Source organism: Acomys russatus, chromosome 11 (genome assembly GCF_903995435.1).
Source record: "Acomys russatus chromosome 11, mAcoRus1.1, whole genome shotgun sequence".
In the NCBI taxonomy this organism is placed as follows: domain Eukaryota; kingdom Metazoa; phylum Chordata; class Mammalia; order Rodentia; family Muridae; genus Acomys; species Acomys russatus.
Window position 1 is genome coordinate 34,797,118 of NC_067147.1, and position 72,089 is coordinate 34,869,206.

General features: G+C 43.2%; 2 protein-coding genes across 2 annotated transcripts in view; one reads left to right on the forward strand and one right to left on the reverse strand.

Moving 5' to 3' along the window:
* Positions 1–1,809: 1,809 nt before the first annotated feature.
* Efhb (EF-hand domain family member B) lies at positions 1,810–47,649 on the reverse strand. The gene is made up of 13 exons (XM_051152592.1): positions 46,780–47,649; positions 40,414–40,476; positions 39,424–39,567; positions 37,327–37,507; positions 31,890–32,000; positions 22,427–22,556; positions 20,490–20,573; positions 19,809–19,876; positions 15,891–16,045; positions 9,581–9,788; positions 4,407–4,619; positions 3,723–3,904; positions 1,810–2,022 (listed from the first exon to the last, which is right to left on the reverse strand). Exons 1-13 carry the CDS (start codon positions 47,620–47,622, stop codon positions 1,849–1,851), a joined length of 2,556 nt encoding a protein of 851 aa, XP_051008549.1. The 5' UTR covers positions 47,623–47,649; the 3' UTR covers positions 1,810–1,848.
* Positions 47,650–66,015: 18,366 nt separating this feature from the next.
* Rab5a (RAB5A, member RAS oncogene family) overlaps positions 66,016–72,089 on the forward strand; it is a 26,896-nt gene continuing 20,822 nt past the window's right edge. Inside the window, exons 1-2 of the mRNA XM_051153058.1 lie at positions 66,016–66,260; positions 70,570–70,824. Of these exons, the coding sequence (XP_051009015.1) occupies positions 70,662–70,824 (163 nt within the window). The 5' untranslated portion in view covers positions 66,016–66,260; positions 70,570–70,661. The remainder of the gene's footprint in view (positions 66,261–70,569; positions 70,825–72,089) is intronic.

The window sequence follows — 72,089 nt, forward strand, 5'->3', positions numbered from 1 at the left end:
CAACAGCCTTGATGATTGCCTTGTGGGGCTCCTGAACCCTCTGGATCCTTCCATCCCCCCATTCTTCCATACCACTCTCACCTGGAGTCCAGCAGCAAGTCCCAGCAAGACCCAATCCCTCACTGACTGAGGTCTCTCAGAGGACATCTATATTGGGCTAATATCCGGCTCGAGGTCAGCCAGGTCTACAAAGCGAGTCCAGGACAGACAAGGCTACACAGAGAAACCCTGTCTCAAAAAACCAAAAAATAAATATAATAATAATAACAATAATAAGCTGGACGTGGTGGTGCACACCTTTAATCCCAGCACTCGGGAGGAAGAGGCAGGCAGATCTCTGTGAGTTCGAGACCAGCCTGGTGTACAAAGTGAGTCCAGGACAGCCAAGGCTACACAGAGAGACCCTGTCTCGAAAAGCCAAAAAATAAATAAATAAATAAATAAAGAAGAAGAAGAAGAAGAAGAAGAAGAAGAAGAAGAAGAAGAAGAAGAAGAAGAAGAAGAAGAAGAAGAAGAAGAAGAAGAGTATATATCATGCATGTCTTTCTGGGTCCGGGTTACTTCACACAGGATGATCGTTCCTAGTTCCATCCATTTGCCTGCAAATTTCAAGATTTCCTTGTTTCTCCCCAAATTGATCACTTCCCCTTGGTAGAGAGGCCCAATGCACACAGAGGAAAGGGAAGCAGGCTATCCAATGAGACCTGATAGGCTGTGGTCATATGGAGGTCCCCTTCTGTCAGAGGTCTGGGGGAGGGTAACAGAGTGGAAGAGAGAGGGATGGTGGGAATGAGAAAATATAAGTGAGAGGATAATAATCAGCATGTAATCTGAATAAATTATAAAAAAGAGATATATCCAAAAAAAATAGAATGATCTCACTACAGCCCCTCTCAAGCTACCAATGAATCCAGTACTGGAAAGAGAGGCTCGCATTTGACCTCTGTGGGTTCTCAAAGACAGATTCTAGCTCACCACTATGTTCTACTGGGTACTACTTTTGTGACTTTTCTGTAGTTCTTAAGTTACTCCAAAATATTGTTTCAGTTTTTGATTTTGAAACAAGGTCTCACTTGGTCACCTAGGGTTAGCCAGAAAGTCAATTACGTAGGCCCAGGGTGGTCTTGAACTAGCAGCAGTACTCTAGGCTGCATCCGCAGCCAAGAAGCAGAGAGAGGTGAGAAAAGGTTAAGAAGATATTGTTAGTGGCCATTATGCAATCGTTGGGTCTTGAAACTTTGATCCCTACATCCTGCTTCTTTTAATATCCTGCTTTTTGCTGGGCGTGGTGGTGCACACCTTTAATCCCAGCACTCAGGAGGCAGAGGCAAGCAGATCTCTGTGAGTTCGAGGCCAGCCTGGTCTACAAAGTGAGTGCAGGATAGCCAAGGCTATACAAAGAGACCCTGTTTCAAAAAACATAAACAAACAAACAAACGAATGAATGAATAAATAGGCGCCCTAAACAGGCATCTTTTCATATAAGAGCCTAACACACTAACAAAGTATCAGAGGCAAAATTGTATGAACTTGCCATCACCGACAAACTGAATTTCAGGTGTGGTAAAACGGGTGGAATTCTTGCACCTGTCAAACATTATTAATGTTCAGCATCATTCTAAGCTGCGGCCGTAGTAAGGCGGAAGGTTCTTACAGCACCGTCATGTTCTCGGATGCTCTGGAACTCATGGGAAGATGAAGTCCCCAAGGTCTAACTTATTAGTCTATACACAGACACATGAGTTATACCAGAGTGACTGCCAAGCTTTAACATAACAGCAAAACCAGACCACTTCAGATGAACACAGATTTAATCTATTTTGCTTAAATGTGTAAGTTCCCAAAATATCACATGACTGTTTTACACTTGGCTCGTTCTGCATGCAGCAGCTCATCTAGAACGTTCCTGATGGTCTCAACACAAACTTCTCCTCTCCGGTGTTTCTTCGATGCGAGATTCCATACATTTTCAAACTCTTCTTCAGAAAGCTTTACTCCAATGTTAGTTAATATATCTGAAATCTAGAAACAATGGATTTAAGGCCAGACCAAGATTTATGGTTTTCGTTTTGCATTTTAAAAATTAAGTAAAATAAACTGTATGTTAAAAATATAACAGACACTGTTCCTTCCCCAAAGTATGTGTGTTCACATATGCTTATATGCCTATATAAGATATCAAAATTCCAGTACTTTCCAGGCATAGAAGGACTGTATTCCTATAGCTACAGAGCTAGGGAGGCTAAAGCAGAAATGTTAGCGTTCGAAGCCAGCTGGCACTACACTGTGAATTCCAGGTAAGCCTGCACTGTAGAGTGTGATTCTCTCTCACTCTTAATTTTCTTTTTTTTTAATTTTTAAAAACAAAACAAGGCAGTGAAGGCGGCTCAGCCAGTGAAGGTGCTTGCTGCCTAGACCTTATTTTGATCCCCTTATCCCACTTAATGGAAGAAAGAACCAACTCTCATAGGTTTTCCTCTGATACTCACACATACATGAAACATACAAACACACAAGTAGATAGATAGATAGATACATAGATAGGTAGATAGTAGACAGATGGTAGGTAGGTAGGAAGATAGATAGACAGATGATAGATAGACAGATAGATAGATAGATAGATAGATAGATAGATTAACTCTCAAAATGAAAATTATGTATTTTTTAATTAAGTAAATTTAAATGAAGAAAAGCAGCTGGGCATGGTAGTCTGTGCTTGTCATCACAGTACTTGGGAGACAGAGACAGAAGTATGCTGTTGAGCTGAAGGCCTACCTGGCCTGCATAGTGAGACCCTGTGGGAAGGGGGAGAAAATTATATAATACACTCAGAAAAAGAAAGGAAAAATTTAGCAGCAATCTATAACCAAACTGAATATCATTCATCAAGAATTCTATATATCAGGACCCCTATACAAGCTATAATTTTGACTGAAAAGTCAAAAATGATAGTAGTCACGGGCTGGAGTTAGGGCCAGGGCTGGGGCTCAGGTGGTAAAGCTCTTGCCTACCATGCACAAAACCCTGGATTCAGTCCCCAGTACCACAAGTACCAGGGAGGTGGAGGCAGGAGACCAGAAGTTCAAAACCAATCTCAGATAGGTAGCTGATTTGGAGGCTGGCCTAGACCACACAAGATTAATAATAATAATAATAATAATAATAACAACAACAACAACAACAACGTGGGCCAGGCAGTGGTGGTGCTCGTCTTTAATCCCAGCCTGGTCTACAAAGTGAGTTCAGGATAGCCAAGGCTGGCTACACAGAGAAACCCTGTCTCCAAAAATCAAATAATAATAATAATAATAATAATAATAATAATAATAATAATAATAATAATAATAATAATGTGGATCAGACTAGAAGCGATATGTAATTCCTGCACTCAATAAGATGAGGCAGGAGGATCATGACTTCAGATCTAGCCTGGGCTACATAGAAAAACTCAATCTCAAAACAAAACAAAGTAATAAAACAATAGTCAAGTGTAGTGGTCCTTGCCTGTAATACCAATGTTTTGGTAAGCTGAGACAGGAAAACCACCAAGAGCTGTAGCACCAGGCCAAAGTACGGTAAGAAGTGAAAAGCCATCTCAAAGAAAAATAAAATAAAAAACAACAATAACAAAACTGGTCACAATAATAATAGTGGTCATTGGTAAGTGCAAACGTCTATCTTTATATATTTGCATGGGACTGAAATTTGAGGTGATTTCTTACCTCTTCCTTTGATCTGGTCTTGAAGAAGTCCCTCTCAAATACACCTTTCCGGGAGAAAATGGAGGGGTGCAGCAGCGAGTAAGCATTACCCTCTTCACCATAATTATTCCTGTCACTGATTCGACAAGTCCGGGGAGCAGGAATGTCAGATCGAATGGTTGGAACACCATATATGGGGTAACCTAGGTCATCAATGAGGGAGAAAAAGACACCCTGAAACCCAGCTGTTTAACAGTATCCACCAGTCACATGTGACCACTGAGCACTTGCAATGTAGCTGATCTCAACAACACTGTGCTTACACTTAAGCATAAAACCCAAAGACTACATGAAAAGAAGAGTATGGCCAAACACAGTGGCATGCACCTTGGTTGCAAGGACAAGAGGCATGATACTTGAGCCCAGAAGTTCAAGTGCAGCTTAGGAAAGCATCCAACCTTCTCATCCATGAGTCTCAATTTCATTAATATAAAATTACTTTTTTACTTGGGCCATTACTAACAGGTCAATAAGACTTATCTTTGGGACCAAAGAATGCTTAGAATATGCAGTTAAACTTACAGCCCAAGGCCTTGAGAAACTTACACTCTAACGCAGGGAGAGGTTAGGGACAGATACACTATGAACACTGCGCTTTCCAGGTGTGCTGATCACTTAACTTGACAAGAAACGGGCCATGCTTACATATAGCAGGAACAGCTCCAACAGCCGCATTGATGTCAGAAGAAGATGTCTTATAGTAGTTAGACACTTTGTCACTTGGTCTCAAGAGCATCCGGAGTGTCTCTTCTGAACTTCCTGGTTCTTTTGGAACGATATCTTCAGGCTTTATCAGAAGAGTTGGTTCAACTTCCCTCATGCTGGTCTCAGTAATGTTTTCACAGTTTTGTTTTCTACCTTGAAGAAAAGAAGAAAGAAGGGACACGAAAGGACAGGAAGATGTCACTTCTTGGTGCTTGCTGTTCTGTAACAAGCTGGATTATTTGGACATGCAAGGTGGCTCATCAGGTAAACGCACTTGTCACTTGCTACTAAGGCTGACAGCCTACATTAGAGCCCTGGGACCCACATGGTAGAAGGAAAGAACTGACTCCTTCAAGTTGTTCTCTGACCTGTACAAGTACAGTGTGATGTGTACATCCACATATGCACACACAAATAATAATAATGAATGCAATGATTTTTACAGATTAGTTTCCTTTGTAGCTTCTTCCTAACGGCAGAACTGAGCATCCATGGAGCAGTTCCCAGTGCCAGCACTCCACTGGGAACAGCAAGTTCAGGCCAGTGTCAGGTGTGATCCCAGCATGGCCTAGTGTTGCTTTCTGTTCCTCTGTTTATATTATTCCATAGAAATCTTTCCAGTTTGAGAACCAAAAACAGAGAACCCTTTGGGCTTTTTTTTTTTTTCTTCAAGTGACACATTAGAACCCAGAGCCTCACAGAAGCTAGATAAATCTCCACCACTGAGCTGTCCCTCAGTTCTACATATACCGGGAGGGCAGAGCATGTCCCATCCAGAGAAGAAATAAGAAGAACATAAGAAGAACTGGGGGCCCGCACCTCTAAGTAAATTCCTACAAGTTAGTGTATTGAAGAAAAAAAAAAAAGGTTATGGTTGGCTCAGCGGAAGCACGTGCAGTTAGCATTCACCAGGTACTGGGACCAAGCCCACTAACAAAGGGTGAGGTAGCACTGAAACTCCTCCTGACTTACTTTATGAGTCACTTCAGAAAGCTTCTCTTCAAAGCGCTAGCTATTCCACAGATACCACATGAGGGCACTGTGGAGTTCCCGCCACCACAGACCAATGCTGGAGAAACCCGAGCAAGAGTTGCAAAGCAAGAGCTCAAAGGGACTGATCTACAGTGTGGGACCTGCCTTTCCTTGAAAGCTACAGAACCTCTACTGGGACACCCTGATAAACAGGAGGGAGGCAGAGAGGGGTAGGGAGGGGAGAGGGAGGGAGAGAGAGAGAGACAGAGACAGACAGAGAGAGAGAGAGACAGAGACAGACAGAGAGAGACAGAGAGAGACAGAGAAAGAGACAGAGAGAGACAGAGAGAGAGAGACTGAGAGAGAAAGAGAAGGAGGGAGGGAGGGAAGGAGGAGAAGGACATATCAACTCAGGAATAAAGGTAGAAATAGCAGTATCATCACTTTTACAGGAGAGACATTTTAGAGGGGAAATTTAAAATGTCAGTAACCTCCCAGCAATCGGGTGCTGAAAATGGAAGCCAAGCTGTTATTGTTACAGACCAGACAATTTACAAGTTCCAAAATAACTCTCAACCACCTTCTAGCCTTAGCTGATAAACCTACACATTTAGAAAAAAAAAATCTACAAGGGCTTAGAAAAACAAGTGAAAACAAAGTTGTTCGTGAGGTGATAGCATTCATACAAAATGGGATAAAGTTGGGAACAGAAAGCTTCTGAGAGATGACCACCATAAACCTACCCACAGCACTTCTCACACCGCTGGAAAGAGCCTAAACTTCAGAGTGTGAGAAAGGTTAGGAAATTGGAACACGTGAGGAAGATCGACAGGACTGAAGACGGAGGTGAAGAAACCACTAAAGAATCTTTTCACTCCAGAGAAATTTGAAGGCTAAATTTTTTTTTGGTTTTGTTTTGTGAGCCAGGGTTTCATGTAGCCCAGGATGGACTCAAACTCACTATGTGGTACAGAATGACAAACTCCTAATCCTCCTGTATCGTACATTCCAAGTGATGGAAATACAGGTGTACACCACCAAGCCAGTCATTTGTTGGCTTTCTTGTTTGTTGTGACAGGTTTCCTGTGTGTCCCTGGCTGCCCTGGAGCTCACCATCCTATCAAACAGTTCACAAGCTTACAGCCATCTTCCTACTTCTGCCTCCCAAATGCTTGGGTCACAGGCACAGAGAACCACACAAGGTCTGAAAGCTAAATTAAAAAAATAAAAGTGGTACATTGATTGATGGCTACTTTAGACACAGGGTGGGCAGAACTGTGCATTTGAGCCCCTTCTGCCCTCTCAGTAGCTAGATACTTAAGATAAACTGATGTGACAATAGCAAAAGCCAGGACAAGGAAGCAGAAAGTCCCTCCCTTTGGTCCTGTGGCAGTGGATCAGAAAAACTGTCACCATTTCTGTCCAGCCCAAACTTGGCTCTTGGTAAAATGCTATAGATCAGAGTGCTGACTGCAGTGTAGTGACCACCAAACCTCTAAGTGAGAGGCAGGCTGCACTGAGGTCTGCGCATGTCTTAGATCAGAAAAAGGGATATGGTTTTGATTACCAATGATAAATCTCTGAATAGATGGTGACACTCTTGACCTCTACAACTCTACAAAGCATCTCAGAAGAAAATAAAAAAGAACCCAAAGCAAAAACAATAAAGGCAAGAAAAAGAGGCTAGAGAAATGTTCAGCAGTTAAGAGTATTTTTGCGGCAGCCAGGTGTGGTGGCTCCATCTTTAACCCCAGCACCTGGGAGGCAGAGGCAGGCAGATCTCTGTGAGTTCGAGGCCAGCCTGGTCTACAGAGCTAGTTCTAGGACAGCCAAGGCTACACAAAGAAGCCCTGTCTTGAAACCCCAAACAAATAAACAAACAAACAAAGGACTGTAACATTTTATTTTTGTGGAATTTCTGTTTTTGTATGACTTGGTTTGGGGATATTTTTAAGACAGGGTCTCCATATAGCTTGAAACTCATAATTCTCCTGCCTCTGATAGCTCAGTGTTGGGGAAATAGTTGTGTGCCACCATACTTGATTTTTGTGCAGAAATTATTTTTATGTTACTGTATGTATATGGGTGTTTTGCCTACATATATATCTGTGTGCCACATGCATGGCTGGTGCCTATGGAGACCAGACAATGGTGACAGATGGCTGAGAACTGGAGTTACAGACAGCTGTGAGCCTATAAGTGCTAGAAATTGAACTCAGATCTTCTGGAAGAGCAGCCAGTGTTCTTAATCATTGAACCATCTATCTGGCCCCTACATAAAAATTTAAAAACTAAATATCCTAATCCTTCAATGGGGGGGTGAGTAACTAAGATGGGGTTTTCAAAGCCCTTTATGAGTCACTATTGAATTTTGAGATTCTAAGCAATTTACTATTAATTTTTAAATACATGGTCCCAATATCAGATGATACAAAACCATACATTGAAAAGTAAGCCTCTGGTTTGGAAAAGGAGAGTTAGAGGCATAATGGTGGGGTGAAGGGGAGGCAAGAAGTGGTAATAGGTAAATATCATTGAAATATATTATATTCATTTGTAAAATGTCACAATAAAGCCCTTATGACATATAACTCAAGTATGCTAATTTTAAAACTTTTTTTAAAAGCAAGTTTCCCCTGTAGCCATAAGTAAGTCAGGTTTCTCTCCTCGTGGCTCCAATCAATATACAATGGCTGTGAGCCCCACCATTCCTGGGAGAACACACAGCCTGTTGTTTACATGAATGGCCCTAGGGACCTTGGAGACAGTTCCCAGGGCCAATAGTCATATCCCTGATACATGCTACCTGCAGTCTAGGCTCAGGACAGGTATGTAGGGGTACCTTTAGGAAGCCCCAGGGCATAGTGGCCAGGATTCACATTACCCAGGCACCATTGCTCTCTGTACTAAGTTGAAGAATTAGAAGCACATGACTGAATCCCTGTTCATGGCCACGTTCGCATTCCTTGGCCACCAGATGATGCACATCTCAAAGAGAGGTTTCACCAACTCTAATGGAATTGAATTTGAAGACACAGCAGCTGAGATGTTATCTCCCAAGGCAGAGGAGTCAAGCATCCTCCTAAATACTGTCTCTGGACCAGTGGCTAGCCTGTACTCATGGGGGCTGTCACTGTGCTCAATGTCCCATCCCAACAATGGCGTTTACTAATAAATCTCACAGCTAACTTAAGGGGGTTGAGGGTAAGTCTCACTGTTGTCCTGCCTGAGTGCTGCCAAATTTTTTCCCTTGATTCCATATACACCCTCTACATAAACATATATGCATACTATTCTATTCCTAGTTCCCTTTACTTTGCTGTGATAAATACCGTGAGCTGAAACAACGTGGGGAAGGAAAGGGTTTACTTGGCTATGCCAGGTCTCAGTTCACCATTTGAGGGACGTTAAGGCATGAACTAAAGCAAGAATGGAACCAAAAACTATGAAGGAGCATTGTTTATTGTTTTCTTGGGGGGGAGGCGTTCGAAACAGGGTTTCTGTGTGTAGCCTTGGCTGTCCTGGACTCACTTTGTAGAGCAGGCTGGCCTTGAACTCACAGTGATCCACCTGCCTCGGCCTCCCAAGTGCTGGGATTAAAGGCATGCACCATCACGCCCGGGCCTGTTTATTGTTTTCTCTTGCTCTTTAAAAAAAAAGATTTATTATTTTATTTACGTGTATGTATGCAAGCGTGCATGAGTTTAAGTACACCACATTCATGCAGGTGCCTGTGGAGGCTAGAAGGCAGTAAATCCCCTGGAACCAGAGTTACATGCAGCTGTGAGCCACCTGGTGTGAATGCTTGGAATTGAACCTGGCTCCTCTGCAAGGGCAGTAAACACTCTTAGTCACTGAGTCATCTCTCCAGCTCCTCAGTTAGCTTTCTTACACAGCCCATAGTGGCCTGACCTACCTCAGTGTACTAGGTCCTCTTACATGAACCGTCGATCAAGACAATCTCTCACAGAATCTGATCTGGTCAATCCCTTAGTTAAAACTCCCTCCGATGACCCTGGGCCATGTCAAACTGACTGTTGGAGCTAACTAGAATACATAATATTAAAGTTGGTAGATAGCCTAAAAACTATGAAATATAAAAATCTACTTAAATATTCAGCAGGCTTTCAAGAATTAAATACCTTTAATAATGACCCTCTTCTCGTACTCTTTGAGGGGCACTTTGTCTTTCCAGTTAAGGAAATTGGCAAATTCCAAGTAGTTAATCAGGCCATCCTGATCCACGTCACAGTAGTCAAACAGCTGGTCCAGGAGCATCTTGTCTAGATGCAGGTTGGCCTGGTTACAAGCTTCATGCAGTTCTTCTCTGTCAATCATACCATCTCCTTTCTGTCAACCAGGAAGCAAAGGAAGGTAAGGTGAGCATGGTCTCAGAAAGAGAGAGAGAAAGAAAGAAAGAAAGAACTCTAGCACATCCAATCAGCAAATTCCAACTTCCACTGAAAGGAACAGAATGCTATGTCCGTAAAGCAAGTGATGAGACACACTTCATAGTTTGTGGTCCCGGTATAGGCAGAATACAACTCAGAACCTTTTTGTTCTTGGTCCTGGAGACTGAATCCAGACCCTTGCACACCCTAAACAAATGTGTGCTGTGCTCACAACCCCCACTTAATTTAATCACTTTTTCTTTTCTTGTTCTTATTTACTCATTCACTCATGCATGTGTTCATTTATTTTGATATTTTATTTATTATTTTGAGGCAAGGTCTCACATAGTCCAGGCCAGCTTCAAGACCAGCTATCTGGCTGAGAATGGCCTTGAATTCTGGTCCTCATACCTCTGCATCCCACGTGCTAGGATGACAAGCTGGCTCTCACACACCCTGCTTACTCATATCCTTTACACTACACTGTTTGCACTGGGATGTGGCTGGCATAGCCATAAAACATGCGTGGCATTTCAGTTGAGCAATGTCGTGCATGTCTGGTAGCTCATTACAATTTTTTATGCTGACAGAGTTTTTTTTTTTTTTTTTAAACACCAGGCCCTCTACATCATTGCTTACTAATGAGGAAAAAAATAGAGATGAGATTACAAAGCAAAGTGTAGGGAGGCCTGGTTTTGTTTGATAATCACTCCCACTAGCAAGTGACAAAAGCTACCAACCCCTCAAGTCTAGTTCACTTGGGAGATGAGGGGGCAGAGGATTCGTGTGTGTCAAGGAAGAAAGTTAACAGGAGGCCATCTTAACTACTCAGTCCCTGGTGCATTCCTCCAAGCCAGCCATAGATGCACTCAAGGATGATGCTAAGGAGTGAAGGATTTCATTCTGTCCCCCATCCCCCCAAGGAGGGATTGGTACTTTGGGCAGTAAATTCTGGGTACTATAGGTTAGCATTGGGCTGGGGATATAGCTCAAGAGCAGAGTACTTGCCTTAGTGTGTGAGGCCATAAGTTCTAAATAAATTTAAATTTTTAAAAAGATTTTATGAATGCATTGGCCCCTTAGAGAGATTTAGTTTCCTATGTCTCCTCTTGTTAACATATTACCTTGATAATGGAGGTAAAAATGGTCTGAGTTTGTAAAATTCTTTATGGCAAGAGCAAGTCAAGCAAAACCATGAACCTGATACCCTACCAGGAAAACAATATGGTAACTAGTGACAGAATCAACAAGTTCAGAAAGCTAAAATAGATGCTGTCAATAATTTTGCCTGATATAAGGCTGTGTCCACTGAAAGCACAGGTGCTTTGTTCTCATTAAACCCCATATAACCATCACGGCACTCAAAGCTCAAGGAAAGCTGGACATGGGGTGGGGGCAGGGGTGGTCATTGGGGAGCACAGCTAAGAATTTGCTTCATAAATTACAGGGATAATGATAGCTAATAACCAAAATCCCAGGTGTAACTATGAGTCCCTTGGAGCTCTGAGCTGTCCTACTCCAGTGCTGTGCTATGCATGTTTAACAGATGGCTTTTGGGCAGGTGTAATATAAGAAGTCTTGATTTTGTTTTTTAGACGGGTTATTTTATTCATTTGTTGTTGTTTGGGTCTTGGTCTTTTGAGGCAGAGCCTCACCCAGGCTAACCTCTAATGTGAATCTTCCTGGCTCTGGCTCCCAAATGCTGGGACTTAGGCACAGCCTGCCACACCCCTTGGGAAGCCCTGATTTGTATCAATTGCTACTCTCCATGGTATAATTCTTTTATTTTCTTCATTGGAGCTATTCCATAGGCACCAATGTTCCATCACCTGGTTTGCAAACTTGCTGGTATGCTCTCTCAAGCCAGCTGTAGCATAACGCTGCCACTCAAATTTATGGGTAACATCTTCAGCTTCTAAGTTCCCTAAACAGGAAGTCTACACATTATCCAGAATGATGCTTAATGGACAATTGGCACTCAATCAATAATAGGATTAATCTTATAAGCCAAAACTATCCATTTAGAAAACCACAGTTTATTTGTCCTGTTTTAATTATTTTTCGATGAAGCTGAGTCTGGGCATACAACAGTTTTGGATGCCACTGCACTAGATCCACGTTGTCCTGCCTTCTCAGTGAAACATTCCTAAGTGATGCCAAACACTACGCTGTACAGATTGAAGGTTGATGGTTTAAAAGATACATCATCGTTAAACAGTTCTAGTGGCTTACTTGGATAATCGGCAGCTATTAAGATGGTTGTATTCTTACAACTGTATTCAAAATGAACTTTTAAAAAGCGTAGCACTATGTATCCCGGCAGAGGTCCTAGTTAGGGATTCGACTGATGTGATGAAACACTATGACCAAAAAGCAACTTGAGGAGGAAAGGATCTATTTGGCTTACACTTCATTATCGCTGTTCATCTTCAAAGAAAGCCAGGACAGGAACTCAAACAGGGCTAGAAGCTGGAGGCAGAAGCTGATGCAGAGGCCATGGAGGGGTGCTGCTTATTGGCTTGCTCCTCATGGCTTGTTCAGCCTGCTTTCTTATAGAACCCAGGACCACCAGCCCAGGGATGGCTCCACCCACAATGGGCTAGTACTAAGTAAGAAAATGTCCTACTGGTCCTAGGCCCCCTGCACATCGGTAGCAGATACACAGCAGGCACAACTTGGTTTTCATGTGGATCCCCCAACAACTGGAGCAGGGGCCCTCTCTCACTCTGATGCCTCCCTTTAGGTCCCACCCCCCTAACTTGGCTGCCTTTTCTGGCCTCAGTCGGAGAGGAAGTACCTAGTGCTACAGCAACTTAATGTACCGGGGCCGGTTGGTACCCATGGAGGACTTCTCCCTTCTTTGAGGAGGAGAAGACGGGAGGGTGGGGGGGAAGGGTATGTGAGGGGGAGAATGGGAGGAAAGGAGGCTGCAATCAGGATGTAAAGTGAATAAATAAAATTAAATAATGGAGTAAATAATGGAATAAAATTAAGAATGTACTTAGGAAATTACATAGTATGTAAACCCATTAAGGATATGAAGGAAGAGAAGCTTAATGCAGAAGTAAGATTTGCAGGGTTTTGTAGAAGCTTTTAAGGTTTGATTTGTTGTTCACTTGCTGTCTTGATGTAAATCTTGGTTTGGCCTTATATCTCAGAACACCATGCTGTGACATGATTTATATTCATATTGACCTAGATTCTTTTGTGATTATTTACTGCAAACTTATGGCTAGCTCTATTAATGCCCTTGTATGTCAATAGTTTACACAAATTTCTTTAAATTTTTGTTTATTTAATTTTGAATGAAAGCTAAATTCATAATTTAAAATGATTGTAACACTATCAGCACACATCATGAGCATGTACTGATATTAAGCTCACTCTAAAATGTTTCGTAAGTCCAACCAAAGAGGTCCATAGGTAAAGGCACCCATGCCAGACCTGATGGCTTGAGTTCAGTTCCTGGATGCTACAAGAATAATGAACTTTTTAAGTTCACTTAAAATGGTTTCTAAACTACCAAGAAAACTAGATACAATGACACACAAAGAGAGTAGAGGAAAATAAAAGCAAAGTAAGAATGGAGGGGAAATCAAGTGCTCACAAAGTCTACACTGAAATTGTTCAGTAAGCTCTGAGCTTCCTGAAAAACATGACCAAAACACACACACACACACACACACACACACACACACACACACACATTCAAGGAACTGGGGTTCATTTCAGAGTGTGTCATGTGCTTATCATGTATAAAGTACTAGGTCCAATCCCCAGCATCAAATTAAATGAATAAATTACATTTACAGTAGCTTAAACTTAATTGATCTTGGCCTACAGGAACATCCTACAGGATTTGGGCAGCACACCCAAAAGCCAGTGGCTAAATCCCTAGAGCCACATAAACCAGATATGGTGGCACAGGCCTTTAATCCTGGCATTTAGGGGGAAGAAGAAGGGTATAGAAAGTTCATGAGACTCCTGTGCTACTCCATGGGTTGGGAGCCTGTCTAGACAATAAAAGACCCTGTCTCAAGAGAAAAAAAAAACTGGCCTTGCACCCTTTGGATGCATTCCAGCCCCTGATATCCAACACAATGCCATTCTATGAATGAGTTGGTTTTAGACTGAAGATATTATGAGTAGACACCAAAACTTAGGTATAAGACTGTCCACTGTCCCCCAGAGATCCACAAAGCTACTTGCCCTTGCTCTTAGAACTCTGTCTGAGATTTACTCAGTTCTACATATGTGAAGGACAAAAGTAATTGTTGGCCATGCTTAAAACCACACAGTCATGGCTGTCTCTGAACTTCACCGTCCATCCACTATTCCTCTGGTCCTCACCAGACCTGCTACACGAGGAACATCCAGGTAACGCATGCCTTCCAGATACTTGCTTCACCAGGAGCATCCAGGAACAACCAGATGGCTGAAAGCCAGCCTAAGAACACAATAAACAGGAGCCAGGGCAGTATGGCACCTTCAGAGCACAGCTATCCTACGACAGCCTCGGTATCCTCATACAACAGAAGAACAAGAAAATGACCTTAAATCCAATCTTATATGGATTAAAGAGGGCTTTGAAGAGGAAATGGATAAATCCCTTAAAGAAATACAGGAAAACACAATTAAACACCAACCTAGACTACTGTACCCAACAAAACTCTCAATCACTGTAGATGGAGAAAATAAGACATTCCAAGATAAAACCAAATTTAAATAAACAATAGATATCGATAAATCCAGCTCTACAGAAAATAAAAGAAGGAAAACTCTAACCGAAGGAGGTTTATTAATTCAAGAAAACACCACACCAACAAAAACAAAAGAAGGGAAACACACACACACACACACACACATACACACACACACACACACACACACACACACACACACGCTTATTCCCTCATGGGTATCCAGGCACCACTGCACACCAGGCTGAAAAGGAGCAGAAGAGCTGGGGTCCTCAGGATCCTGGTCCAGGGGGTAAGGTCAAGAGAAGTCCTTCTCCAAGTCAAGTAAGCTTCATCCCAGGGATGCAAATATGGTTCAATATATAAAAATCCATCAATGTCTACCTAAGACTTCCACCAGAAGGGGATATGGACCCTGAAGTTGCCACCTCTTGTAGTCAGGTGGGACTTCCAGAGGAGGCAGAGGAATACCAACCCACCTACAAACCTTCAACTCAAAATTTGTCCTGCCTACAAGCAGTACAGGGATAAAATGGGAGCAGAGATTGAGGGAATGACCAACAGGCCCATGAGTGAGAGCCAACCCCTCACACTATTAATGATACTCTGTTATGCTTGCAGACAGAAACCTAGCATAACTGTCTTCTGAGAAGATTCATCCAGCAGCTGATGGAAACAGATGCAGGGACCCACAGGCAAACAATAGGCAGAGTTGAGGGAGTCTTGTGAAAGAGGAGGGAAAGGATTGAGGGAGCTGAGGGGATCAAAGACACCACAAGAAAACCTACAGAGTCAACTAACCTGTGCCTATGGAGGCTCACAGAGACTGAACCACCAAGCAAAGAGCATGCATGGAGTGGACCTAGGCCCCCTACACATGTATAGCAGATGAGCATCTGGGTCTGTTAACAACTAGAGTGGGGACTGTCTCTGACTCTGTTGCCTGCCTTTGGATCCCTTTCCCATAGCTAGGTTGCCTTGTCTGGCCTCAGTGGGAGAAAGTACACCTAGTCCTGCTACAACTTGATGTACCAGGGAAGGCTGGTACCAGTTTGGGGGAGGGGGGCTCCTCTTCTCTGAGGGTAAGGGGATGGGGGGATCTGGAAGGGAGTGTGAGGGTGAGGCTGGGAGGGGAGGAGGAAGTGGGGTTGCCATGAGGCTGTAATGTGGATAAGAAATAAATTAAAGGGAGAGAGAGAGAGTGTGTGTGTGTCATGGCTGTTTTTCAACTAAACATCACTTAAAAGGACAAGTAATAAGGTGGATACGCCCCCATGGGCCATGGTTTGCTGACCCCGTCTGTGCCAGTCTGCTGGGATTTGTCTATGTATCATAAGCCCCGGCTCTGTGAGACTACTAGCCTTGTCATAGTGCCTGAAAGCCAACAGCAAAGTGTCAAAGTGCTGGTAATTAAATTTCTTCAAGTGGTGGCGAGCAGCTGTGATCAGGGCTCTCTGGCGGTCCTTCCCACGAAGATATTCACCTGGGACTCGGTAATGGATGAGATCGCCAACTCCTATTGAAGAGAAAAAAAAGGTATCTTGTATGTGAGTTTAAAATATGGTCGGTCATAGTGTTTCAAGAGAGAGAGGGACAGAGGCAGAGAGTGTCAGGGGTTGGTCTGGTGCTATGTATTCAAATGCTAGTTAGAAACACCCAAGATCTGGTTGCAGCCCAGATGAGCACATTCTAATGTACACCTGTCCTTGCCTTGTAAACCTTGCTCTACCTACCTTAAAGTTGACTGGTTAATAAATATGCTGAAACTTGGGGTTTGGCAGAGGGGAAAGAGGCAGAGCTTGAGGTTCCCAGGCCTGAGGGTAGGGTGCGCAAGGCAGGGAGAGAAAGGAAGGGCAGAGGATATAGGAGGATGCAGCCGGATAGAACAGATCCACTCTAGAAGGATGACTTATTGGCAGGTAACATGGGTTGTGGAGCTGAGAGATATCTAAATAGCTTAGAGGGTTGAGATCTGCCCAGCTCCAATGCTTTAAGCTTGTAAAATTAATCATAGTCTCTCTGTCTCGATTATCCTGGAAGCTAGCAGGGTTAAAGAAAACTGTTCTGTCTCCTATAAGAAATAGATGGAAACAGAGAGACCTAGCAACCTCTAGGAATGAAAAAGCAAATATACTTAGATCTAATGCTGCCACTTCTTCCAACTACGTTAGTTTTGTAGACAAGTCTGGCCTCACTGAACTCGTGGCAATCCTCTCAGTCCCCTAAGTGCTAGGACTGTCTGTGTGCACACCATGCTTGACTCACTCTGATACTGTTATGCAGAATGTTTCTGTGTATAAAAAGATGCATAAAGCAACTGACTTTTTAAAAAAGTTTATGTTTCTGGTTTGTTGTTGTTTTTTTTTTTAATGAGCATGTAGCACAGACATGGCTGTATACAGGTATGTACATCCATACAAGTACATGCAAGAGGCCAGAGAGCTTCAGTTATATTCCTCTATTACTTTCCATTTATTGCCTTAGGCTAAGGTCTCTCAGCGGGTGGGCAGCTCACATTTTCAGGACAACTGTCAGTAAGCTCCTAGGACCTACCTATCTCTGACATCCGAGTGCTGGAGTTACAAACGCGGACAGCCATTCCTGGCTAAGGATTCAAACTCAGCTCTTCAGTAGCATTCTTACTACTGAGCCATCTCCCCACCCCAACATCTCTGCTCATGAAAACTCTGCTAGGCATTGTGGATTGTGCATGTAAGCCCAGCACTCAGGAGAATGCATGTATGTCTCTGTACTGCATATGTACCTGGTACCCATAGAGCCAGAAGAAGCCTATGCATCTCCGGGAAGTAAAGTTATAGACAGTTGTAAGCACCATGTGAGTGATGGAAACTGAACTTCAGTCATCTAGAAGCTTAGCAAGTGCTTTAAACCCCTGAGCCGTCTCTCCGGCCTTCTTTTCTTTATGGGCAAGAGGGGTGGCTGAGTGGACTGCTGTCTCAAAATAAAAGAATTAAAAAAAAAAAAAAAAAAAAAAAAGAACATGGACTGTTCTTCCAGAGGACCAGAGTTCAATTCCCAGCACCCACATCAGATTGCTCACAACCATCTGTAACTCCAACTCCAGGGATTCAACTCTTCTGACCTGTAGGAGCACCTGCACACACATGGACACATACTTATTTGTGTATAGGGGGATGGGAATGTGTGCACAAGCATGAGCACCCACACAGATTCACCATAGCACCATAGCACTCATGGGAAGGCCAAAGGACAACTCTTGAGAGCTGGCTCTTTCCTTCCCTATATGGGTCCCAGGTACCAAACTCAGGTTGCCATGTTTGGCACTGAACCATCTTGCTAGCCCAGATTTTGCATTTGTAAGAAAGACCCAGCATCTGCCATATCATGATATGAATACCATATTAAATAAAAAGTTGCTTTGTCTTACTGAGTTTACTTAGTACATTTATATTTATTTTCTAGGTAAAACTCAACTTACAGAATTAATCATAAAGCCTTCAAACTGTATTAGTTCAAACATAATATGAAAAGGATTCTTTCTTATGTGTCATTAATGTTATAAAGCTTTAATGCTTCAACATCAGAAGCTTTGAGGGGATGAAGACATAGCTTAGTGGTAAAGTGTTGTGCCTAGAATGTACAAGGCCCTGGGTTCAATCCCCAGCACAGCAGAAAAATGTGTTTATATGTGTGTGTACATATATGTGTATATATGTGTGTATGTGTATGCACATATACATATATATATGTATATGCATGTGTATGTTTATGTGTGTGCATGTATATATATTTATATGTGTGTTTATTATGCACATATATGTATATATGCACATATAAATCCATGGTGAATGTAACAGCATAACTTGTTGGGGATGTTTTTCAACAGAAATAAAAGTTTATTTAGGATGCTACCAGGGACAGAAGCTAAGGAGTAACAAGAGCCCAGCACCTTCAGCCCTTTAGGGGGAACTTTGAGGGAAGGGGGTTGACTCAGATATTTCAATACAGGCTAAAAGCATGGGGGTTAATAGAAAGAGAGACTCTCAGAAAGTCACATCTGGAAGTGGGCTTCTCTACGAATGTCACTCCTTTAATGGGGATGTGTTTATTTGTTTATTTTTAATATATTTTATTAATTTATTCATATTACATCTCAATTGTTATCCCATCCCTTGTATCCTCCCATTCCTCCCTCCCTCCCATTTCCCCTTACTCCCCTCCCTTATGACTGTGACTGAGGGGGACCTCTTCCTCCTGTATATGCTCATAGGGTATCAAGTCTCTTCTTGGAGCCTGCTATCCTTCCTCTGAGTGCCAACAGGTCTCCCCATCCAGAGGACATGGTCAAATATGGGGCATCAGAGTTCGTGTGAAAGTCAGTCCCCACTCTCCACTCAACTGTGGAGAATGTCCTGTCCATTGGCTAGATCTGGGTAGGGGTTCAAAGTTTACTGCACGTATTGTCCTTGGCTGATCCCTGGGCCCAGATCTGCCCATCATAATGTTCTTCTTGTAGATTTCTAAGACCCTCTGGATCCTTCTATTTCCCCATTCTCCCATGCTTCTCTCCCACCAAACCAAATAACCCAATTGAGAAATGGGGCTCAGAACTAAACAGAGAATTCTCAACAGAGGAATATAGAATGACTGAGAAACACTTAAAGAAATGCTCAACCTCCTTAGTCATCAGGGAAATGCAAATCAAAATAACTCAGAGATTCATCTTATACTCATCAAAATGGCTAAGATCAAAAACTCAAATGACACCACATGCTGGCGAGGATGTGGGGAGAGAGGGACACTCCTTCATTGCTGGTGGGAATGCAAACTAGTACAGCCACTTTGGAAATCTATCTGCTGCTATCTCAGAAAACTGGGAATAGGGCTTCCTCAAGACCCAGCTATTCCACTCCTTGGAATATACCCAGAAGATGCTCCAGCACACAACAAGAACATTTGCTCAACCATGTTCATAGCAGCCTTATTCATAATAGCCAGAACATGAAAACAGCCTAAGTGTCCATTAGTAGAAGAATGGATAAAGAAACTGTGGTACATATACACTATGGAATACTACTCAGCTATTAAAAACAAGGAATTCTCGAAATTTGTGGACAAATGGGTTGAACTAGAAATGATCATAACAAGTGAGTTAACCCAGAAGCAAAAAGGGTCAAATTGCATATACCCACTTATACACGCCCCACGAAAGTCTTCACTTACCAGGAAAGTGGAACAGAGAGGAGCACATCCTATTGTGTTTATTTATTTATTAAGAAGAAAATTCACATATTTACCATATTCCTCAGGCTTGAGGCAAGCTCCAAATGTGTGGCCTGGGGGAATGCTCATAGTTTCTGCAATGCTATAGAAGAAAACAGACTCTTTAGTTAAAGTCCTCACCACCAGAAGCTGAAAATTACACATGTTCACCTTAGGTTCTCAGCCACCCACAGATTCTCACATAGATACAATGTGAAAATCAAAGGAAAGGCACCACAAGAGTTTGGTATCCATTTGCATTAACTATGGCTAAAAGTTTTCCCTGTAGACTCTTCGGGGAAGGGGGATTCTAAGCAAAAAAATGGCCTAAATAAAATGTGGGATACTCCAAAATAAAGTTTTATACATGATTGTCACTCCCTCTTATCCAAATACACACAAGTCCATTGATCTCCCGGAAGCCCAAGTGCTGTAGGCAGTGACAATACTTTATTGATAAGCAATAGAGAAATTATTTTTCTTATTCAATAAAAACAATCTGGTAAAACACAAAGCAACATTTGCTTTTTCCATGTGGCTCACTTTGGCCTCCATTTCAATAATATAGCTAAGGGTGTGGCCTTGAGCTCCTGATCCCTCTGCCTCTACTTCCCAGCACTGGATCACGGGTGTGTGCCACCAAGCCTACCCGTATGACCAGAGAACTATTCAACATGGAAGCAAGAGAACTGGCAAGACCTCAAGCTCAAACTCACGGGTCTAAAACTCTTCCAAGTTTGTGTTGAAACTTTTCTTTGAAGTCATCAACTCTTTTGGATACAATTTTAGCTCCTCTTTTCCTACAAAATGAGAAATTGTTAGGTATCTTTATTATTAAAACGTCATTGACTGCAAAATAGTCACATAATGAAAAAGGTATTAGTATCACTGTGTCTTCAATGAACGAGTCTCAAAAGATATTCCATATTTAGTACCTCATGTATTGTGCTTCTATCACGTGCTTTATAATAAAAATACTTTAGGTAGATAATACAACATGGACTATATATAAAGTAGGGGTATGACTGACCCAAGATATGGTTGAGCAGAACATTTTTATTGGAGCTATGAGGGAGACTATAGCCAGAGGCATCCGGAAGAGTCCAGAGCAGGGAGAGAAATTAGTGGACTAAACATGAACCAAAGACTGAACCAGTTCATGGCAGGAAAGAGGGAGAGAGAAAGAGAGAGGAGAGGAGAGAATTCAGACAAAAGGAGACCAAGGGAGAGGAGGCCAGGAAAGCACATGGTCAAAAGGGCAGGGTTATATAGGACTCAAAAGCTGTGCCAAGGGAAGCCCAAGAGCTGAGGGAGCTGAGGGAAGCAGGAGGGTGAGAAAAGCTAAGAGGAGTCAAGGGTACTGAGCGAGCCTAGAGGCCTGAAGACACTTTGGTATAATAGACACCACAGTTATCCATTTCTCTAGAGGGTTTGTTTTTGCTGTTTGTGGGTTTTTGTTTGTTTGTTTTTGGTTTGTTAGGTTTGGGGGGAAGTTTTGTTGTTGTGTTCATGCATAAGGCTCATGTTTTAGGGAGGGGTGTTTTGTTTTGTTTTGTTTTGTTTTCGTGCATGAGTTCATGCTCAGTTCAATCTTCAGTACAAAAAAAAGGGGGGGCAGGGGCAAGAAAAGAAAACATTTTGGCTCATACTTATAATCCCAGGAGTTGGGAGGCAGCCAGAAGGTGGCCACAAGCTTGAGTCCAGCCTGGAATATACAGTATATTCTGGGCCAGTGAGGTTAACATACTAAGACCATGCCTATAAAACAACAGATGAGGTGGCCATTGCAAAGGGCCTGACTTGAATTTCCAGCATGCACATGGTGGTCCACCTGTAACTCTAGCTCCAGAGGAAGATGATGCCTCAGCCTGTGAGATGCACCTGCACTCACATGTCACACACACACACACACACACTTAAAAATAAAAATAAAATCAAAGCAACAACAAAAGTAAATAAAAGCTTGGGCATGCCTGTAATTTCAACCTTGCAATGCTAAGGCAGGAAGATTACCAAATTCTAGGCTACTACAGGTTTCAGAGTAAGACCCTGTCTCAAGGCTGGGCATGGTGGTGCACGCCTTTAATCTCAGCACTTGGGAGGCAGATCACTATGAGTTCAAGGACAGCCTGGTCTACAAAGCCAGTCTAGGACAGCCAAGGCTACACAGTGAAACCCTGTCTCAGAAGGGAAAAAAAAAAAAAAAAGACCCTGCCTCAAAAAACAAAATAAGCTATGAAGTAACTTCAGAACAGCACAAACAAGAAAATAGTATCATGAATACCTCTGGAGGGACCAGACATAATGATATTGGAAGTAAAGACATTGCACAATTTATATTTTCTATGTTGTGTTGAATTGTGTTGACATTTAATATCTCAAAATTAACTTTTTTTGTTGTTGTTGTTTTTTAAGACAGGGTTTCTCTGTGGGGTTTCTCTGTGTAGCCTTGCTTGGATGTTCTGGACTCACTTTGTAGATCAGGCTTGCCTTGAACTCACAGAGATTCACCTGCCTCTGCCTCCCAAGTGCTGAGATTAAAGCCATGTGCCACCACGCCAGTGCTTAAAATTAACTTTTAACTAGGTAGTTATTTAAGTGTCCATGCTACAACTCTGACACTTTCTTCTGGACCATGTATAATCACACTTACATTTGTAGTTCATGGTGCCAATGTAAAGTTTTGGCCATGGTGCGTCCATCATTAAAATGCGGTGTTGGCACTCCATATAAATTAAACCTATGGAAACTTGCTGGGTTATACTTTCGGTTCTTTGCTTCTCCTGTGGGTAGAAGGAGCATGGAATAAGACTTCTGAGTTAACCAGCACGAAATGCTTATCTTAGGGAAAGCACACTGTGCTCTCACTGGTACTGAATGAATGGAACAAAGACAGGAACTGTACCCATGCAGGCAGCTGTGCAGCCTCAGCTACCGATGGCAAAGGCCCTTCTCTGCGCATGCTGGAACACCATAGAATTACACACGGAGCTTCTTGTGTTCATGCTTATGCCTGTAATCTCAGTACATAAGAAGCTGAGACAGGAGGATGGTGAGTTCTAGGCCTGTCTGGACCACATAGTGAGGTCAAGTCTCAAAAATAAATAAATAAATACATACATACATATATACATACATACATACATACAAACAATATTTTAAAGGTTTTTTTTTTTAGAAGTCTAAGTAAAAGCAAAAACAGAAGCCATAGGCACCACCCAAAACTAGTAAGACTAATAAATGAATTCAGGAAAACTGAAGGATACAAAGTCAACAGACAAAAATAACTATGGAGGGAGGCAGTCTTTGTGACTACCAGGGCCAACAGATTGACTATCCACATGAAGGAAATCAGGGTCTTTACAACTCCATAGGCGGTGATGGTTCAAACTCCTACAGCCTGACATAGGGCAGTTTATTGTAGGTGCATTTAAGTACAGTACAATTGGCGGGGGGGTGGGGGAGAAGTTTCCTGGTGCAACACAATCCCCTGTGCACGGGGAGGAATAACTACAGCAAAGCTCTTCTCAAAGTCCATGTGTCTTTTTCCATGAAGATGGGTTCAAGAGATAAGCAACATGTCTTATCAAGGGCCTAGGGGAGGATATGATGTGTGACCTCAGACATACAGATACCACAGAGGTCATCCGGGCTATTAGCCACCTCCAGTTCTACTTATGGGTGCTTGGTATGGCCAGACCCTCAGATATCACAGATCGCCAGCCTATTAACAACTTCTATTGCCAGGGTTCTGGGTGGGAAGACAGGATACGCATCTCTCCCACTGAAGAACATTGCCAGTTTCCCTAGTGCTTATCTGTGAATGCAAGGACCTCTGTGCTCCCCAAAAAATAACTACCCAGAACAAAAAGAGCTGAGATGACAATCCCCCTTGCAACAGCATCACCTAATAAAATACTAAAGAATAAATTTACTTTTTCCAGTTGGCTGGTTGGCTGGTTAGCACATGAAGCTGAAATTCAAATGCCTAGCCCTGCACATAGTAGGTAGGCTCTCTCTACCACTAAGCTACTTCCTAACCCTTTGTTTATCCAAGATGTGGTCTCACTATGTTATCCAGCTTGGCTAAAGAGATCAGCCTGTCCCAGCCTCCTAATGGCCAAGGTAGGAGGCCCCATACCACCACACTTGGTACTTGGGAATACATTTAGCAGAGAAGGTAAAAGACTTGTACACTGAGCCGGGCGTGGTGGCGCACGCCTTTAATCCCAGCACTCGGGAGGCAGAGGCAGGCGGATCGCTGTGAGTTCGAGGCCAGCCTGGTCTACAAAGTGAATCCAGGATGGCCAAGGCTACACAGAGAAACCCTGTCTCAGAAAAAACAAAAACAAAAACAAAGAAAGACTTGTACACTGAAAACTACAGAACTGTTGAAGGAAACTGTAAAGGTCACAAATGGAAGGAGAGTCTGTGTTCATGCATCAGGGAAAATTATAACATTAAAATATGTAAGCTGGAACAGGTGAAATAGCTCAGCAGATAGAGGTACCTGCCACAAAACCTGAGTTTCATTCTAGACCCTATATAGTGGAAGGAGAGACCCAACTCTGATGAAAAGTTGTCCTCTGATCACATGTTCATGTGGCACATGTACACACACACACACACACACACACACACACACACACATACACAATTTTTAAGTGCCCATGATTCCCAAAGCAATATAGAGATTCTAGTTCCTATCAGTCTTACTAGCCTTCTACCTAAGTGGAGGCAGAAGGATCAGGACATTTTAAAATATTTTTATTTCTGTGTATTCATATGTATACTTGGCTCTGATGTATGTGTGTGGGTACCCATGGACTCCAGGAAAGCGCATTGGATCTCCTGGAGCTGGAGTTATGGGAAGTTGTGATACACCTGACGTAGATGCTGAGAACCAAACTCAGGCCCTCTGGTAGAGCAGCAAACATTATCAATGGCTGAGCCATCTCTCCAGCACAAGAATCAGGACTTTAAATATGTGGGAGGGGGTGGGAGAGGTGATGGGCGCAGGGGTCTATGGAAGAAGAAAGAAGCATCGGACAACTGGCCTGGAGTTACAGATATCTTTGAGCTACCATGAGGAGCAGAGACCGGTGCCTGGGTCCTCTGAACAATACAGACTCTTAACTGATGAGCCACCTTTCCATCCCCAGGATCAGGACTGTAAGGGCATCTTTAGCTGCGTAGCAAGTTCAAAGCAGCGTGGGATACATAAGACATCATTTCTATAAATAAATACAATTATATGGCAAAGGCTGGAGAAATAGTGCAATAATAGAACTTGATCATAGGGCAAAGCCTACTAGTCAATTCCCAGCAACAAAGTATAAAAATAAAACTATATTACAAAGCGGCAGCAATCAAAGCAGCTGGCACAGAAACAGACACATAAGCAGATTATTATGAGACAGTTTATAGTCGCAGCGTCAGGAGGCAGCGGCAGAAGGAATACTATGAGTTCGAGACTAGCCTGGGCCACATAACAAGACCTTGTCTCAACAAAACAAGAAATGTGCTCCTGGTATAAAGGAGATGTATTTTTAAAATTGGTCACAGTTTAGGCCACAATGTAAAATATTGAAATAATTCCCCCTTCATTGTACCAGATCACAGCGAAATAAAACTAGAACTCAACAGAAGACTAACACAAATACTCTGAAGCTGAACAAAATGTTTTTGAATGAGCAGTGACTCAGTGAAGAAGTTAGGGAGAAGAAAAATGTAAATTTCTAGAAGCAAATGAAAGCAGTGGCACAGATTTCCAGAACCTCTGGGATATAGCCGCACTAAAAGGAAAGTCTGAGGCACAGAGACCACAGTAAAACAAAATCATGGCCAGATGTCATGATGTAGTTCAAGACTTAGAAGGCAGAGACCAGTTCTACATAGCAAGTTCTAAGCTATCCAGGCCTATACAGTAAATTTTGTATCAAAAGAAAAAAAAATGTTCAGAGAGACAACCAAACAATACAGCTCAAGGTTCTAGTGGGGGGGAAAGCAACTGACAGCAAGCAAAAAATAATAAAACTAGGGCAGAAATTAATGAAATACAGATAAAAATATATAGAATTAATCAAACCGAGGGTTGATTTTTTTTGTAAAAATCAACAAGATTGACAGATCCCTAGCCAAATGAGCCAAAGGAGAAAGAACACAAAAATTAATGATAAAAGGAAGGAGACTGTGATTTGGTGTGCATCCCTAACATGCTTGAGGCACTAGGTCCAATCCGCAGTACTGCAAGCAAAAGTAATAATAAGTTAATTTAATTTATGATGAAAAGAAGCAAGAATTGGCCAAGCATGGTGGTACATGCCTGTAATCCCAAACTCAGGGAGGCAGAGGCAGGCGGGTCTCTGTGAGTTCGAGGCCAGCCTTAGTCTACAAAGCATGTCTACGACAGTGAAGGCTATAGAGAGAAACCCTGTCTCAAAAAGCAAACCAAAACAAACAAAAAGCAAGAGTTGTTATAAACAACACCAATGAAATCTAGAAGGTTATTAGGCTACACTTCAGAAACTTAAATTCCAAAAGACTGGAAAACTGAGAAGAAATAGGGAAGCAGCATTATTTGTAAATGATATAATTTTATAAACAAAAGACTGTAAAAAAAAATCCATCAGAAACCTTCTACAAATAATAAACACTTTAAGGAAAGTAGTAAGATACAAAAATGAACAGGAAAAAAATCAGTAGACTTCACATATACCCAGGACAAACAGACTGAGAAACAATACATTGTGAATGTGTGTGCCTGCACGCACGCGCATGCACGCGCACACACACACACACACACACACACACACACACACACACACACACACAAATCTTGTTCTAACCAAGCAAGTTAAGGATATATAATAAAAACCTTACGACACTAAGAGATTTAGGAAGGCATCAGAAAATGGAAAGATCACCCATGCTCATGGGTCAGTAGGATTAAGATAGTGAAATAGCCATCTTACCAAAAGCCATCTACAGATTCAACGCAACCCCATCAAAATTCTAACACAGTTTTTGACAGGACAACTTTTCACTTCATATGGAAACACAAAAATCCAAGGATAGGTAAAACAACACTAATAATGAAAGAACTGAAAGAAAAAAAAAGAACTGTTAGGTGTCGGCACCCTCAATTTCAAGTTTTACTGAAGAGCTATGATAATGAAACTCAGCATAGTATTGGTACAAACACAGACACGTTGGTCAATGGAATTGAGCTGAAGAACCAGATGTAAGTCCACATATGTTTGTACACCTGATATTTGATAAAGAGGTCAGAAGTACACACAAGAAAAAAAAAGAATCTTCAACAAACAGTACTGGTCAAACTGGATGGCTGCATGTAGAAAAATGCAAAAGCTTCATATATGTGTATGTATATCATACAAAACTTGCACAGCCACTATGGAAATCAATGTGGTGGTTCCTGGGGAAGCACGGAATAGACTTAGCTGAAAATCCAGTCATGCAACCCTTGGGCATATAGCCAAAGGACTCCATATCCTACGACAGAGACTTGCTCATCCATGTTCACTGCTGTTCCAGTCATTATAGCCAGAAACCGGATCAATTGGATTAACATAGTGAAAACGGCCATCCTTCCAAAGCAATCTACAGACTCAACGCAATCCCCATCAAATCCCAGCCAGTCTTCACAGATCTTGAAAGGACAATACATACACACACACATTCACTCTCTCACACACACACACACAACACACACACACACAACCAGGATAAGTAAAACAATCCTGAACAATCCAAAAACTGCTGCAGCTATCATCATCGCCAATCTAAAAGTTTACTACCAAGCTATAGTAGTGAACAAAGCATGGTATTGGCATAAAAACTGGCACGTGGATCAATGGAACTAAATTGAAAGCCTGAACAGAAGTACACACACCTATAGATGCATGGAGTCCATACAACTATAGACACCTGGTTTTGTATAAAGCAGCCATAAAAATGCACTAAAAAAAAAAAACAGACTGCAACTGAAATTGTGCTACTTTTGTTGTCTGCATGTAAAGAATAAAAGTATATCCATATTTACCACCCTGCACAAAACTCAGTTTCAAATGGATCAATGACTTCAACATAAAACCAGATTCACTGAACCTGACTGATATGAAAGAACATAAAAATAGCCTTGAACTCACTAACACAAGAAAAGACTTTTTGAAATGGATTCAATAGCTCAGACATTAAAACCAACAATTATTAAGGACGAGGGAGCTGAGGGAACTGGAAAGCTTCTGCACGATAAAGGATACTATAATTCATACAAAGTGGCAGGCTCGTTAATGGGGAAATCTTTGCCAATTACACATCAGATGGTGGGTCAAGACCTACAACATCCAATAGAAGTCTAATATGCAAAATATATAAAGAACTAAAAAGCTGAACACCAAAAAATAAACAACTCTATGTTTTAAGTGATACAGGTCTAAATAGAGGATTCTCCATAGAGGAAAATCAAATGCCTGAGAAACACTTAAAGAGACAGTCAGCATCCTTACGTCATCAGTTATTGCATATCAAAACTACTTTGAGATTTCATCTTACATCAGTCAGAATAGCCAAGATCAACAAAACAAATGACAACTCATGCTGGCCAGGATTAGGATTATGAGAAACATTCATCCACTGCTGGTAAGAGTTCAGACTTGTAGAGCCACTGTGGAAATCAGTCTGGCAGTTCCTCAGGAAGCTGAGTAGATCAAGCTAAAGATCTAGCTATTCAACTCTTGAGCATGTACCCAAAGGACACTACATCCTACTACAGAGAAACGTGGTCAACCATGTTCATTGTTGCTTTATTTATAATAACTAGTATTTGGAAACAGTCTAGATGCCTGTCAACAGATGAATGGATAAAGAAAATATGATACATTAACATGATGGAATATTGCTAAGCTGTTAAAAATATGAAATCATTAAACTCTTGAGTCCATGGATGGAGCTAGGGAAAAAAAATCATTCTGAGGTAAGAGAGACCCAAAAAGACAAATACGGTATGTGTTCACTTATACATGGAGGATAGCTGTTAAGTCTTTCATGATCCATATTGAGAATTGAGAAGAAGGAATGATCTCCCAAGAGAGGAGAAATAGAATGTATAGTTATGGATGGATAAGGAGGAATCTGAATGGGAGAATTAAATGGAGACCGTGAGGAAGAAGAGGAGTAAAGGAAAGACATCTGAAACTAAGGGCTATCTGAGGGATCATATAGAAACTTACTACAGTAGAAGTTTTTTTTTTTTTAAATATAAACATATGAAAGAAATCTAAATGAGCTCACCAAATAAGGGTGAAGACAGAGGCCCAATTAGATATCTCTTGTCACTAAAGGAAATCCTCAATTCCAGCGACAGGTTACGTCTAATTGAGTTGCTGGTAAGGGGGTCCTAGGGAAATCCCCAAACAACCCAGGCTATGGCTAAGGCTATTGGTTGCTTTTCCCAAACTGACAGTAAAGACCTCCTGTTCAAGACAACATATACACAACTCACTGAACATGGAGAAGTGGAGCTGGTGACAACCTAGAGCCTTTACCCTTACTAGCTAGGGCTCTGCCAAAGAAATATAGTAATAAAATGGATCTCAATGACACTCTAGTACATCCATAGATCAGTGTCTCAGCCATCACCAGAGAAGCTGCCTCTTGCAGTAGATGGGAACTAATATGGAGACCCACAAATGGACAATATGCAGAGAGTCAGACTCAGGCCTAAATGGACGTCTTCCTCAAACCCCTTCAAGGCTCTGGGATCTATGCAGAAGAAGAGGCAGAAAGTCTGTAAGAGTCACTGCAAAAGGGTGACACAAAGGGCACAGTGTCTTCTAGACACAACAGGACTGATGCACATATGAACTCAGAGACTGTGGCAGCATGCACAAAGCCTGTACAGGTTCAAGCCAGATAGGGTCGCAGCACTGAGAGGTGGAAGCGGACACGAGTCTACTTCCCCAACCAAGGAACTATCTCCAATTGACAATCACTTGCAAAGGAAAAATTAGCTGTCTCCAGTGGTGTCTTACTGGGTATATAAAGCACACTTAAGCCATACACTTAAAGGCAGGCCCAGCAGAAGATGGCCAAAACAAAACAAACTCAACAGCATGTTTGTAGATTTTTTTTTTTTTTTTTTTTTGTCTCACATTAGTTTGTTAGGGTTTTTTTTTTTTTAATCTTAATGTCTTTTGCTTGTACATTATGGTTTACGATTTCCTGTTTTTATGGGGCTTGTGTGTGTGTGTGTGTGTGTTTCTTTTGATTTTTCTTTTTCTTTGGGTTTGTTTTTTTATTTACCTATTTTCTAACTATATGGAAAAAGAAGGCATGGCTTTTGATGGGTGGGATGGTGAGGATGATCTGGGAGAGGGTATGGTAGAGGAGGGAAAATTGTGATTAGGGTATATTGTATGAATAAAATTACTCTCAATAAAAATTAATGGAAAACCTGTCATGGATACTAATATGAAAAATATTACAAAATATTCCATGAGACAAACCAAATCAAGTGGGGGAATATATACACATATATTGTACACTAAAGTATGTACATAAAGCAGGCATGCTGGCACACACCTGTAATCTCAGTATTTGGGAGGCTAAGGCAATATTTAGCACCAACTATACCGTGAGTTTGGAGGTGGCCTGAACCACATGGCAACCCCTGACTCAAAACAAAAAAGAAAGTCGGGTATGGTGGCGCACACCTTTAATCCCAGCACCTGGGAGGCAGAGGCAGGCAGATCAATGTGAGTTCGAGGCCAGCCTGGTCTACAAAGCAAGTCCAGGATAGCCAAGGCTAACACAGAGGGACCCTGTCTCGGAAAAAAAAAATTGAATTTGAGTTTGTTTTGTTTGTTTGCTTATTATTGAGCTATGGTCTTACTGTGTAGCTCTGGCTGCGCTGGAACTCACTATGTGGATCAGGCTGTCTTTGAACTCACAGAATTTCGCCTGCTTCCACCTCCCAAGTGCTGAGCTTAAAGGCGTGTGCTAACATGGACAGCTTATTACTATTATGTTTAATTATGTGTCTATGTGGGAGTCAGCACACATGAGGGCAGGTGCCCCTGGAGGACAGATAAGGGTGTTGAATCTCCCTGGAACTAGAGTTTCAAGTGGCTGTGCCTGATATGGGTGCTGACAACCAAACTCTGGCCTTCTGTAAGAGCAGTGTGCACTGTCAACCACTGATTCATCACTCTAGTCCCTTAAATAGCTAATCTTACGTGTTCAACGGATTCCATGAAATCATGAAGGATTAGATTCTGTTTATCAAAACCTAGATAATTCAATGAGTATTCAATGGAATTGAATGGATAAAAGTTGGAAAATGTTTACAATTTATCAACTCTAGTTATCTTGGACTACTGATGTTACATGGTACATTTGCTTTTTCTTCATTTTTAATATTCAAATTCTCTACAATGAGTTTAAGCCAAAAAATAAGAAAAAAATTAAAAAGGAAGTTTTGATTATATAACTTTTAAAAGGCTAATGTAAGCCAGGAATGGTGGTGCATGCCTTTAATCCCAGCACTTGGGAGGCAGAGGCAGGCAGATCTCTGTGAGTTCGAGGCCAACCTGGTCTACGAAGTGAGTCCAGGACAGCCAGGGCTGCTACAGAGAGAAACCTTGTCTCAAAAAACCAAAAAAAAAAAAAAAAAAAGAAAGAAAGAAAGAAAATAAAAGAAAAAAGAAAAAGAGTTCAAAGTCAGCCTGGCATACATAATGAGTTCTAGGTCAGGCTTCTTGTCTCAAAAGAAGATAAACAAGTTAGGTGAGGTGGCGCACACCTTTAATCCCAGCACTCGGGAGACAGAGGCAGGAAGATCTCTGTGAGTACTGGGATTATAATCATCCAGCGCAATGCCTCGCTAGTTCTATGTTTTATGAATTTGATGCATTAGCGTACATGTTCCCGGCTACCAAAATTTATGATGCTATAAATAATAATGCATTTCCACGTATCGATCAGCTACATCACCCATGAGGTGTCTAACTTCATGAAAATTACGCTCTGTCCTTTTATTGACAAATCTGAGGGCCCCGCACTCACAGCCCCACTTCACACTGGGCAGGGCTTACCTGCGAAGTAATCATGGTGAGAGACAATGTACAAATTGTGTCCTTCCTCTCCTTCTTTAAACACGTCCTCAAAGGATTTTGGTGGATTCACAGTGTCACGAGCAGTCAGTTCTGAAGGCAGAATCAACAAGGTCAATATTTAGGACTCCTCCCTATTTATAGTAGATATAAATGGCAGCAAATGACAAATGTGGTCCGATGGTTTCATAAGCTACACAGAGTGCCTAGAAGATCACATAGCCAATACAAATGAATATTTATCAACAAAAACAAGATGAGCTGGACATGGTGGATGGAAGGAGAAGGACCAGGACTTGAAGCATAGCTTGGAATACATAGTGACTTTGAAGCCAGCCTGGGCTACATGTGACCCTGCCTAAAAAGAGAGAGGCAGGAAGGGAGAGGGAAGGAGGGACAGTGTTGGGAATAGAGAAGAAGGGAGAGAAAGAGATGAAGGACAATGAGTAAGAGGAGAGAGAATGGGGGCTGTAGAAATGGCTCAGTGGTTAAGAGCACTGCCTGTTCTTCCAAAGGACCTGGGTTCAATTCCCAGCACCCACATGGCAGCTCACAACTGCCTATAACTGCAAGATCTGACACCAACGCACGTAAATTAAAGTTAAATAAAAAATATTTTTTAAAAAAAAAAGAGGAGAGAGAATGAGTCTGTGTGCCATTTGCTGTAAAGCCCTGAGAATCCTACCAGAGCCATTCAGCCATGCTCCAATTGCAGCTAAATTCTCAGTCCTGAAACTCTAGGCAATTTTTCCTTTACATTTGTTCCCCACTTCTTCGGATAATGCAAGCAAATGTGGATTACAAATTGGGCGAGGGGCTGGAGAGATGGCTCAGAGGTGAAGAGCACTGACTGCTCTTCCAGAGGTCCCAAGTTCAAATCCCAGCAACCACATGGCAGCTCACAACCATCTATAATGTGATCTAATGCCCTCTTCTGGCCTGTAGGTGTACATGCAGGCAGAGCACTGTATACTTAATAAAATAAAATTTTTTAAAGCCTTTAAAAAAAATTGGGTGAGATGTGACATGTGCAAACTTTGGCGGCTGTGACTTGAAGCATGAACATCCAGTCTGTCTTCATCGGGAATGCCATTCTCAGCACAGCCAGAGGGAGTGAAGAAGAAACCCTTCTCCCCACGCACTCCCAGCTTGCATACAGTGAGCTGGCTTCTTCCACTCACTGTTCTGCATGCGCTGGGGGCTGAATGTGGGGCCTTATGCATGGTCCGTGTTCCCTCTACCACTAAGCTGTGTCTCCTGTCCTGGGCTTTCCCAGACAGAACACTTAACTAGCTTGTTCAAGGCCCAAGGTTCAATCAGTTCTAGAGAAAACTTCCTATAAAACACTACTTGAAGATTTTTCGAGGTTTATTTTTTTTTAATGTACAGAGACATATTATGATATGTCTTTTTGATTGGGTAGCTATCTTGAGTGATAACTTAAGCCCCACAGTATGCCTTACACTTGCAATCCCAGTGCTTGGGAAGTAGAGGCAGGGGGATCAATGTGAGTCTGAGTGAGACTGGACTACAGAGTAAGACATCTTGTCTTTAAAACACAATCAATCAAGAAACAGTTCAAGGAGGCTTGACTTAGTTGAACTTAATGAAGACTGTATCTTCAAGTGTTCTGACAGAAATGTCACCACACATAATGGGCTTACACTTCGGGATCACACTGGCTGAGAGCCCTGGGGAGTGCCAGTCTTAGTGGCCCACAACTTTAATCTCAGCACTCCAGAGACAGAGACGGATGGATCTCTAAGAGTTCAAAGTCAAGCCGGGCGTGGTGGCGCACGCCTTTAATCCCAGCACTCGGGAGGCAGAGGCAGGCGGATCGCTGTGAGTTCGAGGCCAGCCTGGTCTACAAAGCGAGTCCAGGATGGCCAAGGCTACACAGAGAAACCCTGTCTCAAAAAACCAAAAAAAAAAAAAAAAAAAAAAAGAAAGAAAGAAAATAAAAGAAAAAAGAAAAAGAGTTCAAAGTCAGCCTGGCATACATAATGAGTTCTAGGTCAGGCTTCTTGTCTCAAAAGAAGATAAACAAGTTAGGTGAGGTGGCGCACACCTTTAATCCCAGCACTCGGGAGACAGAGGCAGGAAGATCTCTGTGAGTTCGAGGCCGGCCTAGTCTGCAAAGTGAGCCTAGGATAGCCAAGGCTGTTACTCAGAGAAATCTTGTCTCGAAAAAAAATTATATTATGTATATATAGATGTGTGTGTGTGTGTGTGTGTATTATGTATGTATATATTAAGCAAACACAGAAAATGCTTGGAATGTTTCTCTTAGATTGTTCCAATGGAGGTGATAACATCCTATTTGCTTTTAGGGATTCAATGAAGCAAAGAAACTATTTCTTTTGATAGGTGAATCATTATACCCACTGAACATATTTTGAAGCATTGATTTTAGAGTTTTGTTTCTTTGAGAAAGGGTATCATTTAGCCCAAGCTAACGTTTACCTTGCTGTTTTGCAGAGAGTTACTCTGAATTCCTGGTCCTCCTGCACCAACCTCCTAAGATTCTAAGTGGGCACCACTATACCCAGCTGCGTATCAGAGAGTACGTTCCCTACTAACAAAGGCCAGCCAACCCCACAAGGCTGTCACCATACAGGGGCTATAGCACTGTGTCTCTAACATCATTATTTGGGCACTTTGCAAAGGTTCCCAGGCTCTACGCCAGGTTCCCAGGCTCTACCCCAGGTTCCCAGGCTCTACCCCAGGTTCCCAGGCTCTACCCCAGGTTCCCAGGCTCTACCCCAGGTTCCCAGGCTCTACCCCAGGTTCCCAGGCTCTACCCCAGGTTCCCAGGCTCTACCCCAGGTTCCCAGGCTCTACGCCAGGTTCCCAGGCTCTACCCCAGGTTCCCAGGCTCTACCCCAGGTTCCCAGGCTCTACCCCAGGTTCCCAGGCTCTACCCCAGGTTCCCAGGCTCTACCCCAGGTTCCCAGGCTCTACCCCAGGTTCCCAGGCTCTACCCCAGGTTCCCAGGCTCTACCCCAGGTTCCCAGGCTCTACCCCAGGTTCCCAGGCTCTACCCCAAAGCAAGTGCCTTATCTTCTGAGCCGTCTGTCTCACTGGCCCATATGATTCGTAAAACTTCACATAAATAAGATCTTTGCTTTTGTTGTTTTGAGGCAGGGTAAATAAGTTATGATCTTCCTGCCTACAGCTCCCGAGTGCTGGAACTCCAGGTAATGCACCACTACAAGTAGTTTGTGTGGAATCAAAGCAGGGCTTCTGCATGCTAGGCAAGCTCTTTCCCAACTCAACTGTGGCCCTAGCCCGTAGGCAGGATTTTTGTATTCCTCCTTTTCCTAGTTTGCTGTCTACAGCTGTGATGAAGACTATAACCAAAAGCAACTTGGGAAGGAAAGGGTTCGTCCATTTTATACATCCCAGTTCATAATCTATCACTGAAAGATGCCTGGGCAGGAACTCAAACAAGAACCTAGAGACAGGAAATAAAGTAGAAAAAAAAAAGGTTTAATGCTGATTTTTGGCTGCTCTCCATGACTCATTTATCTTAGTTTTTTTAATATTGCTTTTTACTTGTGTGTATTTGCATGTCTATGTGTGGTCATGTGCACATGAGTGCAGGTGTGCTACAAGGCCAGAGGCATCTAATGCCCTGGAGCTGGAGTTAAAGGTGTCGGCCACTCTTTGTGAGTCCTAGGAATCCAACTTAGGTCTCCTGGAAAACCAGAACATACTCCTAATCGCTGAGTTGCCTCTCCAACCCCTCAGCTTGTTGTTGGTTTTGTTGTTGTTTTGTTTTGTTTTATTTTTTGTTTTTTTGTTTTACACAATTCAAAACCACCTGCCTAGAGATGGCACCACCCATAATGGATTTGGCTTTCCCTATCAATTATGAACCAAGAAAATACCACCCCCCAGACTTGCTGGCCAGCCAGTATGATGGAGGTGTTTTCTCAGTTGAGGTTTCTTCTTCCCAAATAACCCTAGCTTGTGTCAAAATGACAAAAATTAACCAGCATACTACTAAAAAGAAAAAGATACTTTATCTTTTCTAAAGTACATGTTTAAGCAGAGCAAACATATATTTACTAAAGCAAAATGAGAAAGAATTTCCATGGTTCAAATTTAAACTCTTACCAATGAGACAATAAGTTACTCCAACAACTGTTGCATTCCAAGAATAGTTTCTTTTCAAAGCAAATAGTACTATCTAAAAGAAAACAATCTAATGGACTTTTTAGGTTAATGAGACTTAGCAACATGATAGAGTTTTTTTTTTTTTTTAAGCTTATTTTTAAAAAGCAAATAAAGAAAAAGTGGGGCTGACAAGCGGCTCCTCAGGTAAAAGCACTTCCACTTGACCCGAGTGACCTGACTTTGATCCCCAGAGCCACATAAGGTAAAAGGAGAGGCCTGTCCTCTGATGTCCTCACTAACTATGACACACATGCTCCACCCACAAAGAAATAAATAAAAGGAACTATATAAAAAAAGAAAAGGCCATCACCATTTCCATTATAAAGTGCATGTGTTGGGAAATGAGATGTGCTGTCCTGTGTCTGTAAACTGGCACTTGGGAAGTTGAAATTAGAGGTTTTCTGTAAATTTGACACTAACCTGATCTTCTGTCCTTCAAACACTGATGCGTTTGGAGTCAATTTAGGTTAATGAACAAGATCTTATCTCCAAAAATGGGGCAGGAGGAAGTCTACACCTTCTCAAAATCAAGAGGGAAAGTTGAAGATACACTCTGCCCAGTGTTAGATTAATTTGTAGGTATCTAAGGGCCTGAGTTTAATCCCCAGCAACAAAGAAAAAAACGCTCATCAACACAGACATCCAGGAAAAGATGCAGCTCTCAAAATCCTGCTGGCAGCTTCTCTGAGACTCTCCTTTATATATTATGTCTGGTATACTTAACTGTATCTCCACCGTAAAACCTGAGTTTTTATTGCTGTGGCTGTCACACAGAAGACCTATAAGGGATTGGGTTCATAAAGTAACCTAAAAAGAAAAAGAAAAAATGACAGGAATGAAGGGAGGAAGAGAAGGAGATCTGGCTCTGACAGCATCTTTTTACTTTTACAGAGAGGACTTCAAGTGTCTCTCTCTGTGTCACTCTCCAGGTACTATGTCAAGATACAGACTAAGTAGGAAAAGAAAAATAGAGGGACAAATAAAAGCAGAAAAATGAAAGCAAAAAAGGAAAAAAAAATGGGGCTATAGTTAGTGGTCAGAGAGGTGAGCATGTTTACTGTCCACAGGCCTACCTAGAGGAAAGAATGTATCAAGCAAAAAGAAAAAAAAAGCATACGTGAAGACGATGCTCATTCTTAATAATTCTTCATACCATTAGTAAAGTCTATACCAATAACATATTTAATCTAACTTCATAAGACATATTCTTCCCACCTCCTGTGCCCCTTATTTTTACTACCTCTGATAATTGGTGTCCCAAATGTTGTATTGGTTACATCCAGTCCTTTAGGCAATCCTGGTGTTTGATCATGAGATTTTTCCAATGGTGCTCGTTGATTGCTAAGATATATGGATTCTTTTTTGTCTTTAATTTTCTGTTGAAACGTGGTAAGGGGCTGTGGGTTTACCAAGGCGCTCATCTAAAGAAATTATAGATGGTATATATATTGAATCAAGTATACATAAGGAGACCAAAATGCTAATGAGAAGAAAATATGATTAAGGTGATATTTCCTCATCATCATTGGCTTTGCTCACTTTCCTATGAGCCATAGAAATCAGCAGTTAAAAGTTTAACAATGCAGATCCAGAACTTTCCAGCTAGCTCCTGAAGGAACTGAAGCACCAGGACACCAGGCTCCAGGCTGGCATGGACTATAAGGAGAGCACAAGGCCATGTAAGGGGTACGGTTCAGCATTGGAATGCTCATGAGGTTGTAAGTTCAAGCCCTGGGGGGGGCGGGAGGGGAGGGGCAGGAGGGCGCACATGGAACATGGGGTCGACAACTCAAAACTTAAAAAAAAAAGGGGGGGGGGCCTAGAGGCCAAACAGTGGTGGCACCTTTAATCCCAGCACTCAGGAGGCAGAGGCAAGTGGATCTCTGAGTTTGATGCCAGCCTGGTCTACAGAGTGAGCTCCAGGACAGCCAAAGCTACACAGATAAACCCTGTCTTGAAAAGCCGAAAGCCAAAAAGCCGGGCATGGTGGCTCATGCCTTTAATCCCAGCACTAGGGAGGCAGAGCCAGGCAAATCTCTGTGAGTTCGAGGTCTACAAAGCGAGTCCATGACAGTAGGGGCTATTACACAGAGAAACCCTGTCTCGAAAAAAAAAAAAAAAAAAAAAAAAAAAAAAAAAAAAAAAAAAAAAGAAAGAAAGAAAGAAAAAGAAAAGCCAAAAAGCTAAAAAAAAAAAGCTTAATGCTTACAGATAGAGAGCACTTGCCTAATTGACACAGACCATGAGTTAGTTCTATTCCCAGTATAAATAAATAAGTAAATAAATTAATAGATAAAAGAAACGTTTCAAAGTAGCCAAGAGTCTACAGTGGTGCTAAAAGGCTATGGAAGGAGCTCGCAGGTTACTGACTCGAATAATCAAGAACAGCAGGTATGACAAGCACAGGACACAAGCCATATCCCCAAATGTTCTCAAACACATGCATTGAGCTTGATGACACAGCACTGTAATCCCAGCACTTAGTAGAGACAGGAGGATTGAGGCCAACCTGAACTACAGAATAAAAATACAAAGAATGAAAAATAAAAATGATAGAAACCACCGGGAGTGCTGGCATGGTGGCTTATGCTTTTAGTCCCAGCACTAGGGAGACAGAGGCAGGCAGATCTGAGATCGAGGCCAGCCTGGTCTACAGAGCAAGTTGCAGGACAGGCAGGGCTACATAGAGAAACCCTGTGTCAAAAAACAAACACACACACACACACACACACACACACACACACACACTAAATGTGAGAAAGGGTTTTTCAACAACAACAACAACAACAAAAGACTAATCAGTAACCAGCTATAGGCCGGTGATGGGACTCAACAGTAGTATTTACCCAGCACACACAATACCCTGAATTCTAGCTTTGGCCCCACTAAATAAATCAACAAAAGGCAGATAACAGATATAGAAGGGAAGATAACGGGTAGATAAACAAGCAGTTAGGTGACAATTATATCCAGGCAGGCAGTATCAAATACTTTCTGATCCATGTCCACTCATCTATATCATGCTCTCTCTAACAAGAGCCAGGTCTGTTCTCTTGATGGCTAACAAGGTCTGAGGACATTTCTGCTTACTGGGGAAATGGGATGCCACCACCTCACACCATCCGAGGAGCAGTGAAGTCTAGGGTTTGCACTGCTGCGTCCTTCACATGTTCTTAGTTGCTGCTGTGTAAAAACTGAATCCATTGCCCAAAGACCAGTGTTTTTAAAGGACAAGCTGAGGGAAGAAAATACTCATGGGAGTTATGAATTTCATTTATCGCTTTATTTGTGCAAGTTCTTAATGTGGTAAATTAATAATAGAGGAAGAAAAGTTTACCGGTACTGAAATTTTAGATCTTATTCCGTGTGTCAAATAAGGTGCAATTTGGGGATCCTTTGCTCTGCCATAAAATACTCTTTCTTCTCCGGGAGGTGGATATCTGAAGTTGTAATACTTCTTTGCTGATGGGGGAGTAATAAGCTGAAAGAGATGAGACAACGAAACAGAACTGTGAAGCCCACGGTTTAAAATATCAGTTCAACTTCCCTCAGCAGTGGTGGCTTTCTGAAGTTCTTGAAGAAGGGACTGTATCCCCAAATAAGGACATGTCCTCTAAGATTTGTTCACGGACAGAAACAAAATACCTTAACTATCATAGTTTGAGGCGTGGAACGGACTGCTCAGTAGTTAAGAGCATTTGCTGCTCTTCCAGAGGATCTGGGTTCGGTTCCAACACCCACACGGTGGCTCATAGCTCTACCTCCAGTTCCAGAGGATCTGTTGCTCAGTTCTGACCTCTGTGGGTACCAGGCATGCACCTGGTACATAGACATAAATACAGGCGAAGCGCTCATACACACAAAATAAATTTTATTTTAAAGCACTTAAGAATATACCTTAGGCTAAAATGGCTGAGTGGTTATGAGCACTTACTGCTTTCACAGAAGACCTGAGTTCTGTTCCCAGCACCCACAGCAGGTGGCTCCTATATAACCACCTATCACTCCAGCTCCAAATGAGTCGATGTCTTTTCTGGCCCCCCATGGATACCTGCACATATGGGGACTATATTCACACAGGCTTTTCCCCCCAGGAAATACACAAGTTTCATACCATCACATTATTCCTACTGAAACACGTTGAATCTCAGAGTTTTGGGTGAACTAAAAGAAATATAAACTTTATTTCATTTTCTTGGACAAAGGCAATCGATGACATCAAAATACAGTAAAAGTTCAACATTGACAGTGTTAAATCTGTGCAGCGTTTCAGTCTGCTACTCTACTCATCATCAAGGCGCAAACAGAAAGGCGGGAAAGTGCTCACCCTGGGAAGCTTTTCAGTCAAGCAGGTTGCAACTCTGTATCCAACTGGCTTAACTTTTCCTGCCTTACGGGAAGAAGAAGAAAAAAAAAAAAAAAAAAAGCACGGATCATTTCAAGGTGAAGGAAGCATTTTTAAGGAACAGACTTCATTTCAAACTTGGCCTGTACCTTAAACGCTACAAATGCTACTACAATAGATGAGCCAAGTAAATAACTAGAAAACAAAGCAAACAGCAGAAATGCATCCAGTGATTCTGTGTCATTCTGAAGAGTTTACCTGATGGAAACATGATGTTTCTTTTTCTGGTTTGTTTAGCTCTGGGCAGGCTTTGCAAGAGAGGATCACCTTGAACTCCTAATCCTTGCCTACTGTTGGGGTTACAGACGTGTGCACAGGCTTTATGTTTTGTTTGTTTGTTTGTTTGTTTGTTTTGACAGAAGGTTTCACTTAAATTTACAGCAATCCTTCTGCCCCAGCCACCCTGGTGCTGGGAATACAAGCTTTACCATGCTTGCCTACAAACAATCCTAACATTTTTTTTTTTACTGGTTAATTATTTTATGTCGATATGTTTGCAGGTTTCCAGCATACATTTGTTTCCTAAGACACGGATCTTACGTAGTGAGGCTAGTCCCTAACTCACACTTCCAGTGCCTCAGCCTCTAGACTTAAGCAAACTCTCACAGAAGTACAGAAGACACATTTTTGTTTTGTTTTGTTTTTGAGACAGGGTCTCTCTGTGTAGCCTTGGCTGTCCTGGACTCACTGTGTAGACCAGGCTGGCCTCGAACTCACAGCGATCCACCTGCCTCCTGAGTGCTGGGATTAAAGGCATGCGCCACCACGCCCAGCCAGAAGATACATTTTTTTTTTAATGTGTGGGCATGTTATTTGTAGCCCAAGCCCTAAAAAGAATGATTTGAATATTACTTGGCTTTGCCCACTTGCTAGTAACTTGGGTCTTATTTGTCCTTCCTTTGCTCAGAGCAAAGCTTGTAAGAATGTACTCCCAGACGCACAACACATGTCACTTTCCCCTTTATCTATTTCAAAGTGGCTGATTTTCATTTTGTTTTGTTTTTTGAAACAAGGTTTTTCTGTGTAGGCATGGCTGTCCTGGACTCACTTTGCAGACTAGGCTGGCCTTGAACTCACAGCAATCTGCCTGGCTCGGCCTCCCAGAGTGCTGGGATTAAAGGTGTGTGCCACCACACCCACCACACCCACCACACCCAGCTTTGACTGATGTTTGTATAATGTGAGCACTACTCTTTTCAAAATGGAAGGGATTGGGAACTAAGCATGGTGGATCGTCCCTGTAATCCCGGTACTCAAGTCTGAGGCAGGGGGATTCCCAAGAGTTCAAGGCCAGCAAGAATTACAATAGCAAAATCCTATCCAAAACAAATAAAATGAACAGTGCTAGAGATGCAGCTCAGTAACATGTAGGAAGCCCTAGGTCTGACTGCCAGCACTGTGTAGCAAGCATGGTGGTGCACACCTGCGGTATCTATGCTTGGGAGATAAAGGCAAGAAAATGAGATAGTTAAGATCATCTCCTGCTACACAGAAAATCTGACACTAGCCTAGAATTCATTAGATTTGTCTTAAATTTTTTTTAATTTATTTATTTTTATTTATTTGTTTGTTTGCTTGCTTTTGGTTTTTTGAGACAGGGTCTCTCTGTGTAGCCTTGGCTGTCCTGGACTTGCTTTGTAGACCAGGCTGGCCTCGAACTCACAGCAATCCAACTGCCTCTGCCTCCCAAGTGCTGGTGTTAAAGGCGTGTGCCACCACGCATGCCCTAAAATTTTTTAAGTATCTTCTAAGATTCAAAATAAATAAATAGCTAAGACATCCAGTGGAATTTGGAGCTGGCAGTAAAAAGAAGCAATAGACACATGTGCTTTCCTTTCCTTACTCTTCGGTCTGCTTGAGAGCGGGATCTTGATTTGTGTTGCAGGATATTTGATCTCATTGTAAACCTTGAGTTTGTGAACTGTAAAACCCTGTTTCTTGCTTGGTGTAGTTGAGCCCTAACACACGCCTTTAATCTAAGACCTTTCTGTATATTATGGTGTAGTTGAGCCCTAGCATATACCTTTAATCCAAGTGCATTCTGTACAAGAGTAGGAGGAACTTTGCGTTGAAGGGTACTAAAGATGGTGTGGATGAGGCGGGCTTTTGAGCTTTGAGCTAGCAAGCTCCTTGGCTTTTAGGTTTTTTGTTTTGTTTTGTTTTTTGCTTTTTCTCCTCGGCTGTCTGCTGAGTTAGCAGGCTTTTCCTTTGGGTTTTTTGGTTTTGCCTCTGGATGTGAGCTGAGTAGGAAGGTCCACTGGGTGCTTTCTCTGCCTCTCTAAGCTAGCAGGTTTTCACCCCAGCATCTGACTTCTGAGTCATTACTGGTAAAATCAAACAGTCGGGGTTTTCATTTGTTATAACAGCAGATGTCCAAACCCCAACAAGAGCAGCTCTCGGCCCCTCAGGACAGTACACTGAAAGGATCCCACATAAACACACTTCCACTTTCATTCTGCTGCTCTGACAAAACACTGACCAAAACCACCATTTTGGCTTACACGTCTAGGTGGCAATCTATCACCAAGTGAAATTGGGCCTGAAACTCAAGCAAACCTACCTGCTATTTTACACACCACCACCACCTCTGACCAAGGAACTCACAGTCAGGACACAACAGTAGTAAGCATGGAGGAGCACTGTCTGATGGCCCACTAGCTCGTGCTTACCTTTCCTATGCAGCCCAGGACCACGTGCTCCAGGACTGGTGCAGTCCACGGTGGGCTGGGCCCTCTCCTCCATCAGTTAACAATCAACACAATCCCTCTGCAGATGTGTCTACAGGCCAATCTAATCTAGGCAATGCCTCAACTGAGACTCTCTTCTAGGGTGACTCTAGGCCGGTTGTGATCAACCTGTGGCTCACAACCCCTTTGGGGGTCTAATGATCCTTCCACGGGGGTCCCATGTCAGATATGCTGCAGATCAGATATTTGCATTACAATTCATAATGGCAAATTTACAGTGATGAAGTCGCAATGAAAATAATTTTATGGTTGGGGGGGTCACCACAAGAGAAAATGTATTAAAGGGTGGAGCATTCGGAAGGACGAGAATCACCACTCTAGGCTGTGTCAAGGTGACAGACAAAGCGCACACTGTCTCTACCAAAATAGCCCATGTCTTGCATTATTTTCCCCTAAATATGTCCTAGTTGCATCTCCACAATCTATCATTCCTTGAAGACTAGAGTGCTTGTGTTCTCTCTCTCTCTCTCTCTCTCTCTCTCTCTCTCTCTCTCTCTCTCTCTCTCCCCCCCTAATCCTCTCTTTCTTTCTTCTCCCCCCAACTCCTTCTCTGTATTTCCCAAGGTGGTTTGAATTTACCATCCTGTCACCTCAGGTTCCTGAGTAGCTGGAATTCACAGATGTGAACCATTGTGACCAGCTTCTCAACCTCGCTTAAAGTAATAAGACCCTGGATCTAACAATCAATCTGAGGCTTACTTATTTTCTAGGAACCCCGGTGCCTTTAAATGCTGTGCTGCTTTTCTTTCTTCTGATTGCTTAGTTCATATTTCTGCAGTTCAAAACTAAGAATAGCAGTGTAAAGGCTTGCCTCTGCAATAGTTCAGTGAAAACAATCTTGTAGGGGTTCGATCCCATACCAAACAAAATAGCTTTGTATTTATAGTGAAAGTGTACCTATTCACTTTAGAAGCTGTCTCTGTTAGGGTTTTTATTGCTTCGAAGAAATACCATGACCAAAAGCAAGTTGGAGAGGAAAGGGTTTATTTCAGCTTACACTTCCATATTGCTGATCACCATGCAAGCCAACAGGACAGGAACTCAAACAGGGCAGGAAACTGGAGGCAGGAGCCAAAGAAAAGGCCATGGAGAGATGCTGCTTAACTGGCCTGCTCTCTGGCTTCCTCAGCCTGCTTTCTTATAGAATCCAAGACCACCAGCCCACAGATGGCACCGGCCCCAGGGGGCTGAGCCCTCCCCCATCCATCACTAAGAAAATGCCCTAAAGCTGGATCTTCTGGAGGCATTTTCTTAATTGAGGTTCTCTCCTTTCAGATAGTTCTAGTGTGTGTCAAGTTGACATAGGACCAGCCAACACAGAAACCAAGGGTTAGAAAACACATGTGTTTAAGGCCAGATCAGAAGCCATAAACAACAGAACCAATCCAGAAAGAACAACAGGCATACCCCAGAGGAGAAGTGGTGGCTTGGGGAAATCTAGAGATAGACCAGAAAGCAGAGTGGTTCAAGGCAAAAGCACAAACAAACTCCAAAGGAGAACGGCAGCCTACTGCACCCCGACAAAATGTCTTAGGACCACAGAAGCAAAAGAGACTCAAGGCTGAAGCAGAAGCATTAGGAATTCAAGATCATCCTGGACTATATGAGAGCCTGTCTGAAAAATAAACAACAAAAACCATCTCTTCACTGTGCAGTGGTGGCCCACACCTTTAATCCCAACACTCCAGAGGCAGAGGCAGCCCAATCTTTTGAGTTTGAGGCCAGCCTGGTCCAGGACAGCTAGGGCTACACAGAAAATCCCTGTCTAAAAAAAAAAAAAAAAAAAAAAAATTTTTTAATCATCTCTTCACTGGATGATCCTAGCCATCTCTACCTCTGAGGTCTGAGGACACTGTCTCAAGAGGATGGAGAGTTCAAAGCTAGCCTGATGTATACAAATAGATCCTATCTCAAAAACAAACAAACAAACAAGGAAATCATCTCTTCCCTGGAGTGTAATGACTGTAAGGGTAGCCTGGACTACACAACACAACACCTTGTCTCAAAAGCAAAAATGAAGCAGAAATAATTTTGGTTATCCTGTGACTTATGGTACCCAACGCTGGGGGGTGGGGGGGGGGGGGCGAGCAGTAGTATGGCTAGAATGCAACTTCTTGCATGCTAATCAGGAAGTCTCCCACTGAGTTAGAGATTAACTCTTCCCATTTGTTCCTGTTTTGGTTTTGGTTTTGGTTTTTGGTTTTTGTGTAGGACCTCGCCTTGTGCCCAAGTGAGCCAGGAATCCAGGACAATTTCTCTGCCTCCACACCCGGCTCTGATGCCTCCTTTAAGCGGTTCGCCTATTCTGTTTGTAAAACATTTCTGTGAGCTTTGTGATGCAGATGCATTTCTATGAAGGGAGAAACACGTTTTATCTTTCTTTTTGACACCTGTGAAACACTCCCTTAGTTGTCTGTCTCCATTACTGGCTTGAGCCTAAACCTACAGGGCAAAGGACATGAACGGTCCACCTCGTGTTGCGCTTTACCAGCACGATGATGACCGCAACCGTTTGCCGGAAGAACAGACAATAACCTGAGTGAACAGTGAACATAGAGCAGAAGGCCTCTCCCCAGTCACCACAAGAACACTGGAAATCCAGACGATGTCAGCATGTAAGAGGGCTGAGAAAACGGAGAGTGGGAAAAACAAAACAAAACAAAACACAAAAGGCAAGAGAGGAGAGCGAAGGAAATCAGGAATAATCACAGATGTGTGAACACAACAAGCCAACACCTAGGAAGGAAGGCAGAGAAGCAGAGGAAATCTATGTAATTTCTAGAAAGAGTGCAATAACAAAAGAACTATTAGACTCTGTACTGGTGCACACCTTTAGTCCCAGTGCTCTGGAGGCAGAGCCAGGCGATCTCTGGGTTCAAGGACAGTGTGGTCCAGGAGAGGCCGGGCTGCACAGAGAAACCCTGTAACAACAATAACAACAACCACAACAACAACATTCTTTTAAAAATAATCATCTGTACTGGCTAGTTTTATGTCAATTTGACACAAGATAGAGTCATCAAAGAGGAGGGAGCCTCAACTGAGACAATTCCTCCCTACGACCAGGTTGTAGGCAAAGCCTGTTAAGACATTTTCTTAATTAGTGATTTACAGGGGAGGTCCCAGCATGCTGTGGGCGGTTCCATCGCTGGGCTGGTGGTGGCCCTGGGTTCTACACAAAGCAGGCTGAGCACACCATGTGGAGCAAGCCAATAAGCAGCATCCTCCATGGCCTGTATCAGCTCCTGCCTCCCAGGTTCCTGCCCTGCCCGAGTTCCTGTCCTGATTTCCTTTAATAATGAACCGCGGATGTGAAAGTATGACACTAAACCCTTTCCGCTCCGACTTGCCTTTGGTCATGGGGTTTCATCATATCAATGCTAACCCTAAGACAGAATCCCAGCGAAAACTTTGCTATTTGTCTCTAGGAACACAAACAAGCCTCACTACAGCGTCCTCTCAGAAAAGGCATGGCTATCCACAAATTCAAGCGCAAATTCCAGGAAATACAACAAAGCAAACCACTACAACATGAACTCACGCTTGGCCAGCAAGGCATCCGATCAAAGAATTTCCCAGAATATATGGGTCTGATGTGGGTTGGAGGCTCCACTCCAGGTTCCGTGGTTGTGGGCTCCTTTTTCTCTTCAGGTGGTTGCACAAATGGACACTCAGAAAGTTCTGTTACTAAGCCTATTTGAGGCTCTGCGATCTTGGCTTCTCCTGGTTCCTGGGTTTGCGGCAAGCCGATGTCGACACCCTCAGGAGGTGTCTCCCTGTAGGGGTTCACCACAACACAGGTGGGCTCTTTCTTCTGTTTTCTGACATCCAAACCTACATCAGCCTGCTTTTCCTCTACAGCATCCGTCGGGGCAGATCCGCTGGCCACAGGCCCCCCTGTGCTCCCCGCGGCCTGTGGACTTGAATACACTGTGCTCAAAGGAGGCTGTAGTGTCCCTTCATGGGGAAGCCGAGTTGGAAGGCCCTTGTGTTCTGATCCCACTGTTCCTGGTAAAATATCCAGAGGTTTTGATTCCTGAAAGATGGAGCCTCTGTGGAGTCCTAAATTACCCTTCTCCATGGGCGTCCTAGAAACGGTGTGGCTCTCTAATCCTACACCAGGGGCCTGGCAAGGTGGCGATTTTGTTTCTGATGCCATTCTCTCCCTCCGTCTTCGATCTTGTCCTAGTCCTATTTCGAACCCCAGCTCCTTGGGAGATTTTGATCCCTTAAGTATCCTGTCTCTGAAATCGTCCTTTTGTACTTGGGTGACTCCGACCTCCGTGACTTCAGGTTCCCTTGTACTTCCCAGGGAACTCATCTCTAACGGGGAAGCTGGAGTCTGCAAAGCTTTGGGGGACCCCACTCTCACGAATGAACACATTCTCCCGGTACTCCCTGCGGACTGCTTCTCCTCCTCGAGTAGAGTAGATGCCGTCTGTTTACCACGTTACCTGGGAAACAGTCTTGGGGCGGGGCTTGGAGAGCAATTCTTCCCGGGAACCTGCCCCGCCCATCTCTCTTTTACTTTTTTTTTTTTTTTTTTTTTTTTCATTTAAAATTCTTACAGAAGGCTTAACTCCTTTTCTTTTCAGAAACTCTGGTTTCTCTGTCTGTCTCTATCTGTCTGTCTGTCTGTCTGTCTCTCTCTCTCTCTCTCCCTCCTCTCTCTCTCCTCCTCCTCTTTCTTTTTTCAGATTATTACTTATATGTATTCGAGTGTGTGTGTGTGTGTGTGTGTGTGTGTGTGTGTGTGTCTGCAGAAGTCACAAAGAGCAAATGGGCTACCAGCCCTGGCACTGCAGTTACAGGTAGTTATGAGGGGCTAGGAACCAACGGAACTCTGCAAAAGGAGAAAGCATTCAACTGCTAAGCCATCTCCTCAGTATCACACCGCGTTCTCTCCGAATGCCCCACATCGTCCTCATACACTTTTGGATTTTTTTTTACTATAGGAAGCAAGAAAACTTGAGTGCTGTGGCTTTTGGATACTAAACCTAATGTATGTCAATTCTTTTAGGTTTTCCCAAGTTATACAGGACTATTTTGATAGTTTTAGTAGACTGAGTCAGACATTGTACAATAGCAGAACTCAGGAGGCCAGCATGGGGTAAAACAAGCAAGGAAGGCAGGAGATACAGACACAAAGAGATAGATTCAGTTCTGACAGCCATTGGCCTCTTCAGTGGTGACCTGAGAACAAACAATTTGGGGGTAACTGCTTCTTTTAGGTCTTCCCTTGCCCACAACTATCTCCAGCTCTTGGAGTTATCTTATGTTAAAGAATCAGGAACGGTCAGGGCCTGTTATTACATATCAGTAATCCTAGCATTCAGAAGGCAGAGGCAAGAGGATCTCTGTGAGTTCCAGGCCAGCCTGGTCTACAAAGGAGCTCCAGGCCAGCAAAGGGCACTTAGTGAGACCCTGTCTCACAATCACTACCCTCAAAAACAAAAATAAAAACACATACATATACACCCAGTGTCCCTATTGCTGACACTGCGTCAATCTGGAACCCAGGGAAGCCAGGCAACATCTCTTCTACCAAGTTAAGTCTCCAGCTCTAAAGAATGACTCTCAGGACCAGTGAGATGGCTCGGTGCATAAAAGCGCCTTCTACCAAACCCAGGAGCCTGAGTTCAGCCTCCAGGGCTCACATACTAACTCCCTTGAGTTGTTCTCTGATCTCCACATGTGCCCCGACGGCAGCCCCAGCCCCACCCCAAACAAATAAAAATGTAATTTAAAAACATTAAAAACTACTTGAAGCTCTAGAAACTTATATTTCACAGAGGTACTACAGAAATATTTTTCTTACAGTAACATCTTAAAAGTCCTTAGATGGACTAGTCCTCAAGTGATATTCGAATGTATATGCTACAGTTCGAAGGCCAGATGCAGTGATACAAGCCTGTAATCTGAGCACTCAGAAGAGAAGCAGGGCACCTGCAAGTTTACGGGCAGTCTCATCTGCCTAGCAAGACCCTCCCTGCACCAAAGAGGGGGAGATGAGGTACCACAATAACATGTTGTGTTTTGGAAATGTGGTGAATTCAATTCTATTGCTTTTAAATGAGGGATATTCCATAAATTGGAGTTGTGTTCTGTTTCTTTTTCTTGGAGATGAAATATAAGCAGGCCAAGCTGACCTCTACCTTAAACTTCTATTATCAGTGGCTCATAGAGACTGAACTACCAGGCAGAAAGCATGCATTGGACAGACCGAAGTTGTGCAGCTGGGTCTTCATGTGGGACTCCTAAGGCAGGAGCGGTCTGTCTCTGACCACACTGCCTGCCTTTGGATCCCTTCCCCTAACTGGGCTGCCTTGTCTAGCCTCCATAGGAGAAGATAGCCTAATTCTACTGCAACTTGATACCCATGGGAGACCTCCCCTTTTCTGAGGAGAAGAGGAGAAGGGGTGGATGGAAGGGAGGGGAGAGGGAGGAACTAGGAGGAGGGAAAGGAGGGAAAACAAGCAGTGGTAAGGATGTGAAAGGCACAACTCAAGGAAGAGACGCAGATGGACAGAGACGCAGACAACACAGAAAGCAGATCCCTCTGCCTAGAGACAACTTAACCAACCAGCTGAGGAGGGGCAGATAGTTCATTAGACTGGCAGACTGGCACACCTTGATGCTGAAATGGACTGTTGCTGAAGGATTGCAAATATGGAGGATCATCGCATCAATGGCCGAGTGGGTCTTCATAAAGACACTTGGACTGGTAAGTTTGTGGGATTGATAATTGTGTGTACAATTTTTAGCTTAAAACAGAAAAGGGAAAGTTGCAGAGAATTTTTGATTAAGAACATAGCTCTCTGCTCTAGCAAGAGATCACATGTAAAGACCTTCTAGGTCCATGGGATCCAGCTGGAATACAAACATGCCTTTAATCCAGGAAACAGAGGCAAGCAGATCTGAGTTCAAGGCCAGCTGGTATAAAGCAAGTTTCAGGTAATTAGGTCCAGGCGTGGTAGTACATGCCTTTAATCCCAAATGAAGGTAAAGTTAATTTGTAAAAGGATACAGCCATGTTTGAAAGTGATGTCTAATTGATTGGCAGAAAAGGTGATGAATCAGAGAAGATTTGACAAAATAGGATATGGCCAACTCTCACGAGAACAGAGAGGAAAAGGAAGCTACTTAAGAGGTAGTTTTACAGAGAGAGGGGGAAGTTTTAACCAGGACAGTAGTAGAAAGATGGGTTGCAGAGAAAGAACTCAGGTAAAGACAGAATGAAACAGAGAATGAGAAGGAGCCAGAAGATTAGAGCAGATTGCTGAATTAGTTTGAGACCAAACAGCAATTCAGAGGCTGAGAGAAAAGCCAGATTGAATAAGGTAGCTCAGAGAGGAATTTGAGCCAGAACAGCTGAGTTGACCAGCCAGGTAAGAGCTCAGTAAGAATAAGGGTGAGCTTATTAAGAAGTGAGTCCTGGGCCAGCCTGGTCTACAAAGCGAGTCTAGGACAGCCAAGGCTACACAGAGAAACCCTGTCTCAAAAATCTAAAAGAAAAAAAAAAAAAAAAAGGAAGTCACAGAGGATGAAGGATGAACACCATCTAGGCCTAGTTTAGATTGTACAGAGGCTAGAAGCTTCCAGGACTAGGCTTAGGTTAGCAGACAGATTCAATAATCTTCAGAGACAACTGAAGCAGACTAATAAAAGTTACTTTTACAGCGATATAAAGTAAATAAATAATCAGTAAAAAGTTCTATGTCGGCTTCTTGGGACTGAGATTGTCCTTATTTGCTGTCACAGCTTCAATCAGGTTTTTTGGTTTTGTTTTGTTTTGGTTTGGTTTGGTTTTTTGCTCTTTGGTGGTACTGGGGTGTGGGGATTGAAGCCAGGGCCTCACACATGCTAGGAAAATAAATAAGCTATGCCCCACCCTTTTTATGTTTTCAGACAGCAATTAGCTAACTTGCTTAGGGTGGCTTTGATTTCTCTCTGTAGACCATGTTGACCTTGAATTTGTAATTCTACTTCTTTTTCTTTTTCTTTCTTTCTTTTTTTTTTTTTTAATTCTACTTCCTTAGCCTTTCAAGTAACTAAAATTACATATAGGAGTGCAAGATTTTTTTTATTAAGTGTGTATGTGCTTGTGTGTGTGTATGTGTGTGTATGCTTGTGAGTGCAAGTGCCTGCACAGTACAGAAGAGAGTGTCAGATTCCTCCAGAGCTGGAGTTACAGGCAGTTGTGAGCTGACTGATATGGGAACTTGGGCCCTCTGAAACTATATAAAGTTTTAACCACTGAGCCATCTCTCTAACTCTACACATACACACACACACACACACACACACACACACACACACACACACACACACACACAGTCTGTTTTTGTTTTGTTTGGTGTTTTTGATTTTTCAAAACCGAGTTTTTCTGTGTTGCTCTGGCTGTCTTAGAACTTGCTCAGTAGGCTCGGTTGACCTTGAACTCAGAGATCCCTCTGCTTCTGCCTCCAGAGTTCTGGCATTAAAGGCATGTGCCACTACCTCCAGGCTAGGATAATGACTTACTTGGAAAAAAATTGCCAGAAGGAAACTTATTTTTATGCATGCTAAACTTCACATGTGAAATTACTTAGATTTCAAAAGAATGTTATTGATTTTAAAAAGACTCTTAACTGAATACACAAAGAAGGAAGACACAGAACAACTGAAGCCTCCCTTCCCTTTGCCCACATCTCCTGTGGGTCCCACAGATCTTCCCCTCCTAACTTATCCTTTATATCCAGCCTCCCAGGCTCATCCCCAGCTCTGTAGCAGACCCTCTAGGGTGACCTCTCTTCACTGTCTACCCCCATAATCCAAAGAGATGAAATAAGCTGATCCTGGTGGAACAATCTGTTTTCCTTCCTGTGAACCCCTTCAGACCCCCCTAGCCAATCTTCACTCCTAAGTATCCACTACCAATATCCAAAAATCTTATTTTACATGGAACCCCCATGGCCACAACTATTAGGTCCAAAGGATATTTCCTAGCAGGCAACCCACAGCCATCATACTCCCCCAAAATCCAAAGGAAACAGAAAACAAGGAACAAACAATACCCAATCAAGACAAATTGAGAAATCAGCACTCGACCTATAATCATCCGAATCCCAGATGCCTACAAACTAGTGTAAAAACACAATATCAGCCAGGACAAAAAGCCTCCACTAGAGCCCGGCTATCCTACCAAAACATACCCTGAATACTCCAACATAGCTAAAGCACAAGAAAAAGACCTTAGAACTGTGTATATGAAAATGACAGAAGTCCTTAAAGAAGAAACTAATAAATCTCTTAAATAAATCCAGGAAAACACAAATAGTGGAAGAAAATTAATTAAATTGTTCAAAACCTGAAAAGGGCAATAGAATAAAGAACACCCAAGCTGAATGAATTCTAGAAATTAAAAATTTATGTATTTGGCTGGGAAATACACAGGCAAGCTTTACCAACAGAATGAAGAGACAGAAGAGAAAAATCTCAAAAATTGAAGGTACAATAGAAGAAATGGTTAAATACATTGACCAAAAAACAGTTTCTAAACTGGGTGGCGGTAGCTCATGCCTTTAATCTCAGCACTCAGGAGACAGAGGCAAGCAGATCTCTGTGAGTTCAAGGCTAGCCTGGTCTACAGAGTGATTCTAAGATAGCTAGGGCTACACACAGACAAACTCTGTCTCAGAAAAGAAAATAATTAAATCTAAAAAAATCTCCTGACACAAAGCATTCAGGAAATCTGAGATGTCAGCAAAAGACCAAACAAACCTATAGGAATAGTAGAAGGAGAAGAATTCCAGCCTAAAGGCCCAAAAAATATTTTCAGCAAAACCATAGAAGAAAATTTCTCTAACTTAAAGAAGGAAATATCTGTAAAGGTACAAAAAACTCACAAAATAACAAATAGATTAAACCAGAAAACAAAATCCATAATCAAAACACTAAACATACAGAACAGAGAAAGAAATTGAAAGCGGAAAGGAGAAAAGACTAAGTAATATATAAAAGACCCATTAGAATTACACTCGACAGGCCGGGCACGGTGGCACACGCCTTTAATCCCAGCACTCAGAAGGCAGAGGCAGGCAGATCACTGTGAGTTCAAAGCCAGCCTGGTCTACAAAGGGAGTCCAGGACAGCCAAGGCTACATAGAGAAACCCTGTCTCGGAAAAGCAACAACAACAAGAATTACACTTGACTTCTCAATAAAAACTCTGTGGTGGTTTTAATAGGACTGCCCTTCACACACACACCCATAGACTCATGGGTTTGAATGTTTGTCCCATAGGGAGTGTCACTATTAGGAGGTGTGGCCTTGTTGGAGCAGATGTGTCATTGTTGGAGGAAGTGTGTCACTGTGGAGGCAGGCTTTGAGGTCTCGTATGCTTAAACTACACCCAGTGTGATACACAGTCTCTTCTGCTGCCTTCACATCAAGATGTAGAACTCTTAGCTCTTTCTCTAGCACCATGTCTGCCTCATACTGCCATGGTTTCTTTCATGGTGTCATAGACTAAAGCCCAATTAGTTTCCTTTATAAGAATTGACATGGTCTATTTACAGCAATAGAAAACTAAGACAGACTCTAAAATCCAGAAGAGGCTGGGCAGATTTGCTGCAGACTCTAAGAGACCACAGAATGCCAGCCAACACTAATATACTGAGCAAAATTTTCAATCACCATAGATGGATAAATAAGACATTTCACGGTAGCTGGGTGGTGGCGGCACACACCTTTTGTCCCAGCACTCAGGAGGCAGAGGCACACAGATTTCTGCCAATTCTGTCTACAGAATGAGTTCCAAGACAGCCAGAGCTAAACAGAGAAACTGTCTTGAAAATTGGGGAGAGAAAAAGATAAAGCCAAATTTAAACAATATGTATAAATCCAACTCTACAAAAGGTGTTGGAAAGAAAACTCTGACTTCAGGAGGGGGTGATGGTGAAAAGCTGATGGTAGCACATTAATTTATTTATTCATTCATTTACTTCGTGTGAAATCAGGGATGTAAATACTTTGAGCAGTGGGAGGGGTTTTGAGGGTGAATATGTTTGATTCACTGGGGCTAGGGAGCCTGGGATACCTCATCTACACGTAACAACACTGCCCTATCACAAGAAGGGGAAAGCAGTACTTAATTATCCTATGGGTGGGCTGGGGGTGGATGGGGAATAAACTCCAGGTAAGGTCAAAGGTCATCAGTTGAAAGGCTAGACCAGAGGCAACTCATTAGCATAGGGTGGGTGCTTCCAGGAATCCCCAGGTAGGTACTGAATGGATCTCAAATAGGGAAAGGGTTGGGCTTGTAATCTCTCTGAGGGCTATGTGAAGTTTCTTGGAGGATCTGGGGTTCCCCAGATCAGGCAGAGAGGGAACCCACCTAAGAAAGGGAATCTGTCATCTTGTATTGAGCTCAAAAGGCTATCCAGAAATGCCAGACTTCAACCTTAACAGCATGGTCCCACATCCATTAGCAATTAATTAAGATACTGTCAAACATTTTTTCAGTCAGAGACTGACTAGCAAATGTGCACAGAATGAACTTAAAAGGCATGAGTATGTGTTAATTCTAGTTCATATGAACAGCTCCATGGATCATGCATTGAGATTAAACCATGGATCATGCATTGAGATTAAATAAAGCTTGGAAATTACATACATTTTAGTGGTAAAATGGTTAATGCTTTATGGGGGAAAGAAAAAAGGAATGAAAAAATATGTAGTCAGTTCCAAGATTAGATGACTGTTAATGTGTCATTAAGTGGAAGCAAGTTTAGAAAATAGATTTGCTGTTGATATGGCAAAACTGATGTGACACAGCGATCCTATTTCCTGATTCTTCCTGTGGTTGTTTACAAGATACTAATATGACTAATATATTAGAACAAGCCCTCGGGGATAAATTGACACAGATATTTACATATGACACATTCCACCCTTTTAGTAAGCGGGGAGTTGATCTGAGAGACTGGCTGTTCAAGGATTCAAATCATCTCCCTTGCACAATATGGAATGAGCAAGTACAGGATATCTCAGCTAAAGTTCATGTCAAAGAAACAGGGTTTTCCAGACCATGAGAGAGGTGCTGCACAAATGAATTCATGGCTGCTATGATGGCATGTGTAACGTCTGTACCAAGATCCAGCCAGCCGAAGTCCAGCATGAATGAAGGATAGACTCATGAAACTCTAATCATAGTTGAGGAGCTACTGTAAAACTCATAGCTGCAGGAGAAAAAGTCATTTTTTTTTTCTGATGTGTCTCCTAACAGGGTGCCCATGTTCTAAAAGATGGTCCTAAACTCATAGACATACTTGCAGCACAAAGTGCACTTGGGGATGGGGGCTGGAGAGATGACTCAATGTTTAAGAGTATTTGTTCTTGCAGAGGACTGGGGTCTAATTTCCAGCACCTACACATTGGCTTATGTTTGAACTCCTAAATGAAATGAAGACATGTCCACTTCAAGGTATGGTTGAGGAGATTTTTACTGTAGATATGAGGGGGAGTGTAGTTAGAGGCACCTGGAAGAGTCCATAGCAGAGAGAGAAAATAGTGGACCAAACATGGCCAACAGAATGAACTGGACCAGGAGATAGAAGGGGAGAGTGAGAGAGAGGAAGAAAGAGAAGAGACAGAGAGCAAGCCGACCAAGAGCCAAGAACGGTGGACCAGCAGAACCAAGAGAGTGCATGGCCAAAATGACGGAGCTATATAGGGATCAAAAGCTAGGGGAAGCCAGGAACTGGCGGCATTCACCTTTAATCCTACCACTTGTGAGGAAGAGGCAGGTGTATCTCTATGAGTTCAAGGCCAGCCTGGTTTATAGAGTGAGTTTTAGGACAGCCAAGGCTACACAGAGAAACCTGGTCTTGAAAAACAAGTTTTAAAAATTAAAAAAAAAAAAGAACAACCTGGAGGAAAGGAGGCAAAGTGGGCTAGATGGGTTTAGGGGCTGGAGGTGAGAAAAATTAAGAGAAGCTACAGGCACTAAGTGAGCCTAGAGGCCAGGCTGATGCTTAGGGATGCTAATAGGCACTACAGTTAGCCATTTGTTCTGAGTCTCTTTAGGATCTGACATTCCAGCCTTTTTGTTGACGATAAGGTGAACTCTCTTCTTAGCTGAAATTAGGCCGTCATAGTCAGGGGCCCAGGGGACAACCGGTGACATCTGTTTCACTAGCTGCCCAGGTTCTGTAGAACCACCTGGGGCTAGCCAAGTGAAGGCATCTTTGGAGAAGCCTGGAAGGGCTGGTTCAAGTCAGGAGTTCAGGCTAATTGGAAATCTGTCAGAAGCATCCAGCTTACATTGGCTTTCAGCAAGTCCAAGACTTGCTAGTTCTGATTTGTAGCAGTTTATTGTGGAAGGATGGCTGGCATTGCCTCAGGTGAAGGCAGTCTTAGCGGGCTTTGTCCCTTGGAAACACCACGGATACCCCACTGAGATGGACATTGTGATGAGCTGAGAGGAGCCATCCTGGGTCCAGAATTAAGGAAAAGAACTGGAGACTCCATGGAGTCTATTGTATGACAAATCAACGGGGGGGGGGGGGGGGGGGGGGGGGGGGGGGGCAGGGGACGGAGGAAGAGAACCGGAGGAGAGTTCCGAGCCATGGACCTACTGGGAGAAGAGGAGGAGAGAAGCGAGGCAAGGCTGCGGTGGTGCATATTGCTTCGATCTCGGAGAGAAGCTGCATACAGGACCAGAGACACTAAGGAATTCGCCCTGCAGAACTGATTCCTGGAAGGTTTATTCTTGTTCTCTTTAACCTCCTTTCCCTCTTGCTTAAAGTAGTCGGGTTATAAGGAAGATAACTTTGATTAATACATTCATAATAAAACTTAATTGTTAAGGACAAGAGCGAACAGTTTATAGACTTTAGCTGATTGGACATCTGCTGGGAGAGATACAGACTAGAGAAAGAAGGTAAATTTAACTTAGGGGAAAATCTTTACTTTGGGTGGACACTTGAAACTTCCAGACCTGTGGTCCTGGTAGTTGGGGAAGCAGAAGTTTGGGGGAAATAAGTAGTAGGTGTGGGGGCGGAGCTTAGGCTCTTGACTGACAGGAGTACGTCTCTGGACTTTGTTCAACCTGTGATAGACGGATCCAAATCATGACTCCCTGAAGCTTACAAGAATTTCGGGTTGGTTTTTTTTTTTTTTTTTTTTGAGACAGGGTTTCTCTGTGTAGCCTTGGCCATCCTGGACTCACTTTGTAGACCAGGCTGGCCTCGAACTCACAGCGATCCGCCTGCCTCTGCCTCCCGAGTGCTGGGATTAAAGGCTTGCGCCACCACGCCCGGCTAATTTCGGGTTTTTGTTTGTTTGTTTTTTGGTGGTGGTGGTGGTGGTGGTGGTGGTGTGTGTGTGTGTGTGTGTGTGTGTGTGTGTGTGTGTGTGTGTGTGTGTTTGGTTTTTCAAGACAAGGTTTCTGTGTAGCCCTGGCTGTCCTGGACTTGCTTTGTAGACCAGGCTGGCCTCGAACACACAGTGATCTGCCTGCCTCTGCCTCCTGAGTGCTGAGATTAAAGGCGTGCGCCACCACGCCCAGCTAAGAATTTGTTAAATTTGCAAGAGATAAAAGTTTTAGACATCCTAGCATTACCACCGTTTTTAATCCGTACTAAAATCTACATTGTAGAAGGAGTAGAGTCACACCTTCAGGTTAAACTAAAGCACGAACACTCTTGTCTCTGTTCAGAGGGCTGGATATGCTCACCATAATGAGAAGACAAGCGAAGGAAACTTAGACTTTTGACCTTGGGACTGTGTAACAGTAGTCAGTGCTTTACGAGGACGGCTAGTAGCTTATCAGAGCTCCACTGAATGCTGTTAAAACTCCGAACTTCTGAGATTTTAGGATGACGGTACCATTGGAGGGAAATAATCTGAAACACTTTTAGTTTTTACATATTTTAAATCATTTTCTTCGACCCTCCCAACTTAAGCTTACACATCCCCAGACCTTTACAATTTACATTTACATGCCTTAAATTCACTTTCTTAGACAGTCACAACTCACATAAAGCTCAAACCTTTTCTTTCCATCCAATCATTTGTCATTTAGCATGAGATATAAGTGGTTGATAACTGAGAGTAGTCACTGCAAAGGAAGTTCCTTTAAACAAAGGAATTTTGGGGGTAGTTTTTTTTTTTTTTTGTTTTTTTGGTTGTTGTTGCTGTTGCTGTTGTTGTTTTAAAGTTACACTGAAACCTGTATTCACTCTCAGCTGGAAAGCTAACAGCTCTAGAGAAAAGCAAGTCATGATTTTTGTAAATGAAATTAACTGACCGGGCAGCTGCATCCTTGAGAAGAGGAACTGGTTTGCTTGCTGTTGTTAAACAGATAAAGCTACAGTTAGCTATCAATATCACCAGAGACCAGGGAAGGATGAATTCGAGCAAGAAGTATCATCCAAACGGCCTGCGTATCAACTGAAATGATAGCAGCTCGCCACAACCTGCACAGGTGCCCGAGGCTCTCAGATGGTTTCGCTGGGGGCAGAGCTCGCGGGTTGTCAGCCGTCACACAGGACAGCATTACAGCTTCCGCTAGCACGCAGGGCAGTGTTGGCCTTCAGCTGCCAGACCCAGAAGCTCTGAGATGTTTTCCTCTGGAGGAGGAACTTAGGGAAACTGACCTAACTTGGTGAAGCAGAGGTCAGTCAACCCAACATTGCCCACAGTCTGGGCAGGACTCTGGTGGCAGGCCAGGAATGGGGCAGTTATTTGCCCAATGATTAGCATCACCAGAATCCAGTATGAAGTCTATCAGGTCCAAAATAAACCCAGGACTAATGGCTAACTGAGATGCTTATTAGCATTCCAAAACAGAAGCCAGGTTAACGCAGTATCTGTGGCTCTTCTCAGCTCCTCATCAGCCCCTACCTAACCCTCTCCAGCCCACCGGCCTTGCTTCACTTCCTCCAGCTTCTGACTCCTGTATAGCCCTGCCTTTTTGGCCATGTGCTTGCTTGGTTCTCTTTGTCCTCTCTCTTGTCTCTTCCTCCCAGTACCCCCGCCCTTCCCCCCTCCCCCCGGGGCCACACACACTATGGCCCAGTTTAGTCTGCTGGCAATGTTCAGTCTACCTCTTTCTCTCCCTGTTCTGGACTCTTGCAGATGCCTCTGAGTGTACTTTCCCTCATACCTACAATAAAAACCGTCTCCTCAACCATACATTCCTCACTTCGTTCAGAATCATCGATGCTTCATTGTCTTTTTTAGAGACCTTAGGGTTGTCTCTAGGAGCTTGCATGTCTATCACAGGATGCTTAAACACTTTAAATGCCATATTCAGCAGGTCTCTGAGGAGTTTGAGGACCATCTATTCACTATACCTGATTTACAATTAAAAAAAAAAAAAAAAAAAAAACGTTTTTAGTTACTTGCTTTGCACTTAACCTTGAAAATACAGCAGAAGGTTTGTCCCTGTAAGATAAATTACATCTGTACATACTTTGACTACAAACATAGTTCTGAGCAAATTAAAGAATTTGATCATTTATAAGATGAATATTAACTTGTATATCTTATTTTAACAGTTTACAAGTTAGTAGATTTTATATAAGATTAGGATTTTACAGCTTTATCCCTGTTAAGAGTGAGCCTTAAACATCTTAGTTGAAGATTTAATTGAAGATCCTTTAGTATACAATAAAACTTTTAACCATAAACACAGGCTATGGAGATAATGGGGACTTCACTTTTCTAATCCTTCACAGTGTATTTTTACAGAATGTTTCTTGGGTGGCTCAGGTTATCCAAATAGCTAAAGCTTAATAAAAGTAGCAAAGACAAAAAGGCTAGTTATATACATACCTTCAAGTCAGTTACTGTTAACCTGAGTAACCTTTAGGAATTTATAAACTTATATTTTATTCATCAAACATATGTTGTTCCTTGTTTAAAATTTTCTAGAAGTCTGGTGGTATTAGTAAAGACACAAGCAGTTAGTCATACATTTCGAAGTTTCTGTTAGCCTCGGTATACCTATATAACCTTAGGAATTTATCATCATGCAGAAATCCATCCTATCTAAAATCTTTTGGAGAAATGCTGTTGCCTCCTTAGTCTAAAAAGGAGATATAATGGTAAGAGGTCTCAGTAGGACTAAGAAGTTTTATAATTGTTTCTTTAGTTGGTTTATACCATGTGATCTTAATCTTAATCAAGATGGTGCTAAAGTTTCGTGGCATGGATCTCTTTTAACAACAGTAAGATGACTGTCAGCCACATGGTTGCTTCCATCCTGATGAGGTCATCAGTCAAGATGAAGGCTAGCCACATAGTTATTTAAAAACATTTGTCTTCCTAAACAAGAGTTAAATCCAAGTTACATATTTAGTAAGTAGGTCTATTTTTCTAAACAAGAATTGAATCACATATATATTGCTGTAGGAAGTTAAGGTTACTTATATAGAGATTTTTAAAACATATCAACCTTAGACCCAGAAAGATACACATGGCATATACTCACTCATAATTGGACACTAGCCCAACAGAGATGTCCCCTTCAGTTAGCAGGAGATTGGGATAGATACTGGGACTTCCTATTGTGTCTCTAGGTGAGACAGGTAAGGAAGAATGGGGAAATAGAAGGATCCAGAGGGTCCTCAAAACCTACAAGAAGATCATTAAGGCTGGCAGATCTGGACCCAGGCGGGTCTGCTCAAACTACTGTATCAACAAAGGACAATACATGCCGTAAACCTAGATCCCCTATCCAGATCTAGCCAAAGGACACCAGTCTCCACAATTGTGTGGAGAATAGGAACTGACTTGGACATGAACTCTGGTGTCCCTATTTCACCACTTCCCCTTTGTAGGGAGATCTGGTGACACTCAGAGAAGAGTAAGCAGGCTACCAGGAAAAGACCTGATAGGCTGTGATCTTATAGTGGGGGAGAAGGTCGCCTTCTGTCACAGACCTAGGGGAGGGGAATAGGCTGAAAGAAGGAGAGAGTAGGGAATGGGAAGATACAAATGAGGGGATATCAATTGAGATGTAATCTGAATAAATTATTTAAATAAAAAAAACCCAACCTTTTGTTACAAGTTTTAAACTAACTTTTTCTTCAGATGTTTAGACCATAAACTTACAATATTGAGATAAAGAGTTTACACTATTGGGGCTGGAGAGATGGCTCAGTGGTTAAGAGCACTGTCTGCTCTTTCAAAGGACCCTGGTTCAATTCCCAGCAACCACACGGCAGCTCACAACTGTCTGTAACTCCAAGATCTGAAACCCTCACACCAATGCACATAAATTAAAATTAAATAAGATATTTTTTATTCTTGAGAGCAGAGAGCAAAGAAATCAGAGAGATAAAAGATTTCCAAGAGTAGAAAGCAGAAAAAGCTTAGAGATGAAACTATTGGAAGTCATTTGAGGTCATTTATGCAGTGGCTGAAGTTAGTAATATATGAGAAAATTTGGAAACCAAGTGTGCCATTTTGGGCCATTGAGCAAGCTGTACTGAGGCTAAACTGTTTACAGTAACACAGCGAGGATTTAATGAGATCTCTGTCTGTGGAGGAAACTGAGTCTGAAAACGAGAAGGAGCCCTAACCTGAACTCTGCCCGAGGGATGGTTCCAGTAAGCTCCAGGTGGGAGCAGACGGATGGAGAACAGGGCCAACATGAAGGACAGCAGTCAGACTGCAAGCAGTACCTCCACCAGAGGGAGGATTTCAGTACCACACAGACCCAGAAGCACATAAGGAAGCTGCCAAACTTCCAGGAGGGAGCTGAGAGGCAGAAAGGACAGGGTCGTAGGCAGAAACTCTACCAGAGGGAGGAGTCCAATACTGCAGAGGGTGTAAGGTGTAAGGAAGCTGTGGCACTTATCAGTCAGCTGCTAGGGAGGTGAGGAAGAGAACGGGATGACTCTATACAGGGCCAATGGGGCATAAGGACAGATAGTGCATGTAGCTCTGATGGGGAGGAGGTAAGGAAGGGGTCAGAAGCAGGAACTCCACCAGAGGGGCCCAGGAGAATACAGAGAAGCTACAGGACTTTAGCTCTTAGAGGAAGGCAAGGAAGCTCCAGGAAGGAACTGAGAAGTAAGGGAACAGAGGAGGATAAGTGTTATGGTGACAGTAATTTCAATCAGGAGCTTTCACAAGTGGACTGAGAGACTTGTCAGGAAGAAATGTCCCAAATCACAAGAGGTGTTAAATATACAGTTTTCTATGCCCATCCTCTCTCCCAAATAATGACATGGAGACATATTATACTTATTAAAGGCTTCAGGCACTGTAGCCGGGCAGATAGATGCTGAGCTATTCTAACCTGAACTTAGTTTCACCCTGGCTGTTTCTTCTCCATCTGAGTCCTCATGGTCACACTTCTCTCTCTGGCCCCCAACCCTGAGACCCCTTCACTGAGATAGAAAATCCCACCTTTTCACCTCCTGCCCAACTATTGGCTGTTCAGATCTTTATTAACCAATCAGAAGGCGATGGAGGACAGTGTTCACAACACACCAAGACAGGTGACGCTTCATAATAATGATAATGCCAACATCTGGACTGTAACTATGTCTCTGGGTACTTGTGTACAGTGCACAAAAACATCCTCCAACAGAGGTGTCATTTTTGACCTGAGGCCCAAGCGGACAAGAGCAGCTTTCTGGTGGTGTGTCTTTTGTAGTAGTCCAACAGAGACAACGCAGGCAGCTCCAGGGTGACACTTCAACCAGTAGAGGAGGAGAGGAGAAAACAGATAATGAGGTAGACTGGGAGAGGCTTTTGGGAAAAGGGAGAGTTCCAACAGAGAGAGGGCGGTAAGTGTCTTAGTAGAGAGATGCCCAGGAAAGTATAGCAGGCTCCAGGAATCAGAGAGACTGAAAAGACACCTACCAAGTAGTCAAGAAGAGGAGAGACAAATGCTTAGAACAGGTGGAAGAAAGTAGCTGAGGAGGTGGACTCTAGAATTTGGGGTCAAATATGGTGAGTGGCAGAAGCAAGAAGAAACAAATGATTCATTCATACCTTAGGAGAGTCTAATCAGCAGCTTGGTTCAGGTAGGAGAGGCTAAGCCCGTTGGGAGGGGGCTCATCTATGTCTCTCCTGGGTCTAGGCACCAGATGAGGACATGGGGACATGGCATTTCCAAGGTATGATTGAGAAGAGTACAGCCAGAGACATCTGGAAGAGTCCAGAGCAAGGAGAGAAGGTAGTGGACAAAACATGGCCAGTGTACTGAACAGGACTATGAGAGGAGGGGAGAATGGTGGTGGGGGGCGTGGGGAGGACAAGAGGACCAATCACCAAGAGAGCACATGGCCACAATAGTAGGATTATATAGGAATCAAAAGCTAGGGAAAGGGAAGCAAAGCCCATGGGCGGGAGAGGTTTAGGGTGGGTGAAAAGATCTGGGAGAGCCACAGGTACTGAGTGAGCCTAGAGGTTAGGTGGTATTTTGAGATGTTATTAGGCACCACAACTAGCCATTTGCACTAAGTTTCTTTGGGACTTGACAACTCCATTTTGAGAGATTCTACATTCTCTTCTGACGTCCACATGGTATACAGACAAATAATTGAAAACATTCATATACATAAAATCAACTTTAAAAATTAAAAAAGAGCTGGGCGGTAGTGGGGCACACCTTTAATCTCAGGACTCAGGAGGCAGAGGTAGACCAATCTCTGAATGTGAGGCCAGCCTGGTCTAGAGAGTGAGTTCCAGGACAGCCAGGACTACACAGAGAAACCTTGTCTCAAAAAACTTCACACACACACACACACACACACACAAAGTACACAAAGTTAGGAAAGACAAAGTCATGGTGGAGTATGAGAGTATTTGGAAGGGAAGGAATTGGGGGTGGTGGTGGATTTCATCAAAACAGTCAGGTATATGTGTTATGTGTAAACAGAGGGTTTTTGACACTAGGTGTATAAACCAAGGATATGACTGCTCCAAGGTATGTTTGAGGGGAAGGTTTTTTATTGTAGATATAAGGTACAGCCAGAGCATCTGGAAAAGTCCAGGGCAAGCACAGAAAGTGGTAGACTGAACATGGCCATCAGCCTGAACATGGGTTGGGGTACAGTTGTGAGAGAGGAAGACAGAGTGTGGGCACAGGTGACCAAGAGAGGGCCAGCCAAGAGAGGAAGACAAAACAGCATGGCTCAAATAGTAGGGTTATGCGGGTGAGAAACTAGGAGAGAAGCCAGCCCCCAGCTGGAAAAGTTTAGGGAGAGAGCTAAGAAGAGCCACAGGTACTGAGTGAGCCAGGACACCACCATACGGTTTTGGTGTGCTACTAGGTAACACGTAATAGCCATCTGTCCCTTCTGACAGCGATGAGGTTTTATTTTTGTCGGTATGAGGATCAAAGGAACGTCTTCTTAGTTTCTTTAGTTTTCCAAGACAGGGTCTCTCTATGTACCCTTGGCTGTCCTAGACTCACTTTGTAGATCCGGCTCGCCTTGAACTCACAAAGATCCGCCTGCCTCTGCCTCTCAAGTTCTGGGATTAAAGGTGTGTGTCGCCACGCCCAGGTTTTTTCTTTCTTTCTTTCTTTCTTTTTTTTTTAGGGAACATCTTAAATAGGCGTGCTCTGGGCAGGAATAAACATCTTGGGCTGCTGCTCACTGGAATCTTAAAAACTAGTTTTCTGGAGCCAGTTGCAGGTTACAATGTATCTTCATCAAGCAGGCAATGATCCTGGCCAAGTTATGGCCTCCCACATCCACTCCCCCAAACATGACAGGGCTCCTGGCTGCCAGGTGGGACACCGGTTGTTAGCAAAGGTGCTGATGAGTGAGTTAGGGGGGTCGGGTGGTGGTGTCTGATACAAATATCCACTGTATGTTTTGTTTCAGTAAGATAGACTCCAAAGTGTTTAGCACTTAATTCAAAGGGAAATCCCGAATAAACGCTAATTGTTAGGGCTTGCTCCTTCCCAGCCCTTACAAAACACAGGTTAAACTGTCAATAAAAGCGAGGTATTTTGAAGTTGGCTGTCTCAGGGCAGCTTTTGAATGTAAAAGTCTTAATTCTCACCGAGATCACGGACACACCCATACCTGGAAGAGCAGGGGTATTTTCAGGGCTACACAAAGCCCTGGCCTAAACCCCTTTACTGAGCTGCTGTTCTTCCCACCGGGCGAGAAGACCACTACGACTGAGGTGCTGTGAGAGGCCTGTGAGTGAGTCCTCAGACCCCAAAGTCACCGCAATGGTTACACAGGCCTGCAAACTGTCAGGCTGACCAAGGCGTTGGGGACTCTGCCGCAGCTCTGAAGGGACCTACGAGACGCAGGTCTGGCCCACGCCCCTCAAGCTCCCACGACGGCTCGCAGCACCCAGGGCATAGCGACGCCCGCCCAGATAACAATGGCGCTGCTGAGGGTGGGGCCCCAGGGACCGTAGACGATGGCTAGGCAAGGATCTGAGGATGTCCCGCCAGGGCGAAGACACGTGACGCACACCCCCTTTCCTTCCGGCCGCTCCCGCCCCGCCTGGCAGCCAGAGCCCAAAGATGTCCGCTCAGATTAAGGGGGCGTTAGCGAGGGAAGGACCACGCTCCCACAGCTTAGAAGAAGAGGGTGGAGGCGAGGCCACGTGGCTCAGGCCCCGCCCCTTGGGAGGCCCCCATTTGGGCCCCTCGGAAGGGGCGACGGCGGAAGTGAGCACACGGCGTACTTGGCTGCGTGCGGCTACGTGGCGGAGCCGGCGGAAGTAGTTCCTTGGCTAGCTCCGGAGTGTTTGTGTTTTGGTTCGTGAGGGAGCCGGGCGGTCTGAGGGGAGGAGACCGAGGGACGAGGAGGAGGAGGAGGAGGAAGAAGAAGAAGTCGGAACTCGAGTGCGGCGACTGCGGAGGAGGAGGAGGAGAGAGGAAGGCGGAGCGCAGAGGCGGAGACGCAGCCCGGCGGCAGGGGCGGCACGGCGCTCGGAGTCCCGCGCCGGCCAGTGCGAGAAGCTGCGAGCAGGCGACGGCGCTGCAGCCGCGGCGCATCCCATCTCCGGGCCGTACGCGGTGGCCTCGCTGCCGGGAGCCGCGCCCCAGGTAAGCCGCTGTCGGGCCGCGCCTCCCGCGTCCCCGGGGGTTGTGCCGAGGCCTCCCGAGCCGCCGCGGGGCCACGGCTCCGGTGACTCATCCGGCCAGCAGCTCCGGAGGCCGGGATGCGGGGAGCCGCTGACGGAGCGGCGGATGTCACCACCCTCTTCCCTTCACAAGATGGCGTCGTGGGAAGCGCCCGGGGCCGCGGCGGTGTCCGGCCGGGTCCGAGCGGGGCCGCCTGGCGTCGTGGGTAACGGGGGGTGGGGGGGCGGCGGGGGTGTAGGTGGCCCGGGAACGTGGCCGCAGGGCCCTGCGGGGCTGCCGGCCCTGGCACCGCGGTTTGCTTTTCGGGTGCTTCCGGACGAGAATCCATCCAGGCCTCCAGCAGGTGTGGATTGGGGGGGCTCCGCCTACCTCCCGACTGCCTCGGCCGGGCTGGGTGAACGGTGGGGTCCTCGCGTCTTCGTCCGTGGGAGGTGGGGAACCGAGGCCCCGCGGGGCTTCGCGAGCAGGTTAATAACATCCTGTCACTTGCAGAAGTTTAAAGCTCTGACTGTCACACTTGGCGGATTTAGTTTTTGCCTTACTGAAATGGATTCAAACTGCTGAATCAGTTGCCTTGCCCGTAACTAATTTAAAAAACAAAAACCCTACGAGTAAGTCTTTCGAAATACTCAGGACTGCCCAGAATCGTTCTTAATGTAAAATTTGAACAAACTACGCATTGTGCCAGGCACAATTTAAGGGCTTAGTAAATATCAAAAGACTGCCTAAAGAACCGCGTAACATAATTACTATTTTAAAGATTTAAGATACATATTATACAAAAGGTTTTTTGTTTTTGATTTTTTTGGGGGGAAATAATGAGTACAGAGCCTCTGTGCGCTGAGTAAGAGCTTTCCTGAACTACTCCCAGGCTTTGCACTTAATTTTTAACGTTACTATTGTGGTCAATCTCTGTATGTTTATAATATGGCTTATTTCCTGTTTGAGGTCTTTGGAAGTAAAGATTCAGTAGCTTTGAACTTTAAAAAGCATTGACTCTAGAGGCGCCCACCTGTCCTCCCAGCACTCTGGATCCAGAGCTCCAGGCCATTCTTGACCTATCCTGGGCTGCAAGTCCCGGGATTGGGAGGACAGAAAATGCTTTAAAAAGCAAGACTAAGTTCAAATTTTTGTTTCTATGAGAATCTGCTGATAACTTGAAATTTTTGAAGTACCATAGACATTCAAAGCAAGCTTTGTCCCGGATAAATCATTTGCTGTTTTGTAGGTACGGGACACTTGGGAAACATTTAAGCTGAAAATGTGTTTATCTGAAAGTGTGTTTGTACCTTTTCAGTCTGCGTTAGTCTATTGCTGTACAAGCATTATCTCACCAAGAGGACGTTTTAATTGCCAATTTCAAACACTTTGCACCTAGTAGACACTGTATTAGAGGCTACATATGTTGCCTTACTTAGTTCTCACAGTTGCTATGCAATTTTATAATATAATGGATGTAGAAATTTGCAAACTAAAACTTTGCTTAAACAGGGGACTAGACTTCAAAATCTGGTTTGTTTCTCGGATTGGGGTGAAGGAGTTTTATTGATTTACTTTGAGACCGCAGTCACTGTGTGGCTCTGCAATACTTGAAATGTTTTTTTGTCGACCAGGCTAGCCTGGAACCCACAGAGATGCATCCACCTTCCTCTGGCTCCTGAGTGCTGGAATTAAAAATCTTGGACCATCATGCCTGTTGTTTTGAGTCAGGGCCTTGCTATACACTTGTGACTGACATAGGCAAGTTCCATCACACCACACTGGAAAGTTGTTTCATTTATGTGCTGTTGTTTAGAAGCAGCTCAAACACCATTTTATATGTAAATGTCTCAGTATTAGTAAAGATAATGTTCAAAACTAGTAACTAGATCAGGCTAAGACGGATCTTAAAAACCAAGCGGGGCTTGGTGGGGCATGCCTTTATTTCCAGAACTCAGGAGGCAGAGGCAGATCCAGGGTTACATAGAGAGACTTTGTCTTAAAACAACAAAAGCAACAGCAACAACAGAATAACCAAAGATCACATGGATATATCATTATCCAGAGCAGTCCATGTATCAGCTCATGGGGAATACACGTTTCTTACTTGAAGTCTAAATTAAAAGTGGCTGCCTGGGGGCAGAGAATCTTTTTAGGGAAGAAATCCATAGTATGGTTTGATGATAATAAGCTTATAAGCCACATTTATTTTGGTTTATGTGTGTGATGTATGTATGTTCCTGTGTGAAGGCGTATGCATTTCACAGCATTTTTGTGGAGAAAGAATTTCTTTGGAGATCAAAGGGACAACATCAAGTCTTGATCCTCACCTGTTCATTGCACATGGGTCCCAGGATCCAAACTTAGGCTTAGACTGCAAGTGCCTTACCCAGCGCTCTTTCTCCTCTAAATTTTTTGAAACAGGTCTCTATGTAGCCCGGGTTAGTGGGGGTGGGGGGACAGAAGGGGTGGGGACTTTACAGCCCTCCTTCTTTCGGTTACTGGGATTATAGGTTTGCCCCCACCCACGTTCCATATATTGATAAAAGGTTGGAGTAAACTCTTAGGTTGACTTGTGAATATGCTGAAAGGGCATTTCAAATATTTACCTCTTCAACTGGCCTGGTGGCACAGGCCTTAAATCCCAGCACTCAGGAGGCAGAGGTAGGAGGATCTTTGTGAGTTCCAAGGCCAGCCTGGTCTACAAAGAGTCTAGAACAGCCAAGGCTACACAGAGAAACTCTGTCTGGAAAAACAAACCAGTTTTACCAAGATTAAAATAAGCTGGATGACTTGGTGCACATCGTGAGAGCCTGGAGTATGAAGATCACTATTCAGTTCTACTTTGTGACACCCTGTCTAAAGAGGAGGGAAGGAGACCAAATACATTGCTAACAGAAAATAATGCATATATTGTTTGCCCAAAAGCTACCCCCTTCCCAAATTACTGTAAGTAAATAAGTCACCCCTAATCCTGCCAGATAGAGAAATGCTTATTAGTCAGGCACAGAAACATGGGAGTTAAAGAATACATGGTGTTTGGGAATTAACTTATTAAATGAAAAATATATCATTTAATGGAAGCCTTCAAATAGTAAGCCCTGGGATTTGTTCTAGAAGCTTTCCATTTACAAGCAGTTTTCTTCAAAATAACTAACCCAAGCAATATGACATTAGAGCCTGATTTTTTTTTCTTCTCCCTTCTTTCCTTCCTTTCAGTTTTTTGGTAGTTTTAGTTTATATGTCTGTGGGTTTGTGCTTGTGAACGCCAGTGCCCAAGAAGGCCTGAGGATGTCAAATCACCTGGAGCTGGTGTTACAGGTGGTTGTGAATCATCTCGTAAGCTAAACTCCAGTCACCTACAATTGCAGTACTCACACTAAACTGCCATCTATCTCTCCAGCACCTAGAGCCTGAATCTTCATTGACCTCTCAGATTGCTCCTCACAGTTGCTGTGTGAGCTCAGTGAAGTTGCTTAACCTTTCAGTGCCTGTTTGCTCATGCATAAGGATTATAATAGTGCTTGATACTGTTCAGTGGCTGTGTTAAGTATGTAAACTACCAACTGGGACAAAGCCAAGTTTTTTTGTTTTTGTTTTTGCTTATTTGTTTGATTAATTGATTGTTTTGGACCTAGAGCCTGCTGTTTGCTGGGCAAGCACTCTACCAATCCCCAGCTCCAGAGTCAAATTGTTGAAGGTTGCTGTTTTGTTTTGCAGTCAGGTCTTGCATGTTATCTGTGGCTTTGAGATTTCTGCCTCAGCCTTCCCAAGGTTGGAATTGCTGTTGCCACCACACCCTAATAAAAGCTTAACCTCTTTTATTAATTTCTCTCTCTCTCTCTTTCTCTCTCTCTCTCTCATTAAATTTTCTTGGTTAACATACAAAGAGTTGGGTGATGTATACACACTGTTAATGTTTTCGTTTGTGTCCTACTTTGTGTCCTTCCTCGCTGGGCCCCACTGCTCTTCCCTGTCCTTCTCTCCCACCCCCTCCTTCTCTGTAGACGGGATCCCTTCTGCTTTCATGACACATGGATTCTATTGTTCTCTCTTCTTCCAGGCCTTTTCCTTCATTTCTTTAGATTTTTCACACTTTCTGGAGGTTAACTTGAGGGGATTTTAGGCTCAAATCTGGTGCCATTATTTCCGTGAAAGGTGGTGAAATAAACTAAATGATATTGCCTGCCTAGTTGGTCATTACAATACTTTGAGTAAACTTACTAAACTGACCAATACTGATTTACTTAGTTTTGATTTATTTATTTATTTACTGCTTGTGTCTCTACAGGTATTTTCGCCAGAAAGAAAACAAAATTGATACCTTGCATCCTGGAAGTTCATTTAGGAATCTGAAATTAGAGACTTCTTTCAAATTTGGACATGGCTAATCGAGGAGCAACAAGACCCAACGGGCCAAATACTGGAAATAAAATATGCCAGTTCAAACTGGTACTTCTAGGAGAATCAGCTGTTGGCAAATCAAGCCTGGTGCTTCGCTTCGTGAAGGGCCAATTTCATGAATTTCAAGAGAGTACCATTGGGGGTGAGATTTTCCTTACTTTACTTTTAATCATTTAACTGAATCATACATTAGCAAACATTTCTTGTAATGTAATTTCAAATAACTAAATAGATCATGCAGGAAAGAAAAATAAAAGGCATTAGCAGACCTTGAACTTTAAAATATACTTCATTTTGATGTTTTGTTTTTAAACAAGGTGCTGTACCTACGCTATTCTAGAATTCCTATGAACTTTCAACTGGCCTGCCTCCACCTTCTAATTATTGGGACTACAGGTGTACACTCAGAGCCCAGTGTAGTTTTTTTTGGCTCAAGCAATATTTAATTGGGGGGCAGGGAACGGACGTGACTACAAAACACAAAATTGTTTAGGTAGGAAAGTTTTTGTTCAAGACATCTTGTCAGCTGGGCGTGGTGGCACACGCCTTTAATCCCAGCACTCGAGAGGCAGACGGGCTGCTGTGAGTTTGAGGACAGCATGGTCTACAAAGTGAGTCTAGGACAGCCAAGGTTACACAGAGAAAGCCTGTGTGTGGGGGGGGGGGGTGGGACATCTTGTCCTATAGCCCATGTTTCCAGCGAACTCTTGGAAATCCTACTTCCCAACTGCTGGGGTTACAGACTTAGTTCACCATACCTGATCTATTTCATTTTTGAGACAGGGTCTCCAACCTAGCAGTGCTTTATTTCATAGTTTGTTGTTGTTGTTTTTCCGGGGAGTGAGACAAATGGAGCCTAGAGTGGCCTGGAACCAGAACTAGGGTGTTGTGGATGACCTTGACTATCATCTACCTCCTGACCATAGGGATTACAGGGAGATCACCACACTTTATGTTAATGATGCTGGGAATGAAACCCAGAGGTTTGTGCATGCTAGGAAAGTGCATTCTCAACTGTCATGTGCCTGATCACTAATTTCTAACACAAATTTTTTATCCACCCTCCAGTGCATACTACTTTTGTTAGAGAAGTCACAGGCTTATTTTCCTTTTACTGAAACAAAAATAATCGTGCCCTACCTGAAATGAAAACAGGTGTTCTTAGCTAATGTCTGGCAAAGAATAAATGTTCATAAAGTGTTAACTAAACCAATAACAGTGTAACCTTTTTGCTGGGTCATTTTTAGCATTGTTAACGTATAATAATATTTTGGGTGATACCTGATTAGTATTTAATTTAGGATTTAAAATTTTTGATTAAGTAGAGGCTAAAGAGATGGATGAGAGTTAGGAACACTGGTTGTTCCTCCAAAGGTAAGAACTTTAGGCCCAGATTTTATTTAGACC

Excerpts from the sequence above, each read along its gene's own strand:
- Efhb (XM_051152592.1), bottom strand. The coding sequence starts at position 47,622 with ATGTGTTCATTCGTGAGAGTGGGGTCCCCCAAAGCTTTGCAGACTCCA. Across the intron at positions 37,508-39,423 it reads GATCTAAAATTTCAGTACCG|ATGAGCGCCTTGGTAAACCC; the intron begins GTAAACTTTTCT and ends TAATTTCTTTAG. Across the intron at positions 9,789-15,890 it reads CTTTCAGGCACTATGACAAG|AAAGGAGATGGTATGATTGA; the intron begins GCTAGTAGTCTC and ends CCTGGTTGACAG.